The sequence below is a fragment of the Euleptes europaea genome, chromosome 1 (assembly GCF_029931775.1).
Source record: "Euleptes europaea isolate rEulEur1 chromosome 1, rEulEur1.hap1, whole genome shotgun sequence".
NCBI classification, from domain to species: domain Eukaryota; kingdom Metazoa; phylum Chordata; class Lepidosauria; order Squamata; family Sphaerodactylidae; genus Euleptes; species Euleptes europaea.
In genome coordinates this window covers 23,191,860-23,263,547 of record NC_079312.1, presented here as the reverse complement: position 1 = coordinate 23,263,547, position 71,688 = coordinate 23,191,860, and the positions used below count along the sequence as shown (strand labels likewise).

The following is a 71,688-nucleotide window of genomic DNA, read 5'->3' as shown; positions in this document are numbered from 1 at the left end:
TTGTGTAAAACAGTATTTCCTTTTGTCCATCCTGAATCTCTGTGTGTGTGTTAAGTGCCATCAAGTCGTTTCCGACTCATGGCAACCCTATGAATCAATGTCCTCCAAAGTGTCCCATCCTTAACAGCCTTGCTCAGATCTTGCAAACTGAATCCTGAATCTACTGCCCATCAGTTTTATTGGAAGACCTCAAGTTCTATAGTATTTTAGGTGAGAGGGGAAAACTTCTCTCAGTCCACTTCCTCTATCCCAGACATAATTTTATAAACCAATATAATCCCCCCCTTGGTTGAGTCTTTTCTAAACTGAAAAGAAAAAAGACATATCTCCACAAGGGAAGCGGATAGAGACTTAAAAAAAAAAAAAGCTGAGAATACTGGGGGGAAACAAAATTTAAAAAACCCAAAGTGAAAACTAAAGGCACAAAAATGCATGTGGAAATCAGGGGATAAACCGAAGCAGTATGGGGGCAGAACCGACCAAAATAGAAAACACAAGTCGAAAAGCCCTGAGTGTAAGGAAAGGGGGAAAAAACCAAAGCAGTCTAGAAGCAAAACTGCAGCAAAAAAGTGTGGAAAGGCCCATAGTGACACTACCAAAAACAATCAAGTAATCATGTTCTTTTGCCTCAAAAATGTCATTCGCCCCGCTACCTTGAACTGAAGCAGCCTCCTATGTACTGCAGAATATCAAACAGCAAATGCTGAATGTCAAATATAATATGTAGAATAATATTCAACAAATAGCCAGAATGAGAATCCACAGTGGATTCTGAGATGACCGGTAACGGATGCAACTGGTTTCCACTAGGGCAGAGGTACCATGTTCCCGCCAACCATCCTAACCCACACTACACCTTCAGTTCTAGAATGTTCTCCTGCTGACGGCACTGGCTCCTCTTCAGGTGGTGGAGCCCTTCCTCCAGGGGTTCTAGAGATGCTTTCAGCTGATCCTAGAGGGAAGGACAGAACAAACAAACCTGGAGTCACCTGAAGTAGGTGGAAGCATGATGGGAATTTTACCCTTGTTAGAGGAAATGGATCGTTGAATATTAATGGAATCAACGGCAGAAGCTAATTAAGGTTGTACGCACACAAAGAAAGACTCGCAGTCTCTTTTCTTAGTAAAAATCACCTTTACTTGCTAACTTCAGGGAAGGGTAACTTGGATGTAAAATAACAAATCTCTTACTACATTCTAAGTTTCCTATCACGTCCCAGAGGCTGGGAGTTCAATAGCTTTACATCTTCACACGGTCAAATCTAAAGTCTAATGGCGGTGGCTTCTTCTAGCTTAACAAAGAAGAAGCTCCTAGTATGCAAATACTTTTACAACTGTCCTGTTTAACCAATGGCTACTTGACACATACTGTAGGTTACATCACCTTTGATCTGGTCAGCTTGGTTACAAACAGTTTAACCCTTGAGTGACTGAAATACAATGAAACTCGCTATCCAAAACCCAACAAACCCAATGTCACATGTTGACCCCTAAGGATTTTCCATGTGAAAACAGGAAAACTCCCATTGCACATCTGATACAAAGTCCTTGTGTCATTTTCCAAGAAACATGACTCTGTAATAGGAAGTCTGCCTATTAGGAAAGACTCTGTATGGATATGTGGACAGTGCCCAAGGGTGAGGTAAGCTTCTCCTTGGTTACTCTCAGGTGCAGTTTGTCAACCCAAGTATACTCCTGCCCTCAAAATAATACCAGCTCCGTTTCCTTGCATCACTGCTGGCTCTTTTTCTTCTTCTGTAGTGCACTTTCTGCTCAACCTGTGCTTTATCAAGGCAACATAAAGCCTGCTATAGCATCTATCCAGCCCTATTCCTCCAGTCTTTGGAGAGGCAAGGATGGGATTTCTAAGCTATCTCCTCCACAATTTCTCACAAGTCCCCAGCTTGTGAATTTTTAATCTTGTTCACGTGTTTCAACAAACTTGCATAGGGTGGGGCCAGCAGGTGTGATCTTGCTTCTCCCTTCACGTTTATTCTCCCCAGATTTAATTTATGAACTATCAGTCATGAGGGAAAGGCATTCGGTGGTGAGCGGTAGAAAGTGCTAACAAGTTGCAGGGGACTTATAAAGACCTCATAGGGTTGTCAAGGCAAACAGATGAACAGAGGTGGTTTGTTGATGCCTGCCTCTGTGTAACAACCCTGGACTTCCTTGGTGGTCATCCAAGTCCTAACCAGGGCCAACCCTGCTTAGTTTTCAAGATCTATGAGCTAGGCTACCCTGGACCATCCAGGTAGAACCTTAGAAAACCTAGCACGTATCCACTCATCCACAGATTTCATGGAGTTGGTTTTCTCTTTCCTCCTCCTGCTGCACTCAACTGATTCCTGGCCCCCTCCACACAGTTTTGTTCCTGAGGCTCATCTAGGGTTGCCATCCTCCAGGTGATGGCTGGAGATCTCCTGCTATTACAACTGATCTCCAGGCAACAGAATGAGACATAGACAAATTGTTTTTGTATTTAAATATATACATTGTTTATAGGAACAACAATATATGTGAATCTATTGGCTGAAGAAGCTGCCTTTGGTAGTGAAAGCGCGATTGTTCATCCGGACAGCGTTTCCATTTTTTCCCAATATTTTTCCTTCCATGTTCCCTTGAAGAAGTTGATGATTGAAACAAAATTTATAAAAGAAAAGAAAAAGTTATTAATTGAACTGAAATATAATACATTTTGGTATTATTGTAGCAAAGAGATATAGCTACTTCGTTTCTCTGTCTTTATGTTTTGTATTGTCTTAGTTGTTATACTGTATAGAATTGTATAATTTTGGACACTCTGTATGTATTCACCACATGTTTGTAACAAGCATAATATAGCATTTTGATAAGCATTGAGAGCCTCATACTATTACTTTATACAACCTAGCCCTATAGTATTGGTGTTTACCTTCTCTAGCTAACCTCCAGGTGATGGCTGGAGATCTCTTGCTATTACAACTGATCTCCAGGCAACAGAGATCAGTTCACCAGGAGAAAATGGCCCCTTTGGAAGGTGGACTCTATGGCATCCGATCCCCAAACCCTGCCCTCAGGCTCCACCCCCAAAATCTCCAGGTTTTTCCCAACCTGGAGATGGCAACACCCAGGCTCATCGGACCCTCAGGGACAGCATGGACAAAGCAGAATAAGCGAAAATTGCATCTCCTTCTTTTGCAAGCAGAAATAGTGTTCCATTAGATGAACAACGTGGTCCTAGCACTGAAAACAGATTGTGGTGCTGAGGCCAAGCTCCAGCTCCTCTTTATATCCCAGCTCTCTACCTCAGCCTCCTCAGAAAAGGCCCTGGAGTCCTAACTCTCCACATTTTCTGATTTATCTGCTCAAACCTCATTCTCGACCCACCCAGCCTAGCCTTTGTGCCTCTCACCTGATAGGCCTGCACGGCGTTTTTGATAGGCAGGAAGTCGTGTCCACGATGCTGAGGCAGGTCCCGGCAGATGACGCAAACGGGTCCCTCGTCCTGGCTGCAGAAGAGCTTGAGCGGCTCCTCGTGTTCCTCGCAGAAGTACCAGCCGGCAGAGCCAACCAACGGAGGGCCTTCGTCCAGCTTGAGGAGCCGGGCCTTTTCCGCCAGGCTGCAGAGGGCTCGGTTGACCGCCATGCGGCGCAAAGCAAACGGCCGCCGGCACTCGGGGCAGAGCCCGCGCCTCTGGCCCTTGGGGATGCAGGGCTCCAGGCACGGGGCGCAGAAGCTGTGGCCGCACTCGAGCATGTGAGGGTCCCGAAAGATGGAGAGGCAGATGGGGCACAGCAGGTCCTCAGTGAAGCTGGACACCTCTCTCACGGACGCCATGACGGGCGGTCAAAGAAAGCCCCGCTTCTCCCTGATATGGCCTGCTATGTTTCCATTGGGTGGGGTGGACTCCTTGAAAACGTTGGCTCCCCCCTCAAGGAAACATCTCAAAACGTCTTCATCTTCTTCCGTCAAACGTCTTTATTTTCTTCCTGAACTGTGCTGTCTTTCTTTGACAAGGCCCTGAACCGGAATGTCCTAGTTTACAAATGAAAACTAATAATAAATAAACAATAACAATACCAATATCTTCAGAGAACAATGCTAGGACTCACAGCAGGGTTGCCAACCTCCAGGTACTATCAAGTAAGGGCGTGTTGAGTTAGTATTTAGTAAATTTCCAATAGGAAAATCAGTATATCAACACTCTGCCACTGATTACCATGCTCTTTTATATATTTTTAGTTCGTCTTATATGGTAACTTATTCAATTTTCAAATATACCCAACTTACAAAATAATAGTACAGTGAGTTATGTTACATACAATATTCAGTGCATAAATTGGACCATATATACATAACGTATAGACTTCCTCAAGTAATCAGTGGCAGCGTGTTGATATACTGATTTTCCTATTGGAAATTTACTAAACCTCCAGGTACTAGCTGGAGATCTCCTGCTAATACTAGGGTTGCCAACCACCAGGTACTAGCTGGAGATCTCCTGCTATTACAACTGATCTCCAGCTGATAGAGATCAGTTCCCCTGGAGAAAATGGCCGCCTTTGGCAATTGGCCTCTATGGCATTGAAGTCCCTCCCCTCCCCAAACTCTGCCCTCCTCAGGCTCCGCCCCAAAAACCTCCCACCGGTGGCAAAGAGGGACATGGCAACCCTGGCTCACAGGTAGTTCAGATGTGTTCCTGTGTTCAAAAGGAGAACCAGAAGTTTTACATTGTTAAGAGTGAGTCAACTGCCCCAGGTGAGATCAGGGACCCTTCTCTCCTCTTTCTTTAATTTTGCATTAAGTGGCAGTATGCCAGCTAAAAGCAGCACCCGGAAGGGTTGCCCACCAAAGACATTTCCCAATAGGGAGGGTTCACATAAGGCTTCAGAGCCCCATCACACTTCCCCACTCTATTATGAGTTGCAGGAACATGAAAGAGGTGCCCTCTGGAAAAGGAATTATACATCACCATATGCTTAAAGTTCAGTGCAGAAATATCTGGGGGGAAAGGAGATTGGAGGGTAGAGTGGGCTGCCCTCTCATAACCGACTCCTCTCCCTCAGAAATTAGGGCTGAGATCCAAATATTGAGGGCTGGAGAGAATGGTGTCTATACCCCTTCACTAGGGTTGCCAACCTCCAGGTAGTAGCTGGAGATCTCCCGCTATTACAACTGATCTCCAGCCAATAGCGATCAGTTCACCCGAAGAAAATGGCCGCTTTGGCCATTGGACTCTATGGCATGGAAGTCTCTTCCCTCCTCAAACCCCACCCTCCTCAGGCTCTGCCCCAAATACTTCCGCCGCTGGTGAAGAGGGTCCTGGCAACCTACCCTTCACGCAACAGATGCAGAGCGGGGCTAAACTTCTGGGTTTGGTTTAGTATGCCCTGACTCTAGTAATCATATAATAGTAATGGGCAGTCCCAGTGCATAGACCAAAAAATCCATGGGGGGGGGGGCTAGGGTATACCTTTCTGCAAGCCCGGGATAACCCTCAGGTTTGCACAAAATATATAAAATGGTTAGATGTCCTCCTCCTCCCTGGCAATGAACACATTTGAACAGTGTGTTTTCTTGTCCTTTTTTAAAAAGGTGGATAAAGAGATGCTCTGCTTTCCCAAGACAAATGTGTGCCATTTGCCACTAGAGCAGTTTAGCATCATACAGCAATCGACATAAGAAAGTCACCAATGCCTTGTTTCTATATACTTCAGTCTATCCCCCCTCTGCAGCCAATAAGATCTTTATTTAACCGTCTGTTAGGGTTGCCAGCCTTCAGGTAGTGGCTGGAGATCTCCCGCTATTACAGCTGATCTCCAGGCGACAGAGATCAGTTCCCCTGGGAAAAATGACCGCTTTGGAAGGCAGGCTCTATATGACCTTGTACCCCATTGAAGCCCCTCTCCTTTCCCAAACCCTGCCCTCCTCACACTTCACCCTCAAAATCTCCAGGTATTTCCCAACCTGGAGCTGGCAACCCTACCGTCTGCCTTTCTCACTTAGACTCAGGTGGACGACACAGAGTAATTCAATGAAATCAGGAGAATGAGGCATCTAATAAGCATCCTGTGCTTCGAGCACAAAAAGGGAACGAACAGGGCAAAGAAGAAAACTCAGAAATTGAGGCTGCTCAAATGAATGCCCCCCCCCCGCCCAGTGACTAATGAAACCAGGCTGATTTTATCCCCACCCAAACACCACAAGCTCCTGTGGGCACTTGAAGTCACACCAGTTTTGGGAATGAATAGTTCTTTCTGGCAGAAATAAAATCCCTCGGCATCATTCTTATTTCGGCTTCTCACACCAGAATCTCCAGATCACCCCCATTTCCAGAACTTCTTTTTTGGCTTCCTAGCCTACTACACATCCCTTAGATCCCCCCTCTCCCCCCCCACCCCCCCCCCGCCACCAGCGTATGGGACTTTTAATACCCTCGTTTCTAGCTTCTCTGAGCCAATCCCTCTAATCTGCACAAAGCCACACTGGCTTCTTATGACTCAGCACCCGGGGGTTCCCCGAGATCCAGATATCCTGGTTGCGGGGAGTAAAAAGGCGCAGCCTTATCCTTTTAGCCAAGCGCTTTCCCCTCCCTTGAACTCCTGATCACGAGCCTTCTTTTAAGAAGCAGAAAAGAGCAAGAGTCCAGTAGCACCTTAAAGACTGACAAAAATATTTTCTAGTAGAAAAGAGCAAGAGTCCAGTAGCACCTTGAAGACGAACAAAAATATTTTCTGGCAGGGTATGAGCTTTCGTGAGCCACAGCTCACTTCTTCAGAGCAAGAGTCCAGTAGCACCTTAAAGACGAACAAAAATATTTTCTAGTAGAAAAGAGCAAGAGTCCAGTAGCACCTTAAAGACGAACAAAAAATATTTTCTGGCAGGGTATGAGCTTTCGTGAGCCACAGCTCCCTTCTTCAGATACAGCTAGAATGTGAATCTGAAGAATGTGTATCTGAAGAAGGGAGCTGTGGCTCAGGAAAGCTCCTACCCTGCCAGAAAATATTTTTTGTTCGTCTTTAAGGTGCTACTGGACTCTTGCTCTTTTCTACTACTGCAGACAGACTAACACGGCGACCCACTGGGAATTCTCTTCTTTTAAGAGATCTTCTGACTTTGGGACGATCGCCCTCAACCTTTGCTAAAAAGCACCCCTCTGGAAATGAACTCTCCTTACCCTCTGGGGGGGTCCCTTGTTCCGAGCCCGCTTTCCTTCCTAGCCTTCATTCCCTTACGTTTTCAAGGACGGGGGTGGGGACGGGGGGTGGTGGTGGCTGCAGAAGCTGCAAACTGCAGCAGGGCTCGGATCCCTCGGATGATGCGGCAACTTCTTCCCCCTGCAAACTGCAAGCGTCTCAGAAAACCTGACTCAGCACTTTCCCTGCCCTGCCAAGGGTTGCTGCTGCCTCCGGGCAGGAGGGCGGGGAGGGGGTTGCCAGGTCCCTCCTGGCCACCGGCGGGAGGCTTTGGGGCGGAGCCCCAGGAAGGCGGGGTTTGGGGAGGAGAGGGACTTCATTCATTCATTCATTCATTCATTCATTCATTCATTCATAAACCTTTAATGGCATATAAATTGTTACAATTGATACGAACAATGGTCATAAATCTTAAAACCGATAAGATAAAATCATAGCCAGAGGAGAGGGACTTCAAGGCCATAGAGTCCAATGGCCAAAGCGGCCGTTTTCTCATGGGGAACCGATCTCTATCGCCTGGAGAGCAGTTGTGATAGCCGGAGATCTCCAGCTGGTACCTGGAGGTTGGCAGCTGGTGGAATTAGTGCGCGGCAGTGGTGTTAGCAGTGCGCAGACAAATTGGGGGGGTATAAAGGCTACCTGGGGGATCATCGGAAGTGTCCCCCCAATAAGGGGAATGGATGGGAAGATGATGTGGGCAGTAACAGAGAGGGTCTTAAAATAAAATAAAAAAGTTACCAGAAGTCACAGGGCTGTTGTGAGTATAAAATGGAGAAGGGGAGAATGGTATGAGCCACTTTGGGCCCCAAAGCAGGTTATGAATATCTAAATACATAAAAGCTTGTAACATTTATTAGATATTAAAGTGCCAAAGGACTATTGATTTTGAATGTGCAAAGGACCCCTGGGTATTTTGGCCTGTCCCTTCTCCACTTTCTTTTCACTACCTCTGCTACTGCCAAAGTTTCAACTGTCCCCTCCTTGGACCAGGAGCCTGTTTCTGTGGCTCACGTTTCTCTGAAAAGCACCATAATGTGTTGATAGGGCTAAGTTAGGGTTGCCAGATCCCCCTTAGCCACCAGCAGGATATTTTTGGGGTGGAGCTTGAGGTTTGGGGAGGGGAGGGACTTCAATGCCATAGAGTCCAGTTGCCAAGCAGCCATTTTCTCCAGGTGAACACATCTCTTATCAGCTGGAGATCAGTTGTAATAGCAGGAGATCTCCTGCCACCACCTGGAGGTTGGTAACCCTATCCTAAGCGCTAGTTTTAAAAATGCAGAGGGAAATCACCATCCTTTGGAGTTTGTGCCGAAATCATTTACAAGAAGGGGAAGTGTCTGCAGTGCATAGGACTGCCAACCTCCAGGTGGTGGCTCGAGATCTCCTGCTATTGCAACTGATCTCCAGGCAACAGAGATCAGTTCACCTGGAGAAAATGGCGGCTTTGGCAATTGGACTCTATGGCATTGAAGTCCCTCCCCAAACCCTGCCCTTCTCAGGCTCTGCCCCCCAAATCTCCAGGTCTTTCCCAACCCAGATCTGGCAACCCTAGCAATGCAATTGAACTTTCAGTGTAAGTCTGTCTTCCTCTGACAATTCCTTGGGAGCAGGGCGGCGTGTTGTGGCTGGCAGGCTGTCCCTTCATTCAGCTCAGTTGCTTCATCCGATAAGAGCTGTATTCACCCACGGCCACTCCTAGGTTGGGCTGCCTAACTTGGTGGTGTGCAAACAAAGCTCCACACTCGCTCTGACTGTTTTCGCAATTGCCCCGTGACATCTGGATCAACAGCCAGCTCTGTTCCTCGATCAAGGCCTCTTTTTCGGACAGGCACATGCTCATCCAGGAATGAGGGAACTGGAAAAACAGATAAAGGAAACTCCTGAAGCAAAGTCCATTGTTGAGGAGGAAGTTGTCCTTCCACTGCCTCCTGGATGCAACAGTGTGGGTCTGCTATGCTGAAGAGAAGGGACGCTGTGGTGGTATGTAAACCTTTGGGGGCAGTGGTTCTACAGTGAAAAGGCATTCAGAAGGAGAGATTGCTCCCAGCTGCCGGTAGGTAGTCCCTGTAATGTTCACTCCACCCTTTATTAATTTCCTACCTGTACTTTGAAAGAGCCCTGACCGGGATGTCCCAGGCTAGCCTGATCTTGTCAGATCTCAGAAGCTAAGCAGGGTCAGCCCTGGTTAGTATTTGGATGGGAGACCATCGAGGAATACCAGGGTTGCTGTGCAGAGGAAGGCTCTGGCAAACCACCTCTGTTAGTCTCTTGCCATGAAATCCCCAAAAGGGGTCGCCATAAGTCGGCTGCGACTTGACGGCACTTTACACACACACACACACACTTTGAAAGAAACTGCAGCTGTAGAGGCTTGTATGGACCTAACTTCATCTTATTATTGGTAATGTAGGGGTTAAGGGGGAGGGAAGGCAGCGTGGTATAGCCCACTCTCGGCAAATCTTGGAAGCTAAGCAGGGTCAGCCCTGGTTAGTATTTGGATGGGAGACCACCCAGGAATACCAGGGTTGCCATGAGAAAGGCACTGGCAAACCACCTCTCTTAGGCCATTTATGCATGGTCAGTGTTGATGCTCACTCAAAGCTCTTCTTTAAAATGCAACTTTAAAAAGGCCTATTCACGGTCCCAGCAAAAGGAGAAATTCCCCCACTCGCCTGCTCCTTCGTTCGTTTGCATAGCCATTAGCATGTGTATAGCTGATGCTGCGCTGTTATTTTGCATGGTTCCCTCTGGTTATTCTTTGCAGTGGTGGAGCAAAGAGAAGCAGGTAAGCGCCAGCTTCGCAGTCACTTCCGAAAGGACGGTTCAGCATGTAAAATAAAATAAAAAAATGCAGGGCAATTCAGCCTGGAACGCACTGCTAATTACCATGCCTTCCGTTCACCGTTTGGGAGCATCTCTAGTGTCATCACCGAGTCTACTTGTTCTCCCCTCAGGAAGCAGACACTTCGAAGTAGGAAGCGAACTCTGCGGCAGCTGCAACATGGCCTCCATCCGAGAAGTGTCCAGCATAGCCGAAGATCTGCTCTGCTCGGTCTGCCTCTCCGTCTTCCAGGAGCCCCGCATGCTGGGCTGCGGCCACAATTTCTGTCTGACTTGCCTGGAGGGCTGCGTCATCCCCAAGGGCCAGCATCAGGGGACGTGTCCCGAGTGTCGGCGCCCCTTCAGCCTTCCGGATGCCGTGTGCAACAGGGTCCTGGCCAACCTGGCGGAGAAGGCCCGGCTCCTCAAGTTGGAAGAAGGGGCCCAGTCCGATGGGGCCGGGAGCTGGCATTTTTGTGAGAAGCATGAGGAGCCTCTTAAGCTCTTCTGTCGTGAGGACGAGGGGCTGGTCTGTGTCATCTGCCGGGATCTGCCACAACATCAGGGTCATAGCTTTTTGCCTCTCAAGAATGCGGTGAAAGATTGTCAGGTAGGAGCCAGTGGACATGTACGTTCTGTGAGGCGTCCATTAATGTGATTTGCCAGTTCTCCGTATGGTGTTTGATACATGATGACTAGGGTTGCCAGGTCCCTCTTTGCAACCAGAGGGAGGTTTTTGAGGCAGAGCCTGAGGAGGGCGGGGTTTGGGGAGGGGCTTCAATGCCATAGAGTCCAATGGCCAAAGTGGCCATTTTCTCCAGGTGAATTGATGTCTATCGGCTGGAGTTCAGTTGAAATAGCAAGAGATCTCCAGCTACTACCTGGAGGTTGGCAACCCTAATTATGACCCATCATAATAGGGTATCCATCTTGATAGGGTATCCATCTTGGAGCTTTTACTAACTTGATTGTATCCAGCTGGGAACCTTTGCAAGTCAGCCCAGGAAGGTACTGGAATTTGTAACATGAGATACAAAATGGATATGAAGAGGGACTGATGAAGAATTAGAACTTGGAACAGCCGTCTTCCTCTTCCTCCCTGACAAGGGGAGCACACCAGAATATATCCAATAGAGAAAAGTCTCTGACCTGCACTTGTAAAACAAGATTTGAGAGTGTCAGACATGGGACTTTCATAATCCTATTTATTGCATCTCAGTGTTTGTATATGGTTGATTTGAACTTGCTTTTTTGGCATGTAATACATTTTTGCATTTTGTTATACTCCTTGTGCATATTGGTTTCTGTGTATGATTTTGTACTATGTACTGATACACATGGAAGTGTCACTTTGTATATTACTTCCTGGAGTTTGGCAACCCTAATTATGACCCATCAGTAGGGTTGCCAGCTCTGGGTTGGGAAATACCTGGAAATTTTTGGAGTGGAGCCTGAGGAGGGTGGGGTTTGGGGAGAGGAGGGGACTTCAATGCCATAGAGTCCAGTTAACAAAGCGGCCATTTTGTCCAGGTGAACTGATATCTATTGGCTGGAGATCAGTTGTAATAGTAGATCTCCAGCCACTACCTGGAGGTTGGCAACCCTACCCATCCGTGGTCACTTGAGGCTCTAGTCACCAAGTGATGAGTATTCATATATGCTGTAGCCCTGAATAGGTCATGAAGCACAATCCTAAGCACATTTGGAAGTCCCACTAAAACCCAGTGTGCTGTTTACACTGCAGTACAGTCCTAAACAGAATTATACCCTTCCTTCTCGATCGAAGAGAATAGGCTCAGAAGGGCATTGGCACTTTCCGATGCATTTATTGTTCAGATTGTAATAATGCTACCAAAAGGATGGTGGGAATTTTACCCCAAAAGTACAAAGGAGCTGAGGAATGTTAATGTCTTTTTCCATCGAGATCTCTTTTGTCCTGATTTTTGTTTGTGTATTGGTTGCCCAGGGTAAACTGAAGGCATCTCTTGAGTCCTTGGAGGATGGCATGAAGTGGGCCACAGACAACAAGTCTTGCCAACAGGAGGCAATAGAAGAACTGGAGGTAAATTTAAAGAGGAAACCAGAGTCCAAAAGAGGGAAGCTGAGAAAGGTGTCACTGGAAGAGGTGGGCTTAGAGGCAGAATGGAAGAGGATCACCGCCAGGGTTCTTTGGCTGGCTGTCCGAGTCCTGGGTGATGGACAGAGTCTTACACAGCACACAAGAACTAGGGTTGCCAACAGGCCTGAAGAAAAATGCCCTGCCCTTTTTACAGAGGCGTAATGGGCTGTTGTTCATTTATCTGATGATGTTATTTTCCCTACGAGCCATAAAAACCTTTCAACTACCCATTTCTACACATTATGCCTTGGGGAGCCAGTGTGCTGTAGTGGTTAAGAGTGGTGGAGCAGTGGAGTCTGATCTGGAGAACCGGGTTTGATTCCCTACTCCTCCACATGAGTGGCAGAGGCTAATCTGGTGACGTGGATTTGTTCCCCCACTCCTACATACGAAGCCAGCTGGGTGACCTTGGGCCAGTCACAGCTCTGTTAGAGCTCTCTCAGCCTCACCTACCTCACAGGGTGTCTGTTGTGGGGAGGGGAAGTGATTGTAAGCCAGTTTGAGTCTACCCTAAGTGGCAGAGAAAGTTGGCATATAAAAACCAACTCTTCTTCTTCTGTTAAAGGGGACAGGGCATTTTCCCTCCAGGCCAGCTGGCAACCCTGTGCAAGTCCTGGAGAGCATTTGAAATTTCTCCGTTCTTTCAGGAATTTCTCGATCTCCGATTAGTTCCCAGCTCAGCCTTCCCATTGGCTGGGGCGTTCTATATATAGATCATATGTCAGGTTCCTTCTGGTCAGGGAGGAGCTCCTTTTATCAACTTGACCGTGTTTGCTCTGTGAAAACACCTCCTCTGCTACAGTATTTCCTCCCAAAGTACCGAACACAGGTAATATTTTGATATTCTCATCCCAGAGATTAGTGCCATGGAAGCCACTGTGTCCTGGCCTAGTTAATAGCCATAGGCCGACATCAGGGTTGCCAGCCTCCAGGTACTAGCTGGAGATCTCCAGCTGATAGCAATCAGTTCACTTGGAGCAAATGGCTGCATTGGCAATTGGACTCTATGGCATTGAAGTCCCTCTCCTCCCCAAAACTCGCCCTCCTCAGGCTCTGCCCCCAAAATCTCCTGCCGGTGGTGAAGCGAGACCTGGCAACCCTATTATTTTGCCCTATGAGGTGAGGCATGAAGACTTTTGGAGACTTCAACTAAAAGCACAGATAAACAGTGCTGGCTCATCACTAGGGTTGCCAACCTCCAGATACTAGCTGGAGAACTCCTGCTATTACAACTGATCTCCAGCCAATAGAGATCAGTTCACCTGGAGAAAATGGCCTCTTCGACAATTGGTCTCTATGGCACTGAAGTCCCTCCCCTTCCCAAACCCTGTCCTCCTCAGGCTCTGCCCTGAAAGCATCCCGCCAATGGCAAAGAGGGACCTGGCAATCCTAATAGTTTACCACAAGAATAAGAGTTGTAGGATCCTGAATGAAATAGTAGGAGAAAAGGTGGAATGTACTCTGATATTCCTTTTGTTTGGTCAGATGCTTCTGGAGATGGAGAGAAAACATGGGTGTTTTTTTAAGGAATTGGATTTCAGCAGCAAGGATGTTGGTGGCTAAGCAATGGAATCAAAAGAGGAGTCCCTCTGTCGAGTCTTGGGTCAGGGGATGTTGGTATATTATGCTGATGGATAAGATTACATCGTACAGGCAAAGAGAAGAAAAGAGATTTTCTGCACAGAAATTATTTATGCAAAGATGGCTCTTATTTATAAAATATTGGAATAATATTAAACCAAAAGAATCAGTGCAGCCCTGGGCATTATCATTTTGAGATTTCTATTTCAATTTAGAGTTTTGGATACTATAAAGATGTTTTCTGATTTATTTTGATATATGGATTTCTGTAATAGAAAGATGGTAGTAATGTGTTATTAAGTAAGCATAATTAATATTAACATTTAATTTTTTTAAAAAAAGATTAACACAATTTTGTACACCTTTGCAACCCTTCTCAATATGAATTGAGTTAGTGCTAGCAAACCCACAGCTCCTGAGATCTGATTTGGAAAGCCATAAGCAAGAGGAGAATGGCCAACCAGCAGCCCAGTTTCAGCCTCGTGTCATTTTTCTGCTGCTTTTGCAGAGCTTAAGTCAACATCTGTATGGCCACATCTACATCGAGTTTGAGAATCTTCGCCAAATCCTAGAGATGAAAGAGCAGAGTATGATGGAGACCGTGAAGCAGCTGAAGGAGGATAACCAAGCCAAAATGGAAAGGAAGCTGGGATATTTAGAAGCCTACAAATCCTCTCATGCCAAGACCATCTCCAGGACCCGAGCTGCGCTTGAGGAGCCGAATGAATTTGCTTTGCTGAAGGTGAGCCCCTCTCGTTCCGCTCACCAACCCCAGTTGCAATATAGACGCTCTGCCTCTCCGTGCTCCATGTAGGGTTGCCAGGTCCCTCTTCGCCACTGGCAGGAGATTTTTTTGGGGTGGAGCCTGAGGAGGGTGGAGTTTGCAGAGGGGAGGGACTTCAATGCCATAGAGTCCAATTGCCAAAGTACATGTTTTTCATGGGCTGGGCTGAGGAAAGTTCCTTTGGCAGACAGTTCCAGGGGTTGACTCTCTCTGTTTCTCTTCCGTTCAGGGAATCAAGGAACTGACGGCACAGTGAGTATCTTTCTTGCACCCTAAGCTATGTATGACATTGGAACAGCAGCACCTGAAATGGTCCGTGTGGTTAGAGTTTTGGACTAGGACCGAGATTCAGATCCCGGTCTGTGATGAAACTTTCTGGGTGACCTTTGGCCAGTTACTTTCTCAGCCCAACTTACCTGTCAGGGGAGGAAGGAAGAACCATGTATGCCCCTGCCCCCAGCGTCCTGAAGTAATTGCAGGGGAAATGTGCTTGATCAGCAATTCTTAGCAGTGCCTGTGCACACCCTCTGGGGAGGGGCAATCTACAAATTGGGGGGGGGGGATTCAGAATTCGAGGTGCAAATGGGGGCATTTGAGATTTTAGGCAGGCCCTTCTCCCGACTTACAATGATATCTCCTGACTGTAAGAGGGAGCCTGTTTTATATTTCTGACCATACCCCAAGGACAAAATCTGGTTGTCTTCCCCAAGGCATTTTTTTAAAAAGGGTCCATCAAAGTTACCTACTCAGACCAGCAGCAGCTCTCCAGGGTCTCAGGCAGAGGTCTTTCACATCACCTACTTGCGTAGTCCCTTTAACTGGAGATGCTAGGGACTGAACCTGGGACCTTCTGCATGCCAAGCAGATGCTCTACCACTGAGCCACAGCCCCTCCCCATTTCCTTTCCTTTATCCCTTAGAAGCTCCTTGGTCCATTGATCTTCAGCAGCGTAATTTTAAATCTAATGTTTGAGGGAAATAAATCTTGCCACTGACAATGTAGCCTCGGGATCCCTGTCAATTAATAAAAAGGCATTATTGTCAGACACAGAGGCATTAGATTTATATGTTAAAAGGGGAGAGATATAATGTGATCGAAGTTCCTCATAAAAGCGGCATGCCAAGAGGGCATGAGCTAATGAATCGATAGAGCCAGAAGAGCAAGGACAGGTCCTTTCTGGGTATGGTATGTTCAAAATTCTGCCGTGCATAACCATAGAGGCCTCCCCGTTTCCAGCCCTTCTATATTTCCAGCCACTGCTTCCAGCTCTCCAGTTTGAGGCTGACTCGAGCATGTGACGGGTGAATATGAGGAACTCCCAAGTTCCCAAGGAGTGAGGCATACAGTGCCTCTCTCATAGCCAGTGCAGAGTCACATGGCTGTATCCGTCTGGCTTCTCCTTCATGTCCTCTGCCTCTAGTGGTGTGCGTCCAACCAATCCGCAGATTTCATGGAGTGGGACTTCCCTGCTTCCCTCTCCTGTTGCCGCTTGTGGGGGTTCTGCAGTATGATTGGGGAATTGATGGAAATCACCCCGTCTTCTGCAAACAGAAATCCCTTTTGATTGACTGTACTGTATGGTGTGGTTGTCCATGTTCTTTTCCACCTGTGTCCCAAACACTGATACACTGTAGGAAGCTGCCTTACTGTCCATCTGGTCAGAGACCTGGTTAGCTCATCGCTGGATCTCACCAGGGTTTACTTCCAGCCACACTCTTAGGGTGCTTTCACACATCCTGAATAATGCACTTTCAATCCACTTTCAATGCACTTTAACGATTGTTTGTAAGTGGGTTTTGCCATTTCACATAGTAAAATCCAGCTGCAAAGTACACTGAAAGTGGGTTGAAAGTGCATTATTCAGCATGTGTGAAAGCACCCTTTGTGAGAGATGCTGGCACCTTTTCTTAAAGTGCAAAGCAAATGAAACTAGGGTTTCTCTTCTCCGCCCTGCAGAATCCAGGATTGTCTAGGAGAAGGAAATAGAGAAGCAGAACATGAGGTGTCTTCTCATGGCCAGGGGACCGAGGAAACTGAAGACAATGATCCTGAAGATGAAAAGTTTGATGTAAATATGCTTGAAGGAAAGGGGGATGAAACCACAAATGATGACGGGGAAGCTTATGGAGAATCCCAGGATACTGAAGATCAGGATGCTGAGGAAACTGAGGACAGAGGCATAGTCCCCATAGATCCCACTCTTGGGGAGCTGGAAGAGTGGCTAGATTTTGAGACCTGGAAAGAAATGTTGGAAAGCATCAGTATTGGCGAGGTCAACAATCCTGACTCGCCCTACTGGTTCCCATCATCCGAGGAAGTCCTGTTCCAACCTGAAGACGACAGCACTTCTGAGGCAGCTGAGGGAAAAGCAGCATCTTTGGAAGAAGACTTAATCTGCGCCACAGACGCCTTCGTCCCTTCACCACCAGATGAAGTTGCCTCTGATAAACCAAGCAGCTGCTCTGACACGGCTCTGCCCATGGGAAGAGCCCTCCACAGACAACCACCCAGCTTCTGCACCGCTAACTACTTCCCGGTGCCTGTCTTCCAACAAATACCAATTTACAATTCAGTGCAAAGGTGGAGCTCTCCGTATCGATGGAGGCCGAACCCCAGAAGGGGCAGGGCCGTGCCCCCAGGCCGGGAAGCCCTAGCTAGGCCCTGTTTTTGGTCCAGTCAAGGACAAGGCAGATCCTTTCCAAATATACCGAGGCCCCAACACATTGAGGGCAGTTGGAGACCACCCAAGAAAGAGACGTGCAAAGCTCAAGTGGCTGGTGCCTCAGGGCAAGGAAGGGGATGGTTCAATAAGCAGAAACCTCAGTCCAGTGGGAGCAGCACCTCAGGTCAGAGTGGTGGGGGAAAGACACCATCACCCAAGCCCAGGGGAGCTCACACTTCAGGGCCAGGCCAAAGAGGTTCAGGGCAAGGCCGAGGGTCTGCACATCCACCAGGCCGAGGAGGTTCAGGGCAAGGCCGAGGGTCTGCTGGAAAAGGACCAACCCACCACAGAGGAGGACAGGCTTCCTCAAACAAGGGGACGTCGAGTAGGCAGACATTTCACCGTGGAGGTCATGGTTCTGGTTCAGCCAAAGGTTCTAGAGGAAAGTAGTAACTTCGCCACTCATTCCCCCCCAGAAGAGGCTGCATGTAAATGAGAGGAGGAACAAGAGATGGAGAGAATTTATCTGACATCTTACAGCACATGAACTATGATATTGTGTGGTACATATGCAGAAATAATTCACTATAAAACTAAAACTACACATACAAACAACAAACTAAAACTACACATACAAACTGCAAACTATATAGCTGAAGTTTTGGTTACTCTAAGAAGGAAAGAAGGAAAGAAAGCCTGGAAATATTAAACAAGAGGCTTATGTTTCTGAAATATACTGGCAAATATACCAGGGTCAGAGCTGACTGACTTGCTAAGCTTTCCCTATTTTTTCCTGACCTTCTCCAGCCATTTCAATGGAGAAGAGCAGAGCCCTTTTCATATTTTTTCAGCTATAGACTGTCTTCCTGCCCTTCCAATGGCATCAAGAATAGAGATGCTCTCCACCCTCCACACTACAAGGCTATTCAATGCTGACTAATGATGCTATAATGCAATATAAGCAATAATTGTGTTTTATGATTTAAACATGTAAACAATATACTATTGTCGAAGGCTTTCACGGTCAGAGTTCATCGGTTCTTGTAGGTTATCCGGGCTGTGTAACCGTGGTCTTGGTATTTTCTTCCCTGACGTTTCGCCAGCAGCTGCGGCAGGCATCTTCAGAGGAGTGTTACTGGTGAAATGTCAGGAAAGAAAATACCAAGACCACGGTTACACAGCCCGGATAACCTACAAGAACCAATTATACTATTGATTCATAAATGAATGTAATGAAAGCATATTATGCTGGAGATGAGAATGATGTTAAAATTGAGTATATAGAGTTATCACAAAGCTCAAAACTGATTGTTTATAGTTTAGTAAAATAGATTAAAAGAACGGGAAGCCCATATTAGGCAATGGAGGAGGACTGTGCAGTACAATGGAGGAGGACTGAGCAGTATTACTGAGGAGGACTACTCAACCCACATTTTCTCAGAATCAGCAGTATTGAGGAGTTTGAAACAGTATATATACAGGCACAGAAAGGCTAGATTTTCAGACCTCATTCAGAGTGTCTCAGAAGAAGGTGTCGGTATGTATGGCTTTGAATTATTATTCTAGAATGTGAATTAGATACTTTGAACTAAATCAGACTTATTTGACTGTTATATTTTAAGAGTTGGATTTTAAAACTGAATAGTATGTAAGACTTGCTTGCTTTACTGCATACACTGTAACTGAATACATTGTTACTTCATATATTATAACTGAATGTAAAGACTATGTAACTTGCATTTACACATATTTACTAGAAGTACATCAATAAAAAGACCTGCTTTTTAAAAGTAGGTAAAGTCGTTGAGTCCTGCTTAGTAGGTGACTAACTGAATAAGATAACATATCACTTCTCAGGAAGGGGTCCATTCTAAGTATAGTCACTCAAAGGCACGACCCGCTTCAAGATGACATATCGAGACACTTGATTTTCATTATCTCATTTTGACCATCAAATGGTTGGGTTGCCATTCACTCTGAGCCAGCAGTCTGAAGGCTGCAGCATCTAGCTAATGAGGTTAATGGACTCAGAACCTTTGGATCAGCCCCTCCCCCAACCACCACTTAATCAGATGTCTTCTTCCTCGGTATGTAGATTCCACTCCATTCTGTAGTCAGGCAGATGTTCCCTGGAGCCATGACCTGCTTAATGCTAAATGTCACTATAACTGGGCAGCTGACCCTTCCTGACAGGGAAGTCTTTCTAAGAACTGTCCTACACCATGCAGAGAATAAGGTGGATGGTACCATTTCAGAATACAGGATACAATTTTTGAACATTTGCCGATTTTTTTTTTAATTCCTCCAAGTAAGTTCTAGCATTGGTTGAGAGGGTTTCTATTCAAGCATATGCCCTGGTGCGTTAAGTTTCTTGTGTGCATGGTGTTTTGTTTTTCCATGAGAGAAGCATCTCAAAATGTCACTACAGCCGTTCCATTTTATTCCACTGAATGTGTGGACCAAGCCTAAAACCTTTGCTCATCCCAACACACAACACAAATGACTTTGATTGCTCAAAAATAACCTCACTGTAACGGTGGTTCTCTTCTAAGAATGTTTTGTCAGCAACCTGTCTGCAATGTAGTGCCCCGAATGAGAGGAAAAGAGGCCTGTCCAGCAATCTGGCTGGACAGTGCAATCCTAACAAAAGTCACAGCTGTATTCTTTTCCCCTTTCTTTTTTTGTACCCCTTTATATAAAAAAATAAAGGGGTCACAGCTGTCTAAGTCCGCAATTTAAGAAGGATGCTGACAAGTTGGAGCATGTCTAGAGGAGGGCGACCAGAATGGTCAATGGTCTGGAATCCATGCCCTATGAGACTTAAGGAGCTGGGTTTGTTTAGTCTGGAGAAGGTTAAGGGGTGACATGATAGCCATGTTTAAATATTTGAAGGGATGCCATGTTAATGAGGGAACTAGCTTGTTCTCTGTTGCCTCAGAGACTAGGACATGGAGTAATGGATTTAAAATAAGAGAAAAATGATTTCACCTAAACATTAGGAAGAACTTTCTGACGGTGAGGGCGGTTCGACGGTGGAATGGGCTGCCTCGGGGTGGGGGTGGGGGGTAGAGTCTCTGTCTTTGGAGGTCTTTAAGCAGAGGTTAGATGGCCATCTGTCGGGAGCGCTTCGATTGTGGGATCCTGCATGGCAGGGGGGGACTGGATGGCCTTTGTGGTCTCTTCCAACCTTGTGTGTGATTTTTTTTTATTTAGAAGGATGTAACTCCATTTAGGATTGCACTGTGGAACTCAGTTTGATTTAGAAATTCATCTATGCAGCGGTAGTGGGTATGTTTGGCACATCGTTGACCGTTGTGAGACACAGCAATGGGCTTAATGATGGTGGTATGTAATTTGGTATTGTTGTGGAGTGAATGCCACCCTTCAGCTGTTTTCACAACCATTAAAATATATGCTGACTTTCTCTACCACTTAAGGAAGAATCAAACCGGCTTACAATAACCTTCCCTTCCACTCCCAACAACAGACACCCTGTGAGGTAGGTGGGGGTGAGAGTGTGACTAGCCCAAGGTCACCCAGCTGGCTTCATGTGGAGGAGCAGGGAAACAAATCCAGTTCACCAGATTAGCCTCCGCCGCTCAAGTGGAGGAGTGGGGAATCGAACCCGGTTCTCCAAATCAGAGTCCACTGCTCCAAACCACCATTCTTAACCACTACATCACGCTGGCTCTTAGAGACTCCCCGGTTCCATCAATAAGCATCCAAGAAAAGAGAGATCTGAAAGTTCAGCGACCTATTAATTGTATCTGTGGTGTGCTTGAGTGTATTGAAAGATTTCCTTTGGATTCATGTTGTCACTGGTACTGAAGCACGGGGAACACTGCGCTCCATCTGTCTTGTTTGCCTTTATTTTTGGCAGTGCGGACTGCCAGATTAGGTATAAATCTGATCACGAAACCCAGTTAACATGCACTTTGCCAAATATATTTTGATTACTGGAATAACACTTCCTCACAACTTTGGAACTGGCTTGCAACACACTTGCTAGGAAAGTCCGGCTGCCTCTGCGCCCACCTGTTGGGATTTCTGATAATTAATGAGCTTTGCCCTAATTTTTGGCATTTTCTGTTGGAGTATATCCAGGTGTTTTTTTTTTAACCTACATAAATTTGTTGCTTGAAGTACAGTTCTAGATTTTGCCTTGGAGATTCAAAAAACTGTGGCCTAGTAACCACATTAGGACTCATCTTACTTGGTTCTATCTTGCTAAAATAATACCTCAGGGCAGTGAAGTCCTTGGGTTAAAAAAAGAAGAGAGAAAGGAATGTCATGCCATCTCATCAATCTAACTCCTGTATGTGTAGACTAGGTATCTTTTCCTACCTTTATATCTAAGTTGAAATAGCTACTGCATAAAATACTCAGATTAAGAAATAATACTATAATCACGGCCATATCAATTATGATGATCCAACTACATACTAATATTAGAAATAGTAAGGGAGAATCATTAATCCATCTTTCTCCCATTTTGTGTATATATATATATATATATATATATAAATGCAGATATAGTAAAAAGGCAGAACAGCTATATTTGGAGTAGGATGTGATAGATGCTAGATTATGTAAGATCATGAGCAAGATGTAATATTCCGTATTGTGTTTTCTATAGTGTTTATGTTTATGGTGCTGCATGGAAGTTTTTTTAAAAAAAGATACTAGTGGGGAGGGAAGGTGGTGTAGCCTGATCTTGGCAGATCTCAGAAGATAAGCAGGGTCGGTACTTGGAAGGGAGACCACTGAGGAAGGCTCTGCAGAGGAAGCCAATGGAAAACAACCTCTGCTTCTTATTTGCTTTGAAAGCCCCTTGCTGGGGTTGCTATAAGTCAGCTGCAACTTGTTAGCACGTAACACAAACACACAATACCAGTGTTGCATTGTGTTGGTCAACTGATCTTGTATGTAAAGTCATTCTCCCCCTTCCTCCTCCCCCCTTAGTAAAATGCCTAGATCTTGTGGAACTGGAGATGATAATCCCTTGAAGAAGATGCTGCAGAAGGTCAACAGTGAATGGGGTTCAGTTTCCCATCCCGATAAACTTTGGTGTCATATGGTAGGGCTGACCTTGCCCCATTTCTGACCTTGCCCCATGCCAGCCCCCCAACTCAGAGGCCAACTATTGCAAAAAAATACTGTACAAAATGCAAAGCGCTTTTATTGACCACATAGATGGAAAGGACTAAAAAAAAATTCCAAGCATCTATATATTAGTGTAAAAAAATCTGTCTATTTTCTCTGCTCTTCAAATATGTACACATCCTGATGCAAAATACAAAGAACTACAAATATCCTGGGGCGGGGAGACACACGGACAAAAAGGCATCTGACGGGGGGGGGGGAGTGTGGAGGAGGTGCAATTAAACAGAGAAGCAATTAGAGACAGAACTCTCGAGCGCCGCTGATTCTTTCCCCCAAATAGAAATATACATCTAGATAAAATGAGGCATTTCCCACCACTGAAAAGAGTCCCAAAATCAGTCTGCCCCCGCAAGCCAACGGTTGTCCCAGCAGAAAGGCATGGAATGCTATTAAATACCAGAATTGCTTCCTTGGGAGTAAGCCCCCATGGAACATAATGGGACTTCTTTCTGAGTAAACATGCCAAAGATTGCATTGCACATCATAACTTCTGAAGGATGTTCAATTTATACAATTCCCACTTTAAAAAAATGGAGGGGGGCTTGATTAAAGTGAGAAAACACTGTACACAGAAACTCCAAATTATTTCTAAACATTCGGAATGAGATTTTTTAAAAGACTCCCACCCCTTCCCTCCCATCAAAGTATTATTCTGCTTTCTGCAACTAACCACTTAAACAAACGTTACATTTGGGAAGATGCTTGAAAAAAACCAATAGTAACGCAGTCGGGAGGGGGGGCTTTTTGTAATTAGGAAACTGAACAAGAGTTGGAAACAATGCATCTCTCCCGCCCCCCGCCTCCAGACAAGAACTGCATTTGGCATGATTGAAAGCTTACAGAGCTGGCTATCTGGGAGGAGCTGCCCATGATCCAGAAATCTGATCCAGCCCTGTTCCCTGTGCGGACTTGGCTGTGCACAGACCCCGTTGCTATGAGCGCAACTCTGCAGTTGACAGTGTTGATTTGGTGTGTGGGGGTAGATCCTTTTTTTGGGAACAGCTCCTGGAGGGACTCGCAGAGAAACAGAACAATTGCCCGGCACTCCAGTGTGCTTTGGGAAACCGCAACGCCTTCACCCTCCCTGCGCTTTGTACAGTACAATATTTACAATTTTTCCACCTCCACTTGCAAAGAACGGGCCAGATCCCCAGCTGATGTGAATCCACGGCAGCTTACAGGTGAGTGCTGCGGAAGCATCCAGTGAACGGAAAACCAGTCCTTTCAGAAACCCCAGTGTTTGTCCTTTTTTTTGGAAGGCTGAATGGCGGTTGCATCCAGCTTCAAGTCTGGTCTCTGGCCTCCTTGTCAAAATAGCTAAGACCGAGAGGTATACCCCCTCCCCCCCCGCCCCTCAAGAGCAGCTAGAACTGAGCTTGCCCAGCCTATGATGGGTTTGCGAAGTACCTTCGAATCCACTTCTTCTTCCAGCCTCTCCAAGTGTCCAGTGCTCAATTAAAAAAAAACAAAAAACCAGTGTGCTCAGACCAGGAGGTCCTATTTGTTTAGCCAGTGTTAGTCCAGTTGTCGTCAAAAGTTTAAAGGTAAGAAAGCAATCCCCCAGCACTGAGAACATGAAAAGTTCCAGGTACCGCCAACCCCCTTTCTCAGGGGAATGGAATTATTATCTGGGGAAACAGCAGAAATCAAAAGAATGGGACCAAGCTCGACTTCCCAAAGTTTAAAAGCTTAATTCTCCATATGAGAAGGGGGGGGAGAACAAGATGGGGGCATAACTCTCCCTGTCCTGTCCCTCTCAGGCCAACTTCACTGTGCCAGAGCAGACTATTCACACTTGTCTCAATAGCACAGCATAAGTGGAAGGACAGAGATGTGTTTCAGAGCGAGGTTTCTCAAAGTTTTGAGCTCTCCCCACCCTCAGCTTCTAAACATACTCTTTAACTTCTAAGTTCCTGTGACCCCGTGCCAACCACCTCTTCCACAGCATGGCGTGCAGGCCGACGCAGGCAGCCAGGGAAAGGTCAGTGAACTGGGCCCCTAACCCATCACAATCCACAGAGAGGGATTTGAACAAGATGTCCCTGGCGCAGCGCAAAACACACACAGGGAAGCGCCAGGGCTGGGGCCTTTCCCAAATCAGGATGGGGTGACAGGACAATCTGTTCCCCACCCCACAAATCCAGCGTCGTTCAATGATGATTCTCCACTGGAACGGGAAGAAGAGCTGGTTTTTATACCCTGCTTTTCTCTACCTTTAAGGAGTCTCAAAGTGGCTTACAATCGTCTTCCCTTCCTCTCCCCACAACAGACATCCTGTGAGGTAGGTGGGGCTGAGAGAGTTCGGAGAGAACTGTGACGAGCCCGAGGTCACCCAGCAGGCTTCATGTGGAGGAGTGGGGAATTGAATCCAGTTCTCCAGATCACAGCTCTTAACCACTACACCATATGGCCTTGGGACTCGGGGAGGAAGATCCCACCTGTTTCAAGATCCTGTTCCACCCTGGCATTTTGTGCCTAGGTTTCCTTTTCGATCTCCCCCCTATGCCACATTAGACTGCCTGCCCTTCAGTTTGAGACTTCAGAGCATTCAGGAGAGGGAGCCCAGAGACTCAAAAACAAAAAATTCCAATCAAAATAACGTCAGCCTTAACAATGTGATCACCTATGATAGTAGAAATGGTTGAGGGAGCTTCACAAACATTGTCTCGGCAATTCTTACCACAGCTCTGTAAGGTAGGTCTGCATTATTACCCCAGTACTGCAGATGGGAGGTGGAGACTGAGGAAGAATAGCCCGCCGTGCAAAGGCGGGATCTCAGCCACAGACTTTGTATGCTTTAGATCACTGCACTCCACTGACGCTCACAGCACAGACGGGGCTGCTAGTATTGAATTGACTGAGAAGAACTGATTGGATGAGCATATCCTGGACCAATCAGAAATCAGTTTATGCCTGCTTTTAAATTGGAGGACTGAGGGACAGGGAGGAGCTCCTAAGATGTCACCTCACAACCACCCGTCCTCCCTTGGGAAGTCTCAACTCGCTTGTGAGGAAGCAAGGGAAAATATGGGGAAAATAATGGAATATGTGCAGGATCCATAGATAGGAAGGATCTAGTAGGACCTGAATGAGAGTGGGTGTAAGTATAAAGTCAAAAGGCAGATCTCGGTGTAACTGGCTCGAGGAGGATAAAGTGGATGGGGCAGAACCGCATTAGACAGCAGCAGACATATCAGGATAAGAAGAAAACAGGTGGGAAAGTGGGCTGAACAACAGAAGGGGGGAGTGTACTGGACAGATGTCTCCATTTGGCAGTTCCAGATCATTCAGTGAAAGGATCGAGAGGAAACTGGAGACAGGTAGGCAGAAGAAGGTGAGAGGCAGAACAGGTAGACAATGGTAGGCTTGGAGCGGGTGGATGGAGAGCGATGGGACAGACCCCTGCCGCAGGGCATCCCGCAAGAGAAGATTCCAGAGTAAGCTGCCCCCTCAGCTTCACTTTGCCCCTCAAAGGTCTCTGGGGCACTGCCCAACTCCTGAATGTCGCCTCTTCTGCCCACCAGCAGCCTGGCTCACACCATATTGAGGGCATCCTCAGCCAGGAAACGGTGCAAGTGCTGGAAAGACGGACGATCCTTGGCCTCCTGCACCCAGCATCTCAGCATCATTTCGTACACAGCCAAAGGGCAGGCAGGAGGACGGGAGAGATATACCTGGGAAGGGAGGAGAAAGTATGACTTGTTACGCTCGTGAGTAGGAATGAATGGGAATGACACGGGAAGGAACTTGCAGACACCGCTCTGAGTTCCTTGGATGAAAGAGAAGATAAACCAAACACGATTGACAGTTCATGTCTCTGCAAGCCTGCCTTTCCTTCTATCTGACTAAAAGATTACAGAGTTTGAGAGATCGTTGGAAGGAAGAGACAGGGCAGGAGATACAAATTTAAATTTTCCTGCTGAGACTGGAGGTAACAAACAAACAAAAATGTTTAAAATAAAAGGGGGGAGATAGCATACCTCTAATGAGTTATGGACTCCACCCACTCCACTTGAAATTTCAGACCAGGAACAAAAACACGAGATTGACCCCCTTGTGGTAGGATGGCCACATTCCATTTGGTAGCCTCATTATACGTCTGTCCTCCAATGCAGAATACCACTGATAACCTCAGCGGCACAGGCCCCCGGTGTGTAATGGCTCCGTTTCTTTTAGCGGTAAGAGCTAAGAGAAATAGCGGTTCCCCATAGCCAGAATTTCTTCCCACTTCCCCTGCCCACTTGGGGCCGCTGGTTGATACCTGCTTGCCCTGGTGCCGGAAGAATTCGCCAGCATTCTCAATGACGGCCTCGTCGGTGAGTTGGCTGTAGGGCTGCTCTTGGCACAGCATAAGCACCTCCCACAGCGTGACACCAAATGCCCAGACGTCGCTGGCTGTGGTGAATTTCCCCTGAGGAGAAATAGAGGAAGAGTGAGAATAGAGAGGGGCAGGAGACAATACACGCACGCACCCTATCACCTCTCCTTATCTTTCCCAGTCACCATCCTTCCTCCCTGTCTCGACACTCAAGAGTGATCCAAACGACTGGGGGGGGGGGGGAATCGCAGACACCGCCAAGATGATTTTCACCAACCGAAACCTTCCAAGCCTAGTTCTTCTCTCTCACACCTCCTTGAACATAGGCTGTTACCGCATTTTGTATTCCCAGCGATGTATCAAGAGTTTGGAAACGTTATAAAAAACATCGCTTTGAAGGGGTTTTTGGATACTACGGCTAAAAAATGGTTGGAAGACGTCTTCACAGCTAAAGGGGCCAAACAAAGTGCGAAGAGTAATTTTTATAACAGTTTCAAACTCTCAATACATCGGTGGGAATACCTAGTGCAGTAACAGCCACAATCTACGCTGTGACTCCACAAGAATACAAAGGGCCGAGTTTTCTGGAAAGCTTAGCTTTCCTTTTAAAAAAGTTTCACAGCCTTAACGACTGTGAAAATATGTTTGACAGTGTGTAGACCACGCCTGCTGAAACCTCAGAAGCCAGACAAGCAGCTGAAACACCGTGGAATAATTCAGTGACCCTCCACCATTTTCTACTTCCTCTCAGTACATCCTCCGCACCAGTAATACTTCAAGCCCAAACAGTCCCCAATTCATCCACTTAAAGATCCCTTCAGCTCCCTGTGGAAAGCCACGACGTTACACAGTCCCTCTCACAAACAAATCCCACAAAGGTCTTGGTATTTTCTTTCCTGACGTTTCGCCAGCAGCTGTGGCCGGCATCTTCAGAGGAGTAACACTGAAGGACAGTGTCTCTCAGTGTCAAGCGTGTAGGAAGAGTAATATATAGTCAGAAAGGGGTTGGGTTTGAGCTGAATCATTGTCCTGCAAAAAGTATCAAAGGTAATGTGCTAATCATTGTCCTGTAAGTATCAAGATAATGTGCTAATGAGGGTGTGGTATGAGGCTTGGCTTCCTGTCCTGAAAACCTCCAGACTAACAAAGACTACAGTCAACAATAGCCATGCAGATTAGCTTTGGATTTCACACATTAACAGATCACTTCAGGATACAATGGTTCCACATTAACATACCTCACCCTCATTAGCACATTACCTTGATACTTACAGGACAATGACTAGCACATTACCTTTGATACTTTTTGCAGGACAATGATTCAGCTCAAACCCAACCCCTTTCTGACTATATATTACTCTTCCTACACACTTGACACTGAGAGACACTGTCCTTCAGTGTTACTCCTCTGAAGATGCCTGCCACAGCTGCTGGCGAAACGTCAGGAAAGAAAATACCAAGACCACGGTTTCACAGCCCGGATAACCTACAAGAACCAATGAACTCTGACCGTGAAAGCCTTCGACAATAAATCCCACAAAGCTGTCCTATACGTGGGTGCCATTAGAAAGAAGGAAAAGGTCGCCAATACTGAGGAGACAGATGAAACCACGGGGACCCCTACCATTTTGAGGAACCGTTCGGCCCTCCTCCCACAATGCAGTGCTCATAGCACTGTGAACTCACCATGAGGATGCATTCCCAGGCCATCCAGCGGATAGGCAGCACCGCCCGCCCCTGGATGCGGTAATAGTCCCCGGCGTAGAGGTTCCGGCTCATGCCGAAGTCAGCAATCTTGATGGTAAACCCTTCGCCTACCAGGCAGTTTCGCGTCGCCAGGTCCCGGTGCACAAAGTTGAGGGAAGCAAGGAAGGCCATTCCTGAAGCGATCTGGGCCCCTATATGGACCAGAGTTGGGTAGCTGGATGGCAGGGAGACAGAGCAAGACACATCAGGGACTTTCCCCTCTGTGATGAAAGAGATGTAAGGGATATTCCCATCAGGTATGGGGGTAGCTGGCTTGCCTCCATGTAGTTGGCTGAGATCCATAACGGACAGAAATTAGCTCAGGAATGTCATTACTTAGTGCAATGTCATGGCCTCTCCCTTTGCAGTCTGGCTCAGTTTCTATCTTGAGGTCCGGCTCTTTGTTGTTGTTGTTTTTAAGAGATTCTTACTATTTGTGTTTTTGTTGCTCGCTTGTATTGCTGCTACTAATGAATTGGTATTGTGTTACTCTTTCAATTGCTGTGTTGAGATTGGCTGCTGTTTGTTGTTGCGGTTTGTTTCGTGGGTAATTTGGATTTCTTTTTGTTTTCAAAATTATTTTCATTGCCATCCTACACAAAGCTACATCTTTCTAAGACCATTGACTTCAATGGACATAGAACAGGGAAACACTACTCAATATGGCACTGGTTATCCTTGCGCAACCTTACTTTTATGCAATTTCAGTAGAAATTTCAGTACCTTGAATGCAATTTCAGTAGAAAGACAGGACAGCAATCGCAAAATAAAAATATCTGAATCAGAAGTTCACAAATCTGGGGGAAATGTTTCCAAATATGCTTATATTCTTGCATTTCAAATGTGGCTTTTAAAATCTGGCTTTGGTGGCTACTTTGAAATACCATCATTGAAACTGTCATCATGAATTCTAAGACAACTATGAATCCCAGATAATACTAGCCTACACTGGACCCCAACACGATGAATTTCAATTTATTTTAGAATTTCCTTATTTGTATTATTGTTGCAAAACTCCTGGAGTCTCTATAAGAAAAGTAAAGTATAAGCTTTCGAGATAAATATACAAAGTATCAGCTTGTCAAATTTAATATTACTCTTTATTAAAAAGGCACGTGTCACTTTTCTGTATGTATCCAAGGCAGATTATGGAGGAGCATTAACCCATTTTTGAAGGCTATTTCTGAGTTGAAGGGTGGCCTGCTAAAAACTAAAAACAAGAATAAAATGAAAAATAAAATCTTGGGGCATGTGTGTGTGTGTGTGTTTAAATAAAACTCCAAAAATCCACCAACAACCATAGTTGGGAGAATGTTGACATAAATTTCAAAAAGGTAATGTGAGCCTTTTTTGTGGCAAAACTGTCCTGGAGTGTGTGGATGATACATCTGATGAAGGAAACTCTTGCCTATGATAATTTGTACCCCAGTTGCGGGGCGGGGGGGACATAAGAACATAAGAAAGGCCCTGCTGGATCAGACCAAGGCCCATCAAGTCCAGCAGTCTGTTCACACAGTGGCCAACCAGGTGCCCTTAGGAAGCCACAAACAAGAGAGTATGTTGCAGTACGTTTGTTTGTCTTTAAAACACCACAGGACTCTCTACTGTTTTGAGGGGAAATTGGACAATAGATATTCAAAACCTGAAAAATTTACTTGAGAATACGTTCCCCCCACCTCAAGCTTCCATTGGTGGGGTTTTGCTTCCAGCAGTGTGGTGATAAATACCTGATGGTCGGCTTCCCGCTTGGGCTCCCGCCCATCTTATCTTCCAGCTCGTGGCCACTGAGGAACTGGTTGAGGTCACCGTTCTCCATGTACTCCGTGATCATGCACAGGGGGTCGTCCCTCACGCATACGCCCAGCAGCCTTACAATGTTGAGGTCCTTCAAGCGAGACATAATCTTCACCTCCTTCAGGAAGTCGTTCCTTCGTGGGCAGGAGAGGACACGTACAGGGAAATGAGGAGTGCGACTTATTGGTCTCAAGGCAAGAAATCTGCCCGCCCCCCAGCACATAGTTACAGAACTGAACAAAGCTAGCTGAGTTTTCTTGGACCAGCCATTTTCTCAGCCAAAGGTACCTTACAAGATAGTTGTGAAGATAAAAATAGGGAAGGGAGAATCATAGTAATTCAGTAATTTTGGGCCAGTTTCTTTCTCAATGTAGCCGACTTTACAGGGCTGTTGTAAAGAAAAAATAGGGGGAAGACAGAACCATGCGTGCTACCCTTGGAAGAAGGGTGGGATAAAAACATATAGTCATAGGTATAGGTGTGTGTGTGTGTGTGTGTGTGTGTGTGTATATATATATACACACACACACACACATACATAAACACATATACATACACACACACACACACACACACACACACACACACACACAGGCAGATAGAGTTAGGCCCTTACCTAGCGTTCTTAGTGGCGTCCGAGCGTAGAATCTTCACAGCCACCAGCAGAGGGCGCCCTTTGCGCACATTAAATGGGAACTCCAAGCTCGGCAGGTCCTGGGGGTTCTCCACTTCGCACAAGTGAACCTTGTAAGGAAAGATAAATATAGCCAATCAGACAACAGAGACAAAGAAGCCTGTCAAGACTGTCAAGGAAGATCCTTCCATCACCAGCGTCCCTCATCATCACAATCAACAGCGCTGCCTTCAAACAGTGTAGCGCTTCAAGCAAAAACGAGCTGGCCAGCTGCCCATTCTGGTTTACTTAGGGTATTTTTTCCGGTCAGCAACCTTGAGGATACACTTACGATGGGTAGCTGTGTTAAGTCTGTAGCAGTAGAAAAGAGCAAGAGTCCAGTAGCACCTTAAAGACTAAGAAAATTTCTGGCAGGGTAGGAGCTTTTGTGAGCCACAGCTCACTTTTTCACAGCTGGACTCTGATCTGGAGAACTGGGGTTTGATTCTCCACTCCTCCACATGAGCGGCAGACTCTAACCTGGAGAGCTGGGTTGGTTTTCCCCGCTCCTACACATGAAGCCAGCTGGGTGACCTTGGGCTAGTCACAGTTCTCTCTGAACTCTCTCAGCGCCACTTACCTCTCAGGGTGTCTGTTGTGGGGAGAGGAAGGGAAGGAGATTGTAAGCTGGTTTGATTCTCCCTTAACTCTTCTTCTTCTACCCTGCCAGAAATTTTGTTAGTCTTTAAGGTGCTACTGCACTCTTGCTCTTTTCTACTGCTTGAGGATACACTGGAATAAAAGGCAGGGCAAATGTGTAAACCTAAGTAAATAAATCTAGTATTTTTGCTCATACTGTTGAAGAATCCACGTATTTTTCAACAAGGGGGGAGTTAATTATTTTTCTCTGTTGACTTCATTTCTTGACTCTGTCCAGATATTCTCAACAATACAAATCATTTAAGTTGGTAGAACAGCATTCAGACGACACGATATGCCTGACTTGAAGAATCCCGTTTGATCCCCCTACCCAGAAGGGCCTCGTTTACTTTGGTCCTTCAGCAGCTGGGGTTGAAGCTCAAACACTGTGCCTGACTATTCGGCCTGGGTGCACAAGTGGACCTACCTCCCCAAACTGCCCTTCTCCCAGCTTCTCCCTGAAGAGGAGCCGCTCCCGAGGGAACTCGCCCAGCGCCATGTCCTTGCCGGCGAGGGCGTCTACCGCGATAGCCGGCACCGCGTACGTGTTCCCGCCGGTCACCCCCTGCAGGTTGATGATGTCGGCTTCGGCGTAATGCGGCACGTTGTTCTGGAAGCCGGGCGGGCAACCGGTGGCTTCCGGTTCCATGTAGTCAGCCCCGCACGCTGCAGAAGGAAAGAGGAAAGTAGCGGGAACTCACCTCGGCCGTTAAACGGGACGAAGCACTCGCTCCACCCCTAGGGGTGGCTGCTTCGCTAGGAAGCCCAGCAGCCATGGCGAGCTCAGAGGTCGCGGCGTCTCAGCTTTGGACCAGGGGACGCTGCTGGGTTTCCTGCCCCCAACCTCCCATCCGTCCCCCCGGAGCCGCTGCATCACAGAACCTGCAAAAGCTGAAGGTTAAACGTTGTCCGAGCAGGAGGGGGGGGTTAGCCATGTGGAGGATAGACAAGAGGGAGATGAACTGGGGAGGGCAGACATGGTGGGAGAAGAGAGATGGAGACAGACAGCAACCCCTCGTGGGGGGGAAAAAGAGAAATCGCAGAAGGCAGAACGTCCCTAGCTCGGGAGGGTGGGCCACCCAGGTCCCCAGCCGCGCCATGTAAGGTTGGTGACCCTCTCTTACCATTGGTGTTGATGGGTTTAACCCGGTTGGGTGGCGGGAAAGCGGGCCTTCCCATTGGCTGGGCATAAGTGGCCAGGAAGAGGTGGTAAGCCGGGTTGCTGAGCAGCAGAGCTGTCGGGAGAAGGGGAGGGCGGGTGGGGTGGAGGAGACAAACGGACGGATGAGGAACAAGACGGACGGATGGAGGGACGCATACGGAAGGGCGAGGCGTGACACAGAGAAGAGGCAGCGCTTTAGAGAGGGGGTTCCTGCCCCCTTTAGGCCTCTCGTCCCAAAACACAGCAGCAAAAGACGCAGACACTGAACAACAGAGAGTATAATGGTGGAAAGATGTCGTCATCAGCACTGCGGATCGAAGGAAGGAATCCGGGAGTCTGGCCTTCCCCTGCTCTCTGGCTCTCACACCCTTCTCTCAAAGGATTCAAGTGTTTATTCCTCCCTCATGTTCTCAAACAAGGAAACCAGCAGACACCCTCAATTCCCTATGTAGGGGGAAATCACGTGGTTGAACGCTCATTATTCCTCACCCCACAGAAACACCTCCTTGCATGCAGAAATGTCAAGAAGAAACACTCTAGCTAGCCTTTCCTTCAAATGTAATGCCTGCTCTACCACAGTAATTCACCAGAGAGACCATGAACCAGTCACATTTCTCAGCATTGCTTATCTCACAGGGGTTCTGTGGGGAGAAAAAAATGGAGAAAGGGCAGAACTGATCTGATGTTCCTAAGCTCCTTGGAGAAAAAGTGGGATAAAAATTTGATGCCCTCCATGACACTTTTACCAGATCACTTGTTTTTTGGTATTTCTTGCAATTTTTAATCTGTATGGCTGTTTTTTTAGAGATATAGAATTATCATTTGTTAGCTACCTTATGGATATTCTATAAAACTGGAAAGCCAGGATATTAATATTTTGTAAACACATAGGTAAATGGAAAATAAGTAATTAAAGCGTTAATGATGGCCTCCCCTTCTAACAAGGAGGGCTGCTGCTTCCTAAGGTATCTCACATTTGGCTCAGTAGCCTCAAAAAGGCACCTATGATGACATAATTTGCCAATATATTTCATTGTGCCACACTTGTGGAAAAGATGTTGCTACTGAGCACTCAGGGTCAAATATAACAATTTTTAAATTTGATGTTTTTAGCAATTGCTTAATATGCAAATATGAAATTGTATTACAGATTATTGTTTGCAGTACAAAGATTCAACTATACAGGGATGACAGGTGGTGTTTGCAATGACTTCCAAAAGCTAATTCCTGTGATGCCTCACAGACTCCTGACTTGCGCATGGTTTATTCCAACTTTAAACCTTCTGAGGGAATAATTTTTTTAAAAATCGCTGAAAAGTTAATGCTTTCTTAGCCAAGGGTTGGTCTATTCATTAGTGAAAAGGCAGATGATCCACTAGAAAAACCTTCCGTCTGTTTTGGGCATTTCCTTACATAGTCAAAGCCCTTCCAAGAAACCTCAAGCCTCAAGAGTAGCTCGAGACACTTCCTAAGCAACCTGATTCTTTCAGCACCAAGTAAGAATATCCACATCACACACCCCATAAACCAGGCTGCACTCATCCTGAAAGTCCACAAGCACAGGTTTGGTACTGGGCACAGAATTCAGCATCCCAAGAAGCTCACTTTCCCTTAAAAGAAGATGAATTTTAAAAAAAAGAAAAAGAAAAAAAGAAGCAAAAGAAAAAGAAAAGAAGAAGCAAGAAGATGAAGCGAATTCTAGTCCTTATGAAGGTGAAGACCCCTGGTCAAAGACTGAGGCGGGGATCCCGATAGATAAGCTTCAATGCTTTGCCAGCTCTACATGTAGTGAGCACAATACGTTAGGAATCTGTTTTGTGTGGTGTTCCCTCAGTATTCCCTCCTTCCTGCCCAATGTTTTAATTGTTGTTTTTATGGTTTTGTATGTATTTTGGCTCTGTTTTAATGATTTTTATGGTTTCTAAGATGTGATTTTATTTCACATGTTTTGATTTGTTAGTCGCCTTGGTGGCCCTTATGAAGGCAGAAAGGCAGGATATAAAGTTTATAAAATGAATAAGTACTGTATTTTTCGCTCCATAAGACGCACTTTTTTCCTCCTCAAAAGTGAGGGGAAATGTTGCGCACAGAACCGGCTGGGCGCGCTGGAATGACGCGAGCCGGCTCTGTGCGCCCCGTTCCAGCGCGCCCAGCCGGCTCTGTGCGCCCCGCCCGCCTCCCAGCTGGCCATCGGGGCGGGGAACGCTAGCTCGCGCCGTCCCGACGCGCACGCGCCCAGCCGGCATTCGCTCCATAAGACAAGTTTTTAGAGGAGGAAAACAAGATTTTTTCTTGTTTTCCTCCTTTAAAAACTAGGTGCGTCTTATGGAGCGGTGCGTCCTATGGAGCGAAAAATACGGTAAATGTTGTTCATAAATTTGCAACATTTATGTAAAACTGCATAATTTACCTATTGACCACCACCTTTAAATCTATAAACAGCAAAATCTCAAAGTGACAAAACACATCCTTGGCCATCTTGGAGAGAAAATCTGGGGCCTTGAGCCAGGGTGGCAGACAGACAACCTGCAAGGCAGATTTGGCCTCTAGAGCAACTATTTCTGGGGCCTGTAGTGGTTCTACTCAAATTTAATCAAGAAGTGGTGGAACATTATCCTGTTGGTTTCATTTGCAAAGAAAAGAATGAATGAGCCTTCGTAAGTATTTCATAGGGTAATATATTGGTATTTCTTGCCCATTTTAGAAGGGTGCAGGGTCACTGCCAATCTACTTACACATGATGGTGCCTTCAACTGAGTCTTGGTCAACCTTTGCCCTATCAAGATCAGCCTTGTCTCCTCTGATGGACAGCGGGTGCTTTCATACATGCCAAACAATGCACTTTCAATCCCATTTCAATGCACTTTGCAGCTGGATTTTACTGTGCAAAATGGCAAAATCCACTTGCACACGATTGTTACAGAGCATTGAAAGTGGACTGAAAGTGCATTATTCAGGATGTGTGAAACACCAAGTGGCTCTTCAAGATGAAGAGGGCATCTTGGCCATCTTCTGGGCATGAAGTAGGGGTCACTGGGGGTGTGGGGGGAGTAGTTGTGGATTTCCTGAATTGTGCAGGGGGTTGGACTAGATGACCCTGGTGGTCCCTTCCAACTCTATAATTCTATGATGAAGATCTGTCACATCACCTGACCCTTTTAACTGGAGATGCTGGAGATTAAACTTGGGACCTTCTGCATACAAAGCAGTGGCTCTACACTGAGCAACGGCCCCATCCTTTACTCCTTAAGACGATCTTCCAAAAGCCGAGGTTGCTTGTCAAACTCCCCCGACTGATTACCTCAGAACATCCAAGTGCTGCAGCTGTAAGAGTATGACTGATGGCCTTTATGGCTCTCTAGCCACCCACGAAAACACCAACTTTTCCAAGCTCACAGACTGTGTGGATCCATGAATACAACAATTGGCCATCCTTACCATCCCGACGCAAACTTCTCTAGTGCTCCAACCCATTCCCTTTCCACCTTCTAAACAGCTTTCCCCACTCCCCTCCCCGATCTGGTTCTGCCTCTTCCCGCCATCCCACAATCGGCCCCTCACCAGAGTTCTCTGTACTGTGGGGCAGGTCTGGCAGTTTCATGCGAGCCCGGTTGGGCTCCTGGTACTCCGTGTCCCCCGAGTGGATGCGCTCATAGCGGTTGGAGTGCCGGTGAGAACCCATTGTGTTGTTGATAACGATCGTGTCACTGGGCGCAGAGAGCCGGACAGTGAGGTCGTCATCCGAGATTCGGCGCTGAGCCTACAGGGTAGGGGAGCAACACTGACTAGGGTGGTAAAGGATGATACAGTTGGCATACCGAATTCCCAGCCCTTCAAGTCTCAATCCACCAAACCATATTCCTTGCCCAAACACCCTAGAAACTTTTAATTCGAGGAAGAAAGAAAGGGTTGGTTTTTATATGACAATTTTCTCTACTACTTAAGGAAGAATCAAACCAGCTTACAATCCCTTCCCCACCCCATAACAGACACATTGTGAGGTAGGTGGGGCTGAGAGAGTGTGACTAGTCCAAGGTCACCCAGCTGGCTTCATGTGGAGGAGTGGGGAAACCAACCCGGTTCTCCAGATTAGGGTCCGCTGCTCCAAACCACCGCTCTGAACCACTACACCACGCTGGCTCTCAAATTAGCCAAATTAAGAGTCAAGTTTACGGATCTGTGAGCCCTTGGGGGTGTTGGTTGGAAGGGCGAACCACGGGGGACTCCCATGACAGCTCAAGAGCCTCCCAGCCTGGGAAGTCATATGATACTAGAAAGCCATTCTAGTGCCTCTGGTATGTGTAAAGGCTTTCCAAACAGCTTCCCTGCTGCTTGCCCACTAGTGTGATACCCACATGCCTTCAGGCCTGATGCTTCTAATTTGCTACAACAGACTTGCCTCCCCACCCCCCACCCCCAACCGTGGATCATTTGGGAAGTCAAAATTGTTGTCCTCTGTTGGTTTTCAGATTGTGTTCCAAGGAACACTGAGGTTCGTCAGCTGAGGACTTGAAGCTGCCTTATACTGAATCAGACTATCAAGGTCAGTAATTGTCTACTCTGACTGGCAGCAGCTCCCCAGCATCTCAGGCAGAGGTCTTTCCCATCACCGACTGCCACATCCTTTTAAACTGGAGATGCCAGGGATTGAACCTGGGACCTTCTGCATGCCGAGCAGAGGCTCTAACACTGAGCCACAGCCCCGCCTTGATGAGGAGCTCTGTTACCATGGACAAACTGCCAGGATGACAATGCTTGTCCACCAACTTCTCCTGCAATGTGCAGAAGCAAGGGGGGATCAGGCACATTCCGAAGTTATGTTCTGTCCATACAGGGTGCCAGCAAGATCCAAGAGGCCTGGCAACAACCCTGTGTATGCCTTGAGGTACCCTTATATGTGCCCCAACATTTTGGACAGAAAAACGGGCATAGAAAAGGATCTCTGAGGACAGGAAGCTTGAAAGCCACAGCCCAGAGCTTATACACCCGTCACTCCTTCAGAAACCCTCAGGGAGGTCTTGGTTCCCACCATCCACACGGGTGTCTACACTCCGTAATCTGCTATACTCGCAACGGGCAAATCAGGGCCTAGACCTTGTCCTCTTGATAAATGCTTCACAGATCACAAACACAGCTGCACAATCTGAGAAGCATTGGGCATTTCACTCCCTGCCAGAATCCTGCACTGCTTAATGCGTCATGTTAATACTTATGCAATGCTTCTGTTTCTTCTGATCTCCTAATGCATTCGTTACTGAATGTCCCATTTTGTTCACTGTACTAACTCACTTTGTGGAATCCGCCTTGAGACCCTGCGAGGAAGGCGGATGATAATCAATGTAAATCTATTTAAACATTCCAAAATTTTAAACTGCTCACTGCCAAACACGAAGGCTGCCTGAATACTGACTGTTAAGCTACGGCACCAACTACAGCATTCTCACCTTCCCCAAGAGCTTTTGCCAATACTGCCGCCAGAGGATGAGGAATATGACAACCAACAGGAGTAGGATGATGGCCACCAGGCATCCAATCAGAATGGAGGTGTTGCTGTTATCGTCCTTTGCAATTGGCAGGCTTGATTTCGGTTCCCCTGGATTCTCCTGGTCTTAAAGGGAAAGTACCAGAGAAAAGAAGTCACAGTCTGGCCGTCCAGCTCCAGCATTTTGAAACACATTCAGGCCATATTCTCAGATTAATCAGCTTCTCACCTGGGATTGTGACGTTTGAGCTGGAGCCAGCTTTTTCGTTCAGGATGGAAACCAGGGCTGGGGAGATGGGAGCGTCATGGCCAGAGGGACGAGGAGGGGCTGCAACCGGAGGCCTGCGACTCACGGCCGAAAGAGGGAGATCATCCACAATGTCTACAATAAAAGAAAAGGAACAGGTGGATGAGAAGAGAACAAAGGAAAGAATGACCACAACACAGAACTGGGGAGTTGGCAAGAAAGAAGAACAGTTGGTTTTTATATGCCGACTTTTTCTATCACTTAGGGAAGAATCAAAGCGACTTATAATCACCTTCCCTTCCCCTCCCCACAACAGACACCCTGTGAGGTAGCTGGGGCTGAGAGAGCTCAAAGAGAACTGTGACTAGCCTAAGGTCATCCAGCTGGTGACCTTGTAGGAGTGTGGGAGTGGGGAAACCAACCTGGTTCACCAGATTAGTCTCCACTGCTCATGTGGAGGAGTGGGGAATCAAACCCGGATCTCCAGATCAGAGTCCACCGCTCCAATCCACGGCTCTTAACCACTACACCACGCTGGCTCCCTCCACACACCACTCTCCAGGCCCGGCCCACTGACCCCCAACTCACCGGAGAGAAAGGCTATTTCGCTGAACAGCATCCACTCGCCGGCAAAGTGAAAATGGCACTGAATGAACAAGGCAAGCCGTCCATCCAGGGGCACGGTGAGGGAGCGGGCGCTGGGGTCCCTGACGTCCAAAGTCACTGGGTGGGAGATAGGCGTGGGCTCCCAGGCCGTGGCCAGGCTGCGCTTGAATAGACAGTCCACTTGCCGGAAGACAGTGACGCCGCGTGTGTGCATGTTGTTACAGTGAACCTGTGGAGGGGAGGGGCGAGAAAAGCGAAGAAAGGGAAAACGTGCCAATGAGAGAGAGAGCCTCCAAGCAAGCTCATTTCTTTGCTATCCTCATTGATATCTGCTTTGAATATGAGTATGGTTTAGCCTGGAGAACAGAAGACTAAAGGTAAACACAACTACGCTCTTCATAGAACCATAGAGTTGGAAGGGGCCATACAAGCCATCTAGGCCATCTCTCTTCAAATATCTCCTCAAATATCTCTCTTCAAATATCTCCATGACATTTTGATGGACCAAGGGTCTGATTCTGTATAAGGCAGCTTCATGTGTACTATATGCAGTGTTTTGGGGAGGGGCTGTTTCTCAGTGGCAGAGCATCTGCTTGGCATGCAGAAGGTCCCTGGTTCAATCCCCGGCATCTCCAGTTAAAGGGATAGGCAAGTAGGTGATGCGAAAGACCTGAGACCCTGGAGAGCAGCTGCCGGTCTGAGTAGACAATACTGACTCTGATGGACCAGGGCTCTGATTCAGTATGAGGCAGCTTCATGTGTTCATGTGACTGCCTCATGGAAGAGGGCAATTTCTGCTCCTCCAGAAGGTAAGACTAGATCTAATAGGCTTCAGTTACAGGAGGGTAGATTTGGGGTGAGCGTTAGTATAAGACCTGACCTGGATGGGCCAGGAGAGCCCAATCTCGTCAGATCCTGGAAGCTAAGCAGGGTCTGGCCCTGGTTAGTGCTTAGTTCCACCAAGGAACACTAGGGTCGCTGTGCAGACACAGGCAGTGGCAAACCACCTCTGTTTGTCACTTGCCTCGAAAAGCCTGCAGGGTCGCGATAAGTTGTCTGCCATTTGACGGCACTTTCTACCACATTAGGAGAAGGTTTCTAATGGTAAAAGTGGTTTGGCAATGGAACCAGTTACCTAAAAGGGGATTGGTGGGCTCTCTCTCTCTCTCGCTGGAGGTCTTCAAGGAGAGGCTGGACAGCCATCTGTTGGGAAATTCTCTAGCTCTGGATTTCCAGCGCTGAGCAGGAGTCCAGACTAGATGGTCTATGAGACCGATTCTGCCTTTTGAAATGTACTTATGCCCTGCTTCAGCACTCCACTTACAATAAAACGTCACCCTCTGCTTTAGAGCCTAGGTCCATCGAGCCCAGTAGTTCTAATAACAGTGTGCAGTCAAGCTGCAACCAACTCGTGGCAAGCCCTCATGGCTATCTGTCCTTCTTAGCTATCTGTCCTAGAGATATCCTTCTTTCTTCACTGCAACTATTTATTCAGACCTTTTCAGTTATAGCCATGTGAATCAGGCCGTGCTGTCTCCAACCCTACATCACCCCCCTTATCCTCTCCAGCCCCATCCTGTCTCATCAGGCTTGGTTTCTTCCACCATGGTAGTATCTGCAACTCTTGGCATCCCACCGATGTCCTACAGATATTTCTAGAAGGATGCTGAACTATCCCCCAGTACCTTCATGTACGTGAAGGCTCTGAGGCGGTCAAATTCAAACTCCATCTCAATGAAGCCGTTGGGGAACGAGCTGTTCTTCCATCCCACGTAGTCGTACCCTGGCCAGACACGCAACTCCTTGGTCTGGGTAAAATCGTCCAGGCCCACTACTCCATCAGTCAACTGACCGAGGCCCCCAAAGTGCAACCTGGAGGAAAAAATATAGGTACAATGACAAAAGGAACAAGTGGAGGAAGGAAACTCTGGAATACAACTCCCATTACACTTTACATTTTCTCTCAGTATCTCTTTGCAAGACAGCACATCCATTATGAAGGCTAAAGTCACCATTTTGTGACATTTCTGACAAAGTTGGACTTTGGCGTAGTTAAGAGAGGTGGACTCTAATCTGGAGAGCCGGGTTTGATTCTCCACTCCTCCACATGAAGCCACAAGGGTGACCTTGTGCTAGTCACAGTTTTCTCCAAAATCTCTCAGCCCCACCTACCTCACAAGGTATCTGCTGTGGGGAGGGAAAGGGAAGGCGATTGTAAGCTGCTTTGAGACTCCTTAAAGGTAGAGAAAAGCAGGTATAAAAACCAACTCTTCTTCTTCTAATTCACTTGTGAAAATATTTATCAAACCACCTTTCCATGGAGCATAGGGCAGCATCCATGGTCCTTCCCCCTTTATACTGTCACAACGGCCCTGGAAGGCGGGTTTGGCTGAGAGATGTTGATAACCCAGCGAGTATTTCAGGGCACCCCAGGGATCTGAAGCCTGCATTGTTAATTGCACCAGCTGATCCACTAAACAGAGTAATAATACACTATGTGGATGTCTGAAATAGTTCTTTTTAATATCCATTTTTAATCAGAAGCAACCATGTCCCACTTTCTACACACAGTCCTAAACATACACGGTTACACTTTCCCCAGGATTGATTCCATTTTACCATATGGTTTTAAATTTGTTTCAGCTCACACTCATATTTCAGGTGGGAGAATGGTCTTCCACCATCAGATGCGACCTGAGATGCCAGGGACTGAATCTGGGCTCTTCTATATTCAAGGCATGTACTTCACCACTGAGTCTCCCTGATGACTTCTTGTTATCTGCCACTATGTGCTGTAGTGGTTAAGAGCGGAGGATTCTAATCTGGTGAACCGGGTTTTTCCCCACTCCTCCACAGGAAACCTGCTGGGTGACCTTGGGCTAATCACAGTTCTCTCAGAACTCTCTCAGCCTCACCTACCTCACCTACTACCTGTGGGGGGTGGGGGTGGAAGGCAATTATAAGCCACTTTGAGACTCCTTACGGTAGATAAAAGAGAGGTATGAAAGCCAACTTTTCTTCCTCTTCGTTATCTGCCTCTATACACCATCCAACTCTGTGGTGTAGTGGTTAAGAGCAGTGGTTAAGAGCGGTGAACTCTGATCTGGAGGACCGGGTTTGATTCGCCACTCCTCCACATGAGTGGCGGAGGCTAATCTGGTGAACTGGATTTGTTTCCCCACTCCTACACATGAAACCAGCTGGGTGACCTTGGGCTAGTCACAGCTCTCTCACCCTCACCTACCTCACAGGGTGTCTGTTGTGGGGAGGGGAAGGGAAGATGATTGTGCCTTAAGTGGTAGAGAAAGTCGGCATATAAAAACCAACTCCTCCTCTTCTTCTTAATGTTGTTATTGCTACAGCATTTTTAGCACAAATAACTTTCTGGTTCTCATCTCATTAATACCACTCAACAGGTCACCAACCACAATCATTACCATTTTACAGAGTGGGTCACTGAGACTGAGAGACAGAGACATGCCTAAGATGACCCAATATGGTTTTTTTGGGGGGGGGGTTGAACTCCAGACTCCCCACTCCACATCCAATACTCTGTCCAGTAGACCCCAGACTGCCTTGCCACTCTCGTTGGCTGGACTCACAGCTTTGTGGACTTTGGTTCCCTGAAGTCACATCTGGCTGTGCAAACAGCACAGCTGAGTTGGGAGAACCCCGACCCAACTCGTAACAGACCCAACATCTAGTCTGGACCTGCCTGACCGCCTGTCTTTGAGGTGGATGCACATAAGCTGCCTGCAGTCCCATTCACATGATAATAATCTGACCACACAGGAGTTTTTTTCCTGTTGACCGGGGGGATGAAAACTTTAAATAAGCAGGTTACTGGGCGATAACTGTAATCCACAGCCAATAGAATGAAGCTGAAAATTTAGGCACAAATCATTACAGTTTAGAGCCATCCGAGCCCCAGAATGCAAAAACGGATGGGGATGGTTCACTCACTCACTTGCTGACGCTGTGGCCATCATAAGTGGAGTCATTTAGGTAGGCCGGTTCTGGGACGAGAGGCATAACCTGGCCTAGAGGAGCTGTGTAAGACTGAAGACCATCTGTGAGAAGAGACAGAGGACATCCCATACTCAAAACAGTGGTCTTCCTCTGGAACACAACTTCATGAAAGGCCTCACAAAACACAATAAACACCAACAATCTGGGAGTATTCAAAGCAAGCCCAAAGGAAATGAAATATTAAGTCAGTGGCAGGTATAGAATCATAGTGGGAAGGGACCACCAGGGTCATCTTGGCCAACCCCCCTGCACAATGCAGGAAATTCACAACTACCTTCCCTCCACACACCCAGTGACCCCTACTCCATGCCCAGAAGATGGCCAAGGTGTCCTCCCTCTCATAATCTGCCTAAGGTCATAGAATCAGCATTGCTGACAGATGGCCACCTAGCCTCTGCTTAAAAACCTCCAGGGAAGGAGAGCTCACCACCTCCTGAGGAAGCCTGTTCCACTGAGGAACCATTCTGACTGTTAGAAAATTCTTCCTAATGTCTAGACAGAAACACTTTTGATTTAATTTCAACCTGTTGGTTATGGTCTGACCTTCTGGGGCAACAGAAAACAACTTGGCACCTTCCTCTATATGACACCTCTTCAAGTACTTGAAGATAGTTATCATATCCCCTCAGTCTTCTCATCTTGAGGCTAAACATAACCAGCTCCTTCAACCTTTCCTCATAGGATTTGGTCTCAAGACCCCTCACCATCTTTGTTGCCCTCCTCTGTAGTTACTAAGAGCATGGAGTCTCTGGTTCAAATGTTGCCTCAGCTCTGAACTTGCCAAATGGCTCAGTTCAGACATCAGGGCAAATCATGGCTAAGGAAGCTGAAAAGATAAGCCATTTCTCTGCTACATTTAGGACGTCTCTCTCCCATTCATGCGCTAACCAGACTGAAACCTCCTTAGTTTCATCAAGGTTGCAGACTCACATGCCCTCACACCATGCCGTCATTTGGCATTTTTGTGATAAACTGGCTAGCCAGATTCAGAAAAAAACATGATCTCAAGTATTTCTGCAAAACTGTGATTTAGTGTGATATGTGAATTTACATACTTACAGCCTCCAGATGCCTGTAACCAAAAAATGAAGTGCTCAGGAGACAGTAAACATGCTTGCATGTTTGGAAGTGCAAACCATGGTTTGGGTTACAACACATGGTTAAGAAGCATAAACCACAGTTTGGCATGGTGCCTGAAATGAACTACTGGGGGCTTGGTTCAGATAGAAGCTGCCCCATAACAAGTCACTGGGGGTGTGGGAGGGGGGAGGTAGTTGTGAATTTCCTGCATTGTGCAGGGGGTTGGACTAGATGACCCTGGTGGTCCCTTCCAACTCTATGATTCTATGAAGTCAGACCACGGGTCCATCTGCATCTTCTGACCGGAAGCTTCTCTCCAGGGGCTCAGGCAAAGGAAGGCCTTCCCCAATCCTGGCACTTTAGACCCTTTAAATTAGGGATCCCAGACACTGAACCGGAAACATTTAATGCAATGCTTATGCTGTACCACAAATATGTACAAGGCAATCTGAAATGATCACAGCTCTCCTTCCTTAAGGACAGATTCTCACATGGATGCTTACCACTTGATCACAACAGCGTAACCTGCATGCATCCCCTGAATGTCAGCGGTATCAGTTCACACAACCCATCTGCAAGTTATCCAGTGGTAATTCAATGAGCACACCCATAGGAATCAACCTTAAGGTTACAAAGCATGGGATGTAGCAAGGGGTGCTGAGAAACAGCCGTAAGTGGGAACAGAAGCTATTTATTTATAAACAAGTAATGAGAGGAAACAGCTGAAAAGCAGTGGCCCGAAGGGTGTACCAGCTCCCATTCTTACCTCTCCAGACACAGCCGTACAGCTCTACGCGCAGGCAGACGCTCATGACACGGTCGGCACGCGGGTAGAAGCGGACATAGCGAGCAATGATCGGTGGCCCCAGATCTTTCAGGACCACGTCCTCTGTATTTTCATTACCTGAAATCACCTGAGGAGAGAGAGAGGTTAAGGGAAATTACTTCTTCAGCATTTCCCAAGACCCCAGGAAAGGGGACAGTGGTGGGTTTTGACGCTAAGCCGGGTCATGATGGAGCAGCGCTTTGCGCTTTTTCACACTTGCATCTGGAACATGGTACGCATGATCAAACCTGGTTCGTTGCAAAAAACCCTGCCTGTTCATGAGACGCAGGGCCAAAAAACTTGTAATACGGGATATCTCTGTTTGGATCTCCTAATGTTTTTTTATTTTTACTTAAAATCTGCCATGGGAAACTCCAAGTTGCATTAGAAGTACCTATACTTTTCCAAGGACAGGACAAGCAGCTAATTGGGGGAGGAGGGCAGAATTTAGACAAGGGAAACACCACAGGGGAAGAGGTTAAAACCTCCTGACGTCACACCATTGCTTAGAGAGCCCCATCATGGCTACTTTTCATCAAAGAACAAAGATCTCCGGAAATACCTAGGAAACACTCACTTTTTACCACCAGTGACATCATAACTTGGGCTGACATCATGTCCTATGAGTTGTGCTGCTGCACATTCCTTAGATGCCACGCATTCTGCCAACTCCACCCAGCCCCAAATTCCACTGGCTGCCTCCCACCGTGCTCACCCAGCTCTGTCCTCTGCTCACCTCGTTGCCCCACCGGTCACGCCAGGGCATCCAGCGGTGCCCGTCGCGGCTGTAGTGGAGCCGGTACGTGCGAGCAAACTCCTTGCCGTGGCCACTCGCGTGACGGCCCTGCGTCCCCACCAAGGTCAGGAAGTGCAGCTGACGCAGGTCGATCTCCAGGTACTCAGCATCGTTAGGGTAGACAGGACCAGCTGGGCACCAGGCCCCATCCCCCTCACTCAACCCCAGCCTGTACAACAGGAAGAAGGAAGTGTTACTTGACCAATCTTCATAGAATCATAGAATCACAGAGTTGGAAGGGGTCATACAGGCCATCTACTCCAACCCCCTGCTTAATGTAGGATCAGGCTAGAGCATCCCTGACAAGCGCTTGTCCAGCCGCTGCTTAAAGACTGCCAGTGAGGGGGAGCTCACCACCTCCCTAGGTAGCCGATTCCACTGTTGAACAACTATTACTGTAAAAAACTTTCCCCTAATATCCAGCTGGTACCTTTCTGCCCTCAATTTAAACCCATTATTGCGAGTCCTCTCCTCTGCTGCCAACAGGAACAGCTCCCTGCCCTCCTCTAAGTGACAGCCATTCAAATACTTAGAGAGCAATCATGTCCATCCATCCCCACATGTCTGATGGTCCCAAATCATATAGGGCTTTAACGTTCAAGACCAGCACCTTAAATTACGCCCCAGATGGGGAGCCAATGGAGTGATATGGTCCCTACAACCCACTCCAGTCAACATCCTGGCTGCAGCATTTTGCACCCATTGAAGTTTCAGGACACTGTTCAAGGGCAGCCCCATGTAGAGCCCCACTGCAGTAGAATAATCTAGATGTAACCAGGGCACGCACCACCTTTTTCTGGCCTCAGCTGCCACCAGCTTATCCAGCAATAGGCCTGGGTCCAAGAGCACCCTCAGAGTACAGACTTGAAGGAACAAGTGTGCATCGGTGTGTCATTTAAAAACACACACACACACACACACATATTTTAAACACTGGATTAAGACAAGACACCGGTGCCCAGTTGAGGTGTGGTTCAAAGGTCACCCTCACCTGCTGTGTTTTGCGGCAGTCGAGTCAGACCACGCACTGGAGGCTGAGAGGGCATCGTCCGTGATGGTACGGTCTTGCATCCCCAAAGCATAGCGGCACTTTGCTGTGAGGAGGAGGAAAAGGAGGAGAGATTAGATAATACAACACTAAAGGTAGCAACGATGAAGTTTAGGGAATACAATACAGTAACGCATGGAGATCTTTTGGCAAATGGGCTAGACCAGATTTTTTGCAACTAACAAAATAATCAAATTAGCACAGAGAATAGGAAGAGTGTTGGCTGGTACACTTGAAAAAACTGAGATATCTATTATCTGACAATTAAAGCCAGTGGCATACTGATCGCTTACCGTTTCATTCAGGATCAAATCCTGGATATAAGCTAATATTCCCAGGACCAACCTAGCATTCAGTATATTTTAAGAGCAAGTTCTGAAGTCAACATGGCCCCTTCCCAGTTATCTGTATGCACATTCTGTATGCTCTTCCCCTATGAATAACAACAACAACAACAACAACAATAATAAATCCAGCCTCAGCTACAAACCCAGAGGCTGCGCACACACACAAAATCTACCCGATTTGATTTTTAAAAGGGGGGGAGAGGGGAGAATTCAACATGGAAAGAGGAAGCATTTTTGGCTGCCAACATGGCAGCCACAGGAGAAGATTAAGGGAAGGGAAGTGGCGCTAGAGGAGGAAGAAGGGAAGGAAAGTGGAGCCAACCAGAGGGGTGGGGGAGCTAGGGATGGCAGGGGAAGGAAAGTCAGTGAGGGCAGGAAGTGGGGGAACAACATGAGAGAATGGAGCTGGACCCAGAAGTGGAAGATTGCAGGTTTCCTCCCCTGCAAGTCTGTTCAAATCTACCTTTTCTTTCTCTGGGATGGTATTCATGACATTCGGTTGGCCTGACTCAACAGCAGTTAGTCAGTCACAACATAGTCACGTTAAAACCTATGGGGAAAGCTTGTCCCGCAAACATGAAGCCTCGCTGTTTTCGACTTGGTTTAAGTTTCAGCTGCTCTGAGAACAATGTCTGGATGGCCCTCCACAATGCCTACCCCCGCCTGCCAGTCCCTCTTCCACACCCCTGCTGCTTGCAGTGACCAGCAATAGCCTACAGCCACCAAGTGTCCTTATGGATAAAGAGGGGGGGCCTCAAGTGCCAGCACCCCCTGCCCTGCCCTGCAGGGAAGACAAAATAGGCAACTGCCCAGGGTGCTGAGAATCCCAGAGCCACCCTGCTTCAGCTCTGTAAAATTGTCAGAGAAAGACTTTGTCTACTCAGTTAGGGGCCAAACTAAACATTCTGCTGTGTATATAAAGTGTTGTGAAGTTGTAGCCGGCTCATGGCGACCCCGTAGGACAGGGGTGTCAAACATAAGGCCCGCGGGCCGGATCTGGCGCCTTGAGAGCTCTTATCCGGCCCACGAGCCAGCCACCCCCTCCACTCTTGATCTGGGCTGGCGAGGCATGGCCCGGCCTGACCAAGTGACATTTATGTCATATCCGGCCCTTGCAACAAATGAGTTTGGCACCCCTGCTGTAGGGTTTTCAAAGGCAAGAGACTAACAGGTGCCACCTGGAGGTTGGCAAACCTGCAGGAAACGTCCCTGAAAGTCTTTGCATCTCATTCCCTCTCATTCTCAAACCATGGGTCTGGACCCCAGGCCGGGTCATGACTGTCTTGCAAATGGGGTCGCACAGCCTGGACGAAGAGAAGCAGGGTGACCTAGGAGAGGAGAGTCCGGGAAGCTCATCTGGGCTGGGCTTGCCTCTGTAGAATGTGCCAAACGGCCATGATATATGCATCCCGTTGCTCAGCATGTTTAAAAATAGTACATGTTGTTAAGTGATGAGAGACTGCTGAGTTTTAGGTTGGGGAGGGGGATAGTCATGTGGAGTTGCAAGCGGTTCTCAAAAAGTACAGTAATGGGGGTTGCCGCACTTGTATTCCTAGCGATGTATTAAGAGTTTGAAAACGTTATAAAAAATATTGTTCGCACTTTGGCCCCTTTAGCTGTGAAGACGTCTTCCAACCATTTATAAGCCGTGGTATCCAAAAACCCTTTTAAAGCGATTTTTTTTACAACATTTTCAAACTCTTAATACATTGCTGGGAATACAAAGTGAGGTAACCCCCTGAGTTTGGAAGAGGGTCCCATTTCAACAAGTTGGAGAACTACTCACAAAAAGCCCTAAAGGTGGCTTGAAAGGGAAAAAACAAACAAACAAGGAAAGACACAGGAAATAAATTCATCACTAAAACCACACAAAATAAATTACATTAGCAAATAAATTACATTAGCAATAGCAACAGCAACAAAGCCAGCTTTGGATCTTAAATGGCATGAGAACTACCACAGGAACTGGGTACTATTTAGGGTTGCCAACCTCCTGGTGGAGTTTGAAGATCTGCTGGAATTACAACTGATCTCCAGATTGCAGAGATCAGTCCCCCTGGAGAAAAATGGATGCTTTGGAGGGCAGCCTCTGTGGCGTTATACCCCCCGCTGAGGTCCCTCCACTCCCCAAAACCCACCCTCCGCAGGCTCTACGCCTAAATGTCCAGGAATTTTGCTACCTGGAGTTGGCAACCCTAGTACAAGCAAACCTCAGAGATATTGCAGGTTCGGTTCCAGACCATCACAATAAAGCAAATATTTCAATAGTCACACGAATTTTTTGGTTTCCCAGTGCATTGACACTATGCTGTAGTCTATTAAGTATGCAATAGTATTATGTCTAAAAAATGTCTGCTTTTCCTCCAAAATAACTGCCTGGGTTTGGATTACCAGCCTCCAGGTGGTGGCTGGAGATCTCCCGTTATTACAACTGATCTCCGGGCGACAGAGATCAGTTCACCTGGAGAAAACGGCAGCTTTGGAAGGTGGGCTCAATGGCATTATACCCCATTGAAGCCCCTCTTCAAATCCCGCCCTTCTCAGGCTCCACACTCAAAATAACCAGGTATTTCTCAACCTGGAGTTGGCAACCCTAGCCTGAGTAGCTGAGATCAAAGTCCATCTCGGCCAGCAGTCAGGTGCCTCTCCCAGGGTTCGCAACCAGGCTATGAATACAATGGCCAACCTTTGTACCAAGTATTTGCTGATCAGGGCTATAACAGCTAAACAAAGCTTCAGGTATACAGCCATAGTAGCTAAGAGCTGCTGACAGTCTTGCCCTCGCTGTATTTATCAAATCCCCCTTTCGAGCCATCTAAGGCCTGAATCTGGTGAGGTAAAAGAAACATGAATCTGGTGAGGTAAAAGAGGTTCCCTCTATAACTCTGCATAGGGTTGCCAGCTCCAGGTTGCAAAATACCTGGAGATTTTGAGGGTGAAACCTGAGGAGGATGGAGTTTGGGGAGGGAGGCCTTCAACGTCATAGAGTTTACCTTCCAAATCGGCCATTTTCTCCAGCTGAACTCTGTCGCTTGAAGATCAGTTGTAATAGTGGGAGATCTCCAGCCACCACCTGGAGGTTGGCAACCCTAACTGTGCACCAGTTCAGCCTCTCATTTAAACTATTCTGCAAACAACCTGGGCAAAGTAGCGATGGGTGATTAGAATCATAGAGTTGGAAGGGACCACCAGGGCCATCAAGTCCAACCCCTGCACAATGCAGGAAATTCACAACTACCTCCCCCCTCCACACCCCTAGTGACCAGAAGATGGCCAAGATGCCCTCCCTCTCAACATCTGCCTAAGGTCACAGAATCAGCATTGCTGACAGATGGCCATCTAACCTCTTCTTAAAAACCTCCAGGGAAGGAGCACTTACTACCTCCCGGGGAAGCCTGTTCCACTGAGGAACCGCTCTGTTAGAAAATTCTTCCTAATGTCTGGACGGAAACTCTTTTGATTTAATTTCAACCCGTTGGTTCTGGTGCGACTGTCATGAGCAACAGAAAACAGATTAGTTAGCAAGCCAGCACTACCTCTGCAATGTCTGCAGGCCTCTGGCACGCGAGCAAAGAATGCATGTCTGCTTTGCACGGGCAAGGTTTAAAGACACTGCTGAGCCCGAGCAAAGTTACATAAGGTAGCTCTTTGTCTCGCCAGCCTTGTGTTTAGACCTGAGTGGCTTTCATACAGGGTGTGTTTCATATCCTCAATGTGGAAAGAGAGCTCATTTTTAATAAGCAGGGAGTTTTTACATAGTTCAGCTTTAGATGTGTGACTCTCCCTTCCAGCCTTAAGTGGTATAGCCTCAGTCTTCTGCATGGTGTAAACTGGTGGCCACAAATGTACCTTGTGGCAGGAAATTCTATCATTGCAGACAGAATGAAACACTTCCATCGTGAGAGCCAGTGTGGCTTAGTGATTTACCGTGCATTCCTGAGGGGAATGCCTGCGCCGGGCTTAGGAGGCAGCGCAGTGGCGCTGCCGGCACCCAGTGCCAAAAATCCATGCAACCCTATGAACGCAACCCTATGAATGCCTAATAAAAGGGGGCGTTCCTGAGCCGTAACAGCTTAGGAGGTTGCCTAATGGTGCCCCCGCCCCCAGGCCGGCATCGTGTTACCCCGGGAACGCCTCCCTGGGCCACAAACACTGGCGTACCCTGCCTGGACAACAGTGCTCTGGGCCCTTGCGCTGGCGCAGGCCTTCAGAGGACTTTCATCCTGGCCGGCGCGGCTCAGGAATGCACGGTAAGAGAGGTGGACTCTAATCTGGTGGACTGGGTTTGTTTCCCCACTCCTCCACATGAAGCCTGCTGGGTGACCTTGGGCAAGTCACAGTTCTCTCCAAACTCTCTCAGCCCCACCTACCTCACAAGATGTCTGTTGTGGGGAGAGGAAGGGAAGGCAATTGTAAGCCGGTTTGAGTCTCCTTAAAGGAAGAGAAAAGCAAGGTATAAAACCAACTCTTTTCTTCTTCCTTCTGCTAGTCCTGAGCCTATTGCCAATCAGTTTCACCGAATTCTACGACAGGGAGCACATTGTTCCTCCCATTTGTTATCACCGTTCATAGTTTTATAAAGTTCCATCACAGAGGAAACAGAGTACTAGTACACCACTAAGTTTTCCGCCAGAGGGCAGACTAGTTTCTCGCAAGAGAGAACAACTCACAGGGAAAACGGAGGATCCCCACATGCCAAATATTCTATAACCTTTCAAGTCCATCCACATCTCATTGTGTGGAACACTTAGTATTGTCTGGAAGGCAGTGAGAAGGGCAAATTCTATGTGAGGGTGTTACAGGAAAGATACTAGAACTTTGTACAATTGTTGTTTCGCACATGCAATTTTTCACCAGCTCCTTGTCCCCACTGCAGACACTCACATTGTGCCCAGCCTTGATCCTGCCACCACCACCACCCCGCATTTCATGAGGAGCAGCGCCAGCAGCAGGAACACTGTTGGGAGGGACTGTGGCTCAGTGGCAGAGCATCTGCTTGGCATGCAGAAGGTCCCAGGTTCAATCCCTGGCATCTCCAGTTAAAGGGACTAGGCGAGTAGGTGATGTGAAAGACCTCAGCCTGAGACCCTGGAGAGCCGCTGCCGGTCTTAGACAATACTGACTTTGATGGACCAAGGGTCTGATTCAGTATAAGGCAGCTTCATGTGTTCAACACAGGGAGACAGGAAAGTTACTTTCCACGACCTGAACCTTCCCTAGATACAGCCTGTTTAGAATAAAGGGGCCAATATCACAGTGCCTTACACAACGTCTTGCAGTGTAGTCACTCAACTACTGTGTTCTGTCTAGACAAGGGAGCCTGAAAATATGTAGGAAAAGTCAATCAAAAGTATCAGTGAACGCTAAATCGTTTTGGGATGTCTACTAGCGAGGGTGGGGAATGATTTAACTGCCCTTTATGTGGGAGATCTGTGACTGGTTCTCTCTATGCGCTTTGCAATTTTAAACAGTATTTATGTGATATGTGTGTACTGTTTGAATCAGGACATGACACTGTAGGGAGGATTGATTCAACCCCCTTCCCTCTGCCATTTTCCTGGTAGAAACCAGGCTGACCAAGCTATTGGCAGTTTTGGTAGAGGGAAAAGACAGGTATCTCAGTTTTTCCCCCTCCTGAAGATAACAACAGCTGGGAAAGTGGGAAATTTCCACTGCAAAAATTGTGATAGGAAAGGGTTAAATCTCCCTCTTCAGTGTGAAGATGTCCTAAATCACCTCCCCACTCCTGGCTTCCTTTTTAAGGCTAAATAGGTGCTGGAAGATTCTGTCACAGATCTGCCCCATGACATGTAATTCAGCCCCATCGGGGCAGGAGGAAGGCTTATGAATGTTCAGAAGCTTATGAATGGTATACAGAATGGGTCTAAAAGGAATTTTCTCTCCCTCTCACATAATAATAGACTCGCCCAATGGAACTTATTGGCAGCATATAGGGCAGACAAAGGAATGTACTTCAACAAAGTCAACACTGGCTTACGGGGCATTAAAGGCAGCCAACTTTATGGAGTATTGGAAATGGTTGCTTAAAGAAACCTCCATGATCAGAGGCTGTATACCCCTAAACCAAAATGGCCATTTTCTCCAGGGGAACTGATCTCTATTGGCTGGAGATCAGTTGTAATAGCAGGAGATCTCCAGCTACTACTTGGAGGCTGGCAACCCTAGACATGTCCAAGGTGAATTAAGAGTGCTTAATAACCGCTTATTGGTCTAAGACTCAAAACAGTAAAAAAGAAAAAAAAATCATGGAATATAAAACCTCACAGGGAAAGGCTTGTGTGATTACCACACTCATTCATGATCTTTGTGTTTTTATATGTGATTGAAGTGAATTAATATGGCCCATGGCTAGGAATGTTTGTTTGGAAGCAGAGTCCCACTGTGATCAACAGGACTTTTTTTTGGCTGTCAAGTCACAGCTGACTTATGGCGACCCCGTAGAGTTTTCAAGGCAAGAGACAGCGGAAGGTGGTTTGCCATTGCCTGCCTCCGCATCAGGCCCCTGGTATTCCTTGGAGGTCTCCCACCCGAATACTAGCTAGGGTTAGGGCTGAGTGTGTGTGACTGGCCCAAGGTCACCCAGCAAGCTTCCATGGCACAAGTGGGGATTTGAACTTGGGTTTCCCAGGTCCCACACTCCACCACACTGGCTCTCACCAGGACTTACTCCCAGGTAGTTCAATTAGTAAGTTTACTTCCCAGTTTTGTTTCGAGGAGTTCAAGACAGCACACGTGGAGTTCCCAAGCAGTCTCCAGGCCCCAATTAGTCCCAGACTTGCTGACTTTCAGCAGATCGCTGCATCATGTCTTTGGTCAACTTGGGCTTTTTATAGGGTTGCAAGGTCCCTCTTCGCCACCGGTGGGAGGTTTTGGAGGCGGAGCCTGAGGAGGGAGGGGTTTGGGGAGGGGAGGGACTTCAGAGCCATAGAGTCCAATTGCCAAAGTGGCCATTTCATTCAGATGAACTGACCTCTATTGGCTGGAGATTAGTTGTAATAGCAGGAGATCACCAGCCGCCAACTGGAGGTTTGGAAATCAGAACATACAAAATTACAAAATTATTACAAAATTATTATTAGTGATTAGGACAAATTACAACAAGTGCTATACAACAAATACTTATCCTACTACTATAATACATAAGATTAACTTGATGTCAACCATTCAGGTGTACACCTGAATGGTTGACAAGTGAATCTTATGTATTATATGTACACCTGAATGGTTGACATCAAGTGAATCTTATGTATTATATGTACACCTGAATGGTTGACATCAAGTGAATCTTATGCATTATAGTAGTAGGATAAGTATTTGTTGTATAGCACTTGTTGTAATTTGTCCTAATCACTAATAATAATTTTGTAATTTTGTACTTTGACTGTGCTGATTTCCAAACCTATTCAGGTACAAGCATAGCGATGCCCTTATTTGTTTAATCTGCCAACTGGAGGTTGGCAACCCTAGCTTTTTAGCTGGAGCACAAAAATCTTTTTTTGTCGCTAACAAAGAATTTCTCCCAAACTCAATAGTGCTGCGTGTTGCCAGAGGAGCAGAATTCTATTCAGCGCCTATTTCTGTATGCCTTATTTCAGCCTGCCTTTCCTTCTTTATCCCCAGCCATTTCTCTTTTCCCCTCTGTGCTTGCATTCCTTTACTCCTGTTCAGTGCTTAATCACTCAAACAAGAAGGCTCAAAACTGTCAAGAGAACTGTGTGTTGAAAGCCTGGGAATGGGGTTTATAGCTCAGCAGGCTTAGTTTGCACCGGGGCTTAGCCCTGCTTTCAGTATTGGAGGTAAATCCTAGAATACGTGAGAGAACGCTGACTTTCCAGAGTTCTGATCTGCATGTTCTGAAACAGGAAACAGGAGCGCTGCTTCTTTCAGACAAAAGGGCAGCCACATGTATCAAAAGGCTCACACATAGCACATTCTTCCCCATATGTGTATGAAACAACGTCTCTTAGATATGGAGCTTCAAAAGATGCACCCAATCCAACCTTATGTTTGCTCTTCAGCAATGTTGGGTCTTATGAATAAAATTGACAGTATCCCCCACTACTTTTACAATCTGGATATCCCTATCCTCCGTAGAGCGTTCTCTCTTGCTAGGGTCAATGCCTTTCCATCAAGGATGCTGTATGGAAGGTACCACCAAATTTTCCCCTGAAAAGGCCTCCCCTCAGCCTAAACCACCTCACAGGGGTGTTGTGAGGATAAAATAGAAGGGAAGAGAACGTGTAAGCTGCTTTGACCTCATTGAAGGAAGGTCAGGAGAAAAATAAATAGCAGATCTGGCTCTGCCCAAAGCAGCTCCCTACACCCGTATTTACCTTCAAGGTGCTTTGAGGAGGAGGAGGAAGAGGAGAAGAGTTGGTTTTTATACCCAGCTTTTCTCTGCCTTAAGGAGTCTCAAACCAGCTTTCAATCACCTTCCCTTCCCCCTCCCTTTGTGAGGTAGGTGGGGCTGAGAGAGATCGGAGAGAACTGTGACTGGCCCAAGGTCACCCAGCAGGCTTCATGTGGAGGAGCGGGGAAACCAGCCCGGTTCTCCAGATTAGAGTCCGTCACTCATGTGGAGGAGTGGGGAACCAAACCTGGTTCTCCAGATCAGAGTCCGCTGCTCTTAACCACTACACCATGCTGGCTGGTTACTACTACGTCACACATTCCAGGACTCAACTGCATGACCGAAAATGGCACCAAGCCTCCGCACAACCTCAGCTTACTTTTTCTTTCTTAATTCATCCTCTGCTCATCCACTCTGTCCTTTCCGTCCATCCTTTTCTTTCCCCGCTATATTTCTGTACAATATGGTTTCATAAGCCTCTGCTCCCTTCTGCGGACTCCACCCACACCCTCGGCATCCCTCCTTGCCCCCATTCGTCTTTCTCACCTGGATCAAAGTGTTCTTCCAACTCCGACGCACCAACAGAAGCCAAGAACAGCAAGCAAAGCACTGTGGGCCCCATAATGCTCTCTGGGCTCGCTGGTTACACCCGCAGTTGAGTCTTCATGCCTTTCAAACAGAACAAAATGGAAGTTAACCACATGCGGGTCCCTTACGCGTTGCTGACAGTCTTTGCCTGGCTGACTCAACGTGTGTAGGCAGTCCTGTCCCTCTTCTGCCTGGGGTCGGGCACTTTCTCTTGGCCCCCAAGCTATTAAATAATTCACATTCCATGCACCAGAGTCAACAGTATCCTGCTATTGTCCTTATTTCCCGACCCAAAAAGAATAGAAATCACATACTGGCAGCCGTGTGACACATAATCACAGGGAAAGGCCACAAGCCAAACCTGTGGTTGAGCGCATGCTGTGGCGGAGGAGATCCCCAGCTTGATTTTACAGAGCCAGTCATTTGACAGGCGAAACCAAAAATATGAGGGAAATTATTTGCTTTCTTTCCATTCTTTCCATCTGAAGAGGTGAGCTCTCACTCAAGCAAACGTGAGGTGCGGCTGGACTTCGGTTTTGTTTTTCAAAAACACTCGGTCGGTCGGACAAGTTAAATAGCGAAAGCTGGCGCTCAAGTATTGGTTATAAATAATCCAATATTTAAAGAAATCCTTGATTAAACTAGAAACAAAGAAATTCTAGTGCTAATTAATTTCACCATTAAAAAGGTAAGGTAAAGGTCCCCTGTGCAAGCACCGGGTCATTGCTGACCATTGGGGTGATGTCACATCCCGACGTTTCCTAGGCAGACTTTGTTTACGGGGTGGTTGCCAGTGCCTTCCCCAGTCATCTTCCCTTTACCCCCAGGAAGCTGGGTCCTCATTTGACCGACCACGGAAGGATGGAAGGCTGAGTCAACCTTGAGCCGGCTACCTGAAACCGACTTCCGTCAGGATCGAACTCAGGTCGTGAGCAGAGCTTGGACTGCAGTACTGCAGCTTACCACTCTGCGCCACGGGGCTACTAATTTCACAATTACCCAACCCCTAATTCTGCAAATCCTGAAAGAAGCTATACCACTTAAATCCCAATGAACAAGCATAGAAACGAGGTGAAGAGGGTGGTGAACCTTACAACCCACACAATAAATAAAGAAGCCTAAAAGACTAAGGGGGGGGGGGGAATTAAACCTGATTTTGTTCAGGAATCAAGCCCACAATATTGGCAGGGGTTACAAATCAATTTCACAAAATACTTGAAATCGCAACACGTAAAACACTCCTCATGTTTATAGTGAAACAGAAGACCACGCTCAATATAGTCTCTTTGGCAGTGATCCAAATCACAATTCAGCATATTCCTATGTCAAGACGTGCAAAAATTCTGTACAGGGTTCTTACAGCTTTAATAAATCCTGCATACAAATTTTGTAAAAAAATTTCATGGAAACAGAGTTGATCTTTTAGCATCCTTTTTACAGTCTTCTTTTAGCCTGAGAACTGTGTGAGCCACATTTGAAGTTGCTCCGTGTTTTATCCGGACAGGTATTTTAACGCTGGGATTTAATGATGATGTTGCATGTTTGTATTAGGCCTCAGGCGGGTTTATTGGATCGCCTCTTAACTGTGCCCAACGGCAGATCTGGACCCATCGCTCCTGCTGCAAGATACCGGACAGGGCAAAGAACATGTGATAGATACACATAAGCACATTAAGACCCCCCCCCACTGAAAATACCCTCTTATTGTAAGGAAAGGGTGCCTCAAGTGACTCCCCCTACAGCTCTGGGCAGGGTCCCATCTGCTGTTGCCTAGCAACCAATGTCACACACCCCACTCCTCCGGCCACTGGGATGTGTGGAAAACGCCTGTGTGGGTGTGAATGGGGCCGGGGGCCAGCTGCTCCCACAATCCTTTGCTGGAATGTCCCTTCTAACAGCTGCCTTGATCTAAGGCCGGTAAACAGCAGCTGGCAGGCCCCAGTGGGGGGGGGGTGCCAACATGGAGGGGCATGAATCAAGGCATTGACCGGACGCCCCTTTTGTACCGAGGGGGGAGAAACCCTGGACCGAACGCAGACCGGAAAACTCAAACGGAGATACGCGGTGCAAGAGCTTGGAACGACTGCCGCTTGTCAATAGTTGGAAATGCTTAGGTGTTGTACTGGGGTGGGGGGCTCGTATGACTAGGGCAGGGGTCGGCAAACTCATTAGTCAAAAGAGCCAAGTATCAACAGTACAACGATTGAGATTTCTTTTGAGAGCCAAATTTCTTAAACTTAAACTATATAGGTAGGTACACTGTTTATTAACTTAATAAACTTTAATTAAAGTTTTAAGTCTTAATTAAACTATAGGTACACCGAATAAAACTTGATATCATACTTAACAGTGATCTTATTTATTGATAAAAATTAAATTGTAAGTCCCTGCCATTTCCCCCTCCCCGTCCGTAGTCCTCGTCTGGAGGCCTGGTCTACCGCCATAAAAGCCTGTTGGTAGACCTGGCCTCCGGCTGAGTCCCATTGGGAGGCCAGGTCTACCCATTGGCTTTCTTGGCAGTAGACCTGGCCTCCGGAGTCCCATAGAAGCCAATTGGTAGACCTGGCCTCTGAAGGGGGACTTTTTCCCCTCCTCAGAGTCCAGGTCTACCGCCAAGAAAGCCAGTGGGTAGACATGGCCTCCCAATGGGACTCAGCTGGAGGCCAGGTCTACCAAAGGAAGCCCGCCCCGCCCAACAGCTGATAGGCGGGCGGGGGGGCAGGAACCATGGAACCGCCCGCCCAGCAATCGCGTGGCTAGAGGGGAGGGGAGGCTTTAGCATCCCAACCATTGAGGGCAAGGGAAAGGTGGACCTGGCCATTCTCCACGGCGGGGGGGGGGGGGGAGACAGCGCGCCCACTCGCCTGCTCTCTCTCTCTCTCTTTCTCTCTCTCAGGTGCGCCAGCTCCCCAGCCTGGCTGCCGGCACGAGCGGCACGAGAGCAGGGGCTCCAAACCAAGTTCGGAGAGCCGCACTCAACGAGCCACATGAGAGGGGATATGATAACCATGTTCAAGTACTTGAGGGGCTGTCATATAGAGGAGGGTGCCGAGTTGTTTTCTGTTGCCCAAGAAGGTTGGACCAGAACCAGAATACTGAAACAAAAAACAGACAAGACACCCGGACCAGATGGAATTACTGCTTCACTTTCAATCCACTTTCAATGCCATTTCATACAGTAAAATCCAGCTGCAAGGTGCATTGAAAGTGGATTGAAAGTGCATTATTTGGCATGTGCAAAAGCGCCCTAATAGACTGAACACAGTAAGGCGTCAAAGGGCTATGCCTTCTTGGAAGCCATACCTGCTGATCATCTCAGCTTTTCTGCCTCATCCCAGCACAGTGAGGAAATAAACCGTTCACATGCTCAGAGATTCTCCCCCTTGATTATTGTTACACCGTGCCCTGTGGCTCAAGGGTGTCATTTTGAGCAGGTGGGCAGTAGACTACGCCCCTCCATGACTCACACTATACATTTTTTTAATTTATTTTTTAAAACTTTATTGATATAACATATACAATTCAATACATACTGCCCTTACAACAACCGGTCAACTATACTCAACCTTACATTTCCCATTCAAAAATACAACCAGTTAAGATATATTAAATTTGAAGGAAGTTTATCAAGGTCAGTCAAATATTGAACTATCAGAAACCAATTTTCTACAAAACCGGAAGGGCTATTCTTATTTAAGGAGTCCAAACCGTCTTGGATTTTTCCCATTACAAATAAATGCCATATTTTATCAAACCAATTCTGTATCGAAGGTGGTTTAACATCCTTCCATTTAGCTGCAATAACCATTTGGCCTGCTGACAGAAGTGTTAAAATCATCGCTAATTTCGACTTAAGACGATTTACAATTAGGTCAATAACCGAGTAGAGCAATCTCAGGGTTATTTGGGATTTTACAATTCATCATTTTTTCTACATGCCCAAATACCTCCGACCAAAAATTCCTAATGACCACCAGCAATGTAAATACGTACCAGGCTGTCCACATTTTTTCCAACAAAGAGGACTATACTCACACTATACATGTTTGTTTCCTTGGTGGTCTCCCATCCAAATACTAACGGGCTGACCCTGCTTAGCTTCTGAGATCTGACGAGGGTGGGACGAGAGCCAGCGTGGTATAGTGGTTAAGAGCAGTGGTTTGGAGCAGCGGACTCTAATCTGGAGAACTGGGTTTGATTCCCCACTCCTCCACATGAGTGGTGGCGGCTAATCTGGTGAACCGGGTTGGTTTCCCCACTCCTCCACATGAAGCCAGCTGGGTGACCTTGGGCTAGTCACAGCTCTCTCAGCCCCACCCACTTCACAGGGTGTCTGTTGTGGGGAGGGGAAGGCGATTATAAGTCGGTTTGATTCTTCCTCAAGTGGTAGAGAAAGTGGCACATAAAAACCTCCTCCTCCTCGCCGCCTTCCCTCCCAATCAGTAATACAGGACCCACCAAAACTCCCAATTTAAGATCCTTTGTTTCTGCTTACGTGGCCGCAGGGCCATGTCCTTGCAGCCGGGACTCTGTGATCACGTTCGGCCCTATGGTATGTTTAATCTAATGGTTAATTTACTGCTGGCAGGCAGTCAGGAGCTGTGCGGGGGCATCCGCCGGGCTTTGCAGCTTTCCACAGTGGGCCAGTTAAGCTGGGCTGGCACTGGGATCCCGCCTGCCTTGCATTCTTGCGGCATAGCTGGGATTCCTCGCCTTCCTTGCCCCCCTTCAGCGCCTTTTGTCTTTTCTCCAAGAACAGAGAGGATGCAGCGGGAGATCCCTGGGTCGCAGGGGGTTAAAATCTCGCTGGGCAAAATAAGGACACCTTCAGCTGCTGACAGAAATTGAGGGAAGGGGCGGTGGGGCCATTCTCCTCTCCCCACCCCACCCCATTATTATGTGACATCCATTCATACTACAGTGGATATGTTTTAATCCTGACCAGGCTTAATAAGAGCCAGAGTTTAGCCTCAGAATATGTTTTTAATGTTCGGGTCCTGGGTGCCGTTTTAGGCTTTAGGAAGGATGACAACGTTTTAGTAGTGGATGCCTGGAGATTTGCCGTAAGCCCAGGAGATCTCCAGCCACCCCCCGGAGGTTGGCAACCTTAGGTGCTGCGCTGGGAACTCAATTCCCAGGTGCATGGGAAGCAGATTTAGCTACCATTTGTTTTATTTACTTCATTTGTCGCCCACCTTTTTCGCTGAGACTGGAGGTGGATTACAAAACATAAAAATTTAAGCTAAAAGCATAAAACGTTCAATAAAGAGCGCAACAGGGCTTGGGTAACAGAATGATAAAACCATGCCCACATAAAACTGTCCAAGGCATGACCTACCAACAACGTAGAAAGTGAATTACAAAGGTAGAAGACAGGGCAATAAAAGAAAAAAACGATAGTTGCGATAAACATTGCAACAGACTGCAATCCTATTCTCTTACAAAAGAATCCGGCCAGGCAGTTTTCACCGCCTGCATTTGCTGCCACCTTTTTGAATCCCCTGCATCCTTCCAGGAAGGGCAGCATGGTGTAGCGGTTAACAGCGGTGGGCTCTAATCTGGAGAACCAAGTTTGTTTCCCCACTCTTCCATATGCCAACTTAAGGGCCTCGTCCTTTGTTTCTGCTTATGCGGCCGCAGGGCCATGTGGGACTCTGTGTTCATGTTCTGTCCTATGGTACGTTTAATGTAATGGTTAATTTACTGCTGGCAGGCAGTCAGGAGCTGTGGGGGCATCCGCCGGGCATCCGCCTTGGGCTAGTTCTCTCCGAACTCTCTCAGCCCCACCTACTTCACAAGCCGCGCGGGGAGGGGAAGAGATTGTGATTGTAAGCCGCTTTGAGACTCCTTAAGGTAGAGAAAAGCGGGTATAAAAACCAACTCTTCTTTCCAACTCTGCTCATGCACACACAGGCAGGGGTGGGCAAAACCGGTTCCCGGCCCTACCTGGGCAGGCGGGCATGACTTGACTGGCATTCCAAGGTGGTTTCAGATGCACAGCTGCCAAATGGCCCATTAAGCACGCTATTATTGTGGTTCATCCACAACCAGGCACAAAAGAAAGAAAGAAAAAAAACAGAAAAGGGAGGCAACCTTTTCACTTTGCACAACCGAGCAGTTAGCTGTATCTGCAGGCTCTGAAGCCGCACAACAGTTATTTTCTTTACGGGGACAGCCGGTCTATCTGTCTCCCAATCTGGGACAGATTCTGTCCACTTCAGAAACTGCGGAGCCAAGGAAGGTCCAGTCAAGACAGCGCTTCCCCACCAAGCTCACATTCCTTTTTGGCATTCAACAGGTATCTCTGTCAAATCCTTAGACCTGGAGAACTTACTCCAAGAAGGCAAATGTTTGTTTTCTCTCCGTTATTCACATCCAACATTCTCTACTTAACGTGACCGCTCCTTTATATAAGTTTTGCTCTTCAGCTTCCACATATGCAGAGGAGCCAAATGCTCCCAGCACCATAAGCAAAGTCCGTGGGGCGGTGATGGATGAAATTATTTGCTATGCAGAACTGCTCATCACTAGAAGCCAAATTATTTTGGATGGTGCTGCTGCAGTCATCTTGTATGGGGGCTTCCTAGAAGCACCTGGTTGGCCACTGTGTGAACAGACTGCTGGACTCGGTGGGCCTCGGTCTGATCCAGCAGGGTTTTTCTTATGTTCTTATTTTCTAGTTACAATCAATGAAGAAATTCAGGCTGATAGATGGAAGCAGGGTTGCCAATAATTTGGGGTAGAAAATGTCCTGTCCCTTTAATAGAGGCTTAATGGATGTTATCTACCAGATGATGCTCTTTACCTCCATGTTATTTTCCACACATTAAGCCTCTGTTAAAGGGACAGCACATTTTGCTATCTGGATTGTTGGCAACCCTAGATACAAGTCACACATTGGAAACCGGCAAGTGGCAGTGGTGTAAATTTCCCCACAAAATGGAAATTTTAAATTTTAATTTCACTATGAACAGTAAGTTCTTCTCTCAAATTCTGTGACAAGGGGCTCAGGTTTTGCAGCCGCAGAAATACAGATTCATGTCCCAAACTTACATTTTCTAGGATTCACCTACATTTCATTGGGGGGGGGGGGGCATTGCTTTCGTTTTTAGTTTTCCAGATCGACACGAACAATTTTATCACGCAGACAATAAAACGTGGTGCAAAAGGCAATTTTATTGTCGGTCTCCAGTTAATATGATTACTGGTTTGTAACCTGGGATTTTCTTTCTCCTTTAATTCCACTGCTGCTGCTGAAAAAGACAGCTGTCAGTTTTACACAGTTGCCACATCTCCTGTCTATTCCTTGCTGTGTCTTGTTCCTCAACTCCCCCCCCCAAGCAATCAGGGTTTCTATCAGTTCCCCAGAAGGCGGGAGTCGGGACACAGTAACTAAACCATGCAAGAAATCACACAAGAGGCCCTACAGGAAGAATACCAAAAGTGAAAAAGAATCCTCTGGATTGCAACCTAGCCAGAGATGGAGAAAGCCAGCATGGTGTGGTGGTTAAGAGTGGCAGACTCTAATCAGGAGAATTGGGTTTGATTCTCCGCTCTTCCACCTGAGTGGCGGACTCTAATCTGGAGAACCAGATCCCCCACTCCCACGCCTGCTGGGTGAGCTAGTCACAGTTCTCTCAGAACTTTCTCAGCCTCAGCTACCTCACAAGGTGCCTGTTGTGTGGGGGGGAGTTGATTGTAAATCTCTTTGAGACTCCTTTTGGCAGAGAAAAGCAGGGGATAAAAACCAACTCTTCTTCTTCTTCAAAACTTCATCTTGTTAATTTCTTTATGGCCGACCGGTGTCAAAGGCACAAGAGCAGGGCCAGTAAGGACGCTGGCAGCCCTGTCTGCAAACTGGCCACTAAACACCAACCACCAAATCCGCCCTAGAACACTTCGTTTAATGCTCTCTTCCCTTCTGCCTACGGATTGCAACAAGATCAGTCATGATTCATCCCACAGACCAAAAAGCAAACAAGGGAGTAGAAAAGCGGAACATTTTGACATGACATCTCATAACTTGACCGCATACAAGCACCAGCCAATCGGCATGTAGATGCCTGTAAATGTCTTCTGCTTAATTAGATTGCTCTTTCATCTTCTCTGCACTGAGTTTGGTAAATGCTGGCAAGTGCACAGCTTATTTTTTAAAAAAAACTGATCGGGGGGAGAAGGGGGACCTATTACATCCTTAAGGAAGGCATTTAAACCAGCGGTATTTCAGGAATTGCAGGGCAGAACTAAAGGAACAACAACAGCGAGTCAATAGGAAACGGTAAATTAATCGGCCGGTGCCCCAAATGGAAGCAGAGTCAACATGTGGCTTGCAATAGTCCTGGGAAAGTACAAAGATGCCCTAAATTTGGCATCATCTGCCCCCTCTAGGTTTGCTGGATTTTGTTTTCAGCCTTGCTACTAAGCATTTTAATGTGGACCATTACTAACAGCAGCCTCTCTCGCAGAAATGTAACAGGTGACGTTTTCCCTGGCATGCAGGGAAAGCAATGAGAAAAGCTTCACTTATGTAAGTGCTGCATATCAGGCTGCTGTTCAACAGGCCCACAGAACTTGGAGCCTATTGAGTCAACATCAACCTAGTAGGGACCCCATAAACTTTGGGGTGGGTGGCGGTGCTGTCAGCCTGGGAATGCAAAAAAAGGGTCCATACTCTGCTTTTCTCCCCCATAGGGACCCAAAGAGACTTACAACATTGTTCTATGCTCACAACAGCCCTCTGAGGTAGGCTAGGCCAAGAGAGAACCTTCCATGGTAGAGCGAGGGCAGACAACATTGGTCTTCCTGGTCCCAGTCTAACAATCTAACCGCAACACCACGCTGTCAAGAACAAAACTCGAGGATCTGGGTCTTGGTCCATCACAAGATGTGCAGGACTGTGTTCAAAAGAACAGCAATATGGCAGCTGGTGCCAGCTTTCCTCCCTGTACCTTTAGACAGCCCACTGCAGCTCAGTAAGGCATCCCACAGTACCACAACAGCGTCGTTTCCCAGCCCACTAAACGTTTTGGAGAGTGAGAGGCAAAATACAAGTTACAAGAAATGAACATAAGAACATACAAAAAGGCCATGCTGGATCAGACCAAGGCCCATCAAGTCCAGCAGTCTGTTCACACGGTGGCCAACCAGGTGCCTTGAGGAAGCCCCCAAACAAGACGACTGCAGCAGCACCATCCTGCCTGTGTTCCACAGCACCTAAGATAATGGGCATGCTCCTCTGGTTCTGCCGAGTGTAGATATGCATCATGACTAGTATCCATTTTGACTAGTAGCCATGGACAGCCCTCTCCTCCATGAACACGTCCACTCTTCTCTTAAAGCCTTCCAAGTTGGCAGTGATCACCACATCCTGGGGCAGGGAGTTCCACAATTTAACTTTGCGTTGTGTGAAGAGATACGTCCTTTTATCTGTTTTTAATCTCTCACCCTCCAGCTTCAGCAAATGAGAGGAGTCAATGGTCAAACAGCAAGAAAAAAAAACATGCAGCTTCCAAGACAAACACAGGAAGGCTTGTACAAGAGAGCAGCGGACTCTAATCTGGAGAACCAGGTTCGATTCCCCACTCCTCCACATGAAGCCTTCCGGGTGACCTTGGGCCAGTCACAGTCCTCTCCGAACTTTCTCAGGCCCAACTACCTCACGAGGTGTCGGTTGTGGGGAGGAGAAGGGAAGGTGATTGTAAGCCGGTTTTAGACTCCTTTTGGTAGAGAAAAGCGGGGTATAAAAACCAACTCTTCTTTTTCTTCTTCTTTATAATATGGGGCCAAACTGCTAGGTCAGACATGCTACCTTTGAAGAGATCCCCTGCAGCTCTTTCCACTGTTTATTACTACTCTTTGGGGTCCTTCTTTGGACCAAGTCGGGAGAGGAGATTAACCACTGCCATTTTCACCAGCTGAATCAGCCCTTGGGGTTGTTATTTACCCCAAGGAGAAGGGGAATATAGATGCCAGCATGATGTGTGTGTTAGGTGCTGGCAAGTCGCTTCCGACTCATGGCGACCCTATGAATCAATATCCTCCAAAGTGTCCTATCCTTAACAGCCTTGCTCAGGTCTTGCAAATTAAGGGCCGTGGCTTCCTTTATAGCAGGGGTGGGGAACCTCAGGCCCGGGGGCAGTATGCGGCCCCTGAGGACATTTTTTGTGGCCCTCGGGAGATCCGGGGTCCTGCTGCAGAGGTGGGGCGCAGGGTGGCCCTCCCAGAGGGTGTTCCTGGCGCCACGGCCAGGACCTCCTCTCACCGACTGTCGGCTGTTGAGCAGCGAGAGGGAGGGGGAAAGAGGCTGGCGGCTCCCGGTGGCAGAGCATATGCAGGAGCCGATCGGGCTTCAGGCGGGCCCTTTTGTGGACTGGGGAGGAGAGGGCATGGAGACTGGGGCCCGGTCGCGCGGGGCTCTGTGCGCCACTGGGTGTGTGTGTGGGGGGGCAGGGGAGGCTGGGGCCCGGTCACGTGGGGCCAGTGTGTGTGTGTGTTGGGGAAGGCTTTTCTCTCTTTTCTTCCTCTTTTTCTGTCACTCTTTCTCCTTTCTCTCCCTCTCTTTCTGTCTCTTTCTTTGTCTCCCTCCGTCCTCTTCTTTGTCTCCCTCCGTCCTCTTCTTTCTTTCTCCCTCTCTCTCCATTTCTTTCTCCCTCTCTCTCCATTTCTTTCTCCCTTTCTCTCCCTCCCTTTTCCTCTTTCTCTGTTTTCCTTCCTCCCTTGCCAATCGACTGTGGGCTGCGCCCCCCTGGCACCTTGTTTGCTCGGGCCCACTGCTGGCTGCCCTTCCGCCTGGGAGGGGGGAGTGGGGGCACCCTGCAGGCCTTCTCTGTGTGGCCTCCCCTGGGGTTGCCAACCTCCAGGTGGTAGCAAAAAAGGACTAGCACGACTCAATCAAGAAATTAAACAATTCATTAAAGTGCTATAATAGAAACCACCACAAGTGTGCAATACTTACAAAGTAAACACTATAAACACTATAAACACTATAAACAACAAATATTGGGAACAAATGGGAAAAAGTCCAAAGTCCAAAAGTCTTATCCTATTCAATCCTCTTCTGATCCAAGCGTAGATACAAAGTCCATATGGGTCCAAAGATTATAAAAAGACAACGGAGGAAACGCTATTCCGGATATCTTTTAGCGCTTTCACCAAAGCATGGCTTCATCAGCCTATAAAATTCATACAATAATTTTTATAATATTTTACATTCCTATAAATTTTTATAAACAATCCATAATAGTTGATAATAATTATAAGGATAGACAATAATATTATGCAAAAGCTTACCTCTTAGTGTGATAGAAAGCATACTCGTTGGGAGAAATATATTCCATATAATTTAATTTTCTTTCTTTTTCATAGAACGTATTAGTTTCTTGTAAAATACTATTTTTTGCAATTTTTTATTCAGTTTTTTTGCTCCCAAAGGAAAGGGCTGCTAAACCTTCCGGTCTCAAGTCAGATTGTAATAGACTGTGTAGGCAGATATAGAGCTAATGAGTCGTGCTAGTTCTTTTTTGCTATACTTGTTGTTACTAGTATTGAGTATTTTTTGCATAACCTCCAGGTGGTGGCTGGAGACCTGGCAACCCTAGCCTCTTCCCCCCCCCCCACTGGGAGATCTACACCTGGTGTGGCCCCTGAATGATGTCATAAATGTGCAAATGGCCCTTGGCAGGAAAAAGGTTCCCCACCCCTGCTTTATAGAGTCAATCCATCTCTTGTGGGGTCTTCCTCTTTTCCTGCTGCCTTCCGCTTTTCCTAGCATTATTGTCTTTTCCAGTGACTCTTGTCTTCTCAGAATGTGACCAACGTACGACATCCTCAGTTTAGTTAAATGATACCTGCATTCATTTTTCTCCCACAGGGCAAACAACAGCCCTGGGGAAGGGATCTGGATTACGAAAACTGTGCAGATAAAAAGAGTATTAACCCCTCACCCCTGCCACCGCAACTCCAATCTAAATCAGAGCCACCACACAGACGCAACTTCAAATCACAAAATCAGTGGGACATCCTTTCATAGACACCCTCTATATATCTAGACGGGCCTTTCGTTCACTTGCAGGAGCTAGGGGTCCGTTCTTCCGCTATTAATTTTGTTTTTATACAATATTATGACAGATGCATTCAGTAATAATACACAGACATGAGTACATTGAAGTTGCTTGTTTTTTTATTGTATATCATGTTGCAGTGGTTAGTGGTTAAGGGCGGTGGTTTGGAGCGGTGGACTCTGATCTGGAGAACCGGGTTTGATTCCCGACTCCTCCATGTGAGCGGCGGAGGCTAATCTGGTGAACTGGGTTTGTTTCCCCACTCCTACACACGAAGCCAGCAGGGTGACCTTGGGTTAGTCACACTCTCTCAGCCCCACCTACCTCACAGGGTGTCTGTTGTGGGGAGGGGAAGGACATTGTAAGCTGGTCTGATTCTTCCTTAAGTGGTAGAGAAAGTCGGCATATAAAAACCGACTCTTCTTTATACCAGTGACACTCATTCAGTCACTCAGGAGCTGCAGGCAGCTCTTCGAGAGTCCACCTGTGGCTTTTCTGAGCACCATTCCCCAATGTGGCAACCTGCCCCCAGATTCTGGAAGGTATGAAAAGCTATCGCCCGGTGCGGGTTGAGGCTGGGAGCTGGTTGCCACTTGGCACAGAAAGAGCTCTAAACGCCCTGTCTCTCGCAACACCAGAGTTCCTCTTAAAAGACACTTCTAACATAAGGAAGTGTTTATCTTTTAATATACAGCTTAATAAAGTTCCTGGAGGACTTGAAAGCTGCTTTGTGTCGTAGATCTGACTCTCAAGACCTTTCCCTCATTCCAGGCACACGAGAGCTGGATTGAACAGAAGCATGGAGAGACCCTACATGCTCAGAGGAACTCTGGTAATTTAGAAGGTTATTGTCATACATTTAATATAAATATTTATATCTTATTGTATATGTGTGTGGTGGGCTGGTGAACAGGGCGTACAGTGGTCATGTGGCTCTTTGGGTTATTGGTAGCCAATAATGTGGCTTTTTGTGAGTAAGGTTGCCAACCTCCAGGTACTAGCTGGAGATCTCCTGCTATTACAACTGATCTCCAGCCGATAGAGATCAGTACACCTGAAGAAAATGGCCACTTTGGCAATTGGACTCTATGGCATTTAAGTCCCTCCCCTCCCTGAACCCCGTCCTCCTCAGGCTCCACCCAAAAAACCTCCTGCCGGTGGCGAAGAGAGACCTGGCAACCCTATTTGTGAGCCACAGAGGGAGTACCACACTGCTGTTTCCGTTTTCATAACAGAGAGAATCCCTTGATTCTCTCTCCCCACCACAAGCCTTTAAACTGCAGCAAAAAAGAAAAGAGCAAATTCATTCTACCATCTCTCAACAGACATGTGCATTTGTACGGTTTGTCTGGCCTAGCCAACAAACCGTAAGTTTAGCACCGAATTTCAAAAATATCCATATACCCGTTAGCTGTTTTCTTGCTGCATACAAATATTTTACCAACACCACCTGCCAAAGCAATTATGCCATGAATGAGTCAACTAATGTGATCTAATATTGCCTTTGGTTCTAAATACACATGTATACATTTGAAGCAGACGATCCCAGATTCAATACCTGGGACCTCCACTCAAAGGATCTCAGCCCCTAACCCTGGATAGTCATTGCCAGGTACTGATCTAGACAGACTAATAAGACACATTTCATATGTACAGTTCTGTTGACTGTTCTCAGACAGCTTCCACGCTTTGTCTCCTTCACCCATGCTAACGTCCAAATGCATGCGTGCCACGGAAATCTGTAGGACCAAAGGAAAACCTCTTGCTATTAGTCCTGCCCTCCAAATTTGTGTTGTTCCTGGTTTACCGACAAACCCTGAAAAACATTTGAACTCAGAACAGTAGCAAGTTACCCCTAACACCTACTCTCTGCATATCAAAAAGCTGTTTACAAAGACCCTATTTCTAATCCACCAAGATGCTCCGGAATTATGAACCCCAATCTGATAAAGGCATCCGAGTGCGATTTCTCCATTTTTTCCTAGAGCCTGAATTTTGGTGCATGCAACTGGCCCAAGGGGAAAACCAACATTATCTTATTGTGAATTTTATTAGGTAATGTGGATTATAATAAACAGATGTCACAGAAATAGAAGATATGCCACCAACTCCTGAATGGTTACAGACGTACCAGAGAAACGGTGTTAATTATATGGGGGGGGGGGATCAACACCAAGTCCTGAATGGTAACAGATGTACTAGAGCAGTGGTTCCCAACCTTTTTTTGACCAGGGACCACTAGGACTTTTTTGTTTGGTGCAGGGACCCCAAGGTTCAAAATAAAAATTCCGACAATTTGAAAATAAACTTTAATCATAACTGTTAGTTAAACATTAAACTTAGAATAATATTTGAATATATATATTTATAATAGAGAACTTTTAATTGAAAATATGAATTTATTATGGGTTTATAACTTTGTTTCGCGGACCTTAATTTAGTTCTCGCGGACCCCTGGGGGTCCACGGACCCCTGGTTGGGAACCAGTGTAGAGAAATGGTTAATTATATGGGGGAAGGGAGTCAACAAAATATAAAGCCTTTCTAAAGAAACCAGGGTCTTTTAAAAATAAATTCCTGGAGCCACACACACAAAGATAATTCTTGAAACTTGACAGTTACTAATACCTGAGCCTGGCTTTGCCATTTCTGTCTCTCAAATCTTACTTTATTATTTGATTAGAAAATCAATTTTTAAACAAAAAAGTTGGGGGGAAAAGTGGGGTTTTATATGCTAACTTTCTCTACCACTTAAGGAAAAATCAAACCGGCTTACAATCACCTTCCCTTCCCCTCCTCACAACAGGCCCCCCTGTGATGTAGGTGGGGCTGAGAGAGCTCTAAGAGAGCGGTGACTGGCCCAAGGTCACCCAGCTGGCTTCATGTGTGGGAGTGGGGAAACAAACCTGGCTCACCAGATTAGCTTCCACCGCTCATGTAGAGGAGTGGGGAATCAAACCCGGTTCTCCAGATCAGAGTCCAGATAAAGAAAAGCAGATGAGAACAGAGATCCGTGCAGAATTATGTGACTCTAATGCAGTGGTTCCCAACCTTTTTTTGACCAGGGACCACTAGGACTTTTTTGTTCGGTGCAGGGACCCCAAGGTTCAAAATAAAAATTCTGAGAATTTGAAAATAAATTTTAATCATAACTGTTAGTTAAACATTAAACTTAGAATAATATTTGAATATATATTTTTATAACAGAGAACTTTTAATTGAAAATATTAATTTATTATGGGTTTATAACTTTGTTTCGCGGAACTTAATTTAGTTCTCACGGACCCCTGGGGGTCCACGGACCCCTGGTTGGGAACCAGTGCTCTAATGTACGTTCACCAGGAGGGTGTCTCTGTCAAGCAACGCAGCCTCTAATTATAGGCCGGCCTTTGCCATCCCATAGCAAAGGTGGCCTCAGCATCTAGTTTTGGCGCTCCATTTTTGGACTCTCTCGATGTTCGCTCTGCGAAAGTCTGGCTTCAAACAGGGAAAGGGACGGGATTAGTGGCAGGAGTTTGGAATCGCTCAGTCACAAAGCTGAGAAATAAAGCCCACAGGAAACCAGTAATC

The 71,688-nt window shown here is 46.9% G+C and overlaps 2 protein-coding genes across 2 annotated transcripts in view; both read right to left on the bottom strand.

The window, feature by feature from the left end:
- Positions 1-3,820, bottom strand: part of LOC130479678 (zinc-binding protein A33-like) — a 7,455-nt gene extending 3,635 nt beyond the window's left edge. The window contains exons 1-2 of the mRNA XM_056852078.1: positions 3,395-3,820; positions 857-952 (exon numbers count right to left, since the gene is read on the bottom strand). Of these exons, the coding sequence (XP_056708056.1) occupies positions 857-952; positions 3,395-3,820 (522 nt within the window). The remainder of the gene's footprint in view (positions 1-856; positions 953-3,394) is intronic.
- A 21,946-nt stretch (positions 3,821-25,766) lies between these two features.
- Positions 25,767-56,146, bottom strand: DDR1 (discoidin domain receptor tyrosine kinase 1). The gene is made up of 17 exons (XM_056851965.1): positions 56,019-56,146; positions 46,698-46,800; positions 45,647-45,875; positions 44,851-44,998; positions 42,943-43,045; positions 40,661-40,847; positions 38,958-39,204; positions 38,352-38,504; positions 38,085-38,248; positions 36,202-36,400; positions 32,603-32,713; positions 31,906-32,144; positions 30,783-30,910; positions 30,100-30,300; positions 28,313-28,547; positions 26,570-26,719; positions 25,767-25,982 (listed from the first exon to the last, which is right to left on the bottom strand). Exons 1-17 carry the CDS (start codon positions 56,092-56,094, stop codon positions 25,842-25,844), a joined length of 2,814 nt encoding a protein of 937 aa, XP_056707943.1. The 5' UTR covers positions 56,095-56,146; the 3' UTR covers positions 25,767-25,841.
- Between the last annotated feature and the right edge of the window lie 15,542 nt (positions 56,147-71,688).

Coding starts and splice junctions, on each gene's coding strand:
- DDR1 (XM_056851965.1), bottom strand. CDS start 56,094: ATGGGGCCCACAGTGCTTTGCTTGCTGTTCTTGGCTTCTGTTGGTGCG. Junction 38,505..38,957: donor CGAAATAGCCTTTCTCTCCG/GTGAGTTGGGGG, acceptor CTTTTATTGTAG/ACATTGTGGATGATCTCCCT. Junction 25,983..26,569: donor TCCGGCACCAGGGCAAGCAG/GTATCAACCAGC, acceptor CTCCCTTCCCAG/GTATATCTCTCCCGTCCTCC.